This window comes from Strigops habroptila, chromosome Z, assembly GCF_004027225.2.
Source record: "Strigops habroptila isolate Jane chromosome Z, bStrHab1.2.pri, whole genome shotgun sequence".
NCBI lineage: Eukaryota > Metazoa > Chordata > Aves > Psittaciformes > Psittacidae > Strigops > Strigops habroptila.
The window spans coordinates 18,661,295-18,733,383 of NC_044302.2; the positions used below are offsets into that span (position 1 = coordinate 18,661,295).

General features: G+C 39.4%; 1 protein-coding gene across 1 annotated transcript; it reads left to right on the top strand.

Moving 5' to 3' along the window:
* Positions 1–12,313: 12,313 nt before the first annotated feature.
* On the top strand, positions 12,314–48,597 carry MMP2 (matrix metallopeptidase 2). Its single transcript, XM_030470420.1, has 13 exons — positions 12,314–12,626; positions 17,150–17,376; positions 18,892–19,040; positions 21,109–21,237; positions 22,942–23,115; positions 28,902–29,075; positions 31,229–31,402; positions 32,566–32,721; positions 34,484–34,637; positions 40,271–40,407; positions 42,178–42,337; positions 45,929–46,038; positions 47,596–48,597. The coding sequence occupies exons 1-13, from the start codon at positions 12,483–12,485 to the stop codon at positions 47,697–47,699; spliced, it is 1,992 nt and encodes a 663-aa protein (XP_030326280.1). The 5' UTR covers positions 12,314–12,482; the 3' UTR covers positions 47,700–48,597.
* The last annotated feature ends 23,492 nt before the right edge of the window (positions 48,598–72,089 follow it).

The window sequence follows — 72,089 nt, forward strand, 5'->3', positions numbered from 1 at the left end:
AATTGATCGTTAGTGGTCGATGATGGCCCTTTTGAATCTGCCACCGTCACTCCTGGCGCCGCCCCCTGTGAGTCAGCTGCTCGCGTCAGCTGAGCTGCCGGCTCCTGGGTAAGTCCTGTCGAGGACTTGAGGCTCCCTCGGTCGCTCTTGCCGCTCCGAACTGAGGCTCCGGGACGCTGTGCTTCCCCCCGCTCCGGTGTTATAGGCGTCCTCTCTGGAGATACTCACCTCGGCAATTGATCGTTAGTGGTCGATGATGGCCCTTTTGAATCTGCCACCGTCACTCCTGGCGCCGCCCCCTGTGAGTCAGCTGCTCGCGTCAGCTGAGCTGCCGGCTCCTGGGTAAGTCCTGTCGAGGACTTGAGGCTCCCTCGGTCGCTCTTGCCGCTCCGAACTGAGGCTCCGGGACGCTGTGCTTCCCCCCGCTCCGGTGTTAAAGGCGTCCTCTCTGGAGATACTCACCTCGGCAATTGATCGTTAGTGGTCGATTTCCTAAAGCTCTGAGAATCTAATACATCAACAATGGCTCTGACCGTTTCTGCTCTCTTCCTGTTTGACACTTATCAGTGAGTTATATTTCTTACACAATCCAAAAATTGATCCAGAGTATAAGGAGGTTTGTGCAACCTATGAGGTATAAACTCTTGAATCTTTTTAGAGAACATGCAGTAAAATGAGCTATATCCATGCATATTTCATAGATTCAGATCTGTATATTCTCATAATAATAAATGACTGCTATGAATCAATGCTCATGCTATCTACAATAACCACAAAGTGATACAAACAGTGCTCACTTAGGCTGGTTTTCCTAACATGTTGTTTAGGTCAGAGACTCACTGTGACAAGGGCTGCGGTTTGTAATCTGCAATATTACAGATTATTAGGATTTCATCTGACTGCAATATAAATAGGTTTCCTTAATTGGAATGAAATCCAGAAGGCAGATGATGATCTTTCTCCCTCCCCTTTTCTCCTTTTGCCATCAAAACTTTGAAATCTTGAGATATGATGAGCCAAACAATCATAGCCTGAGCTCTGCACATGATATTGGGGAGTCCTAAAGAGCTTCTTGGAATGATCTCATCAGCTTTATTGAAAAGCTTGACCTGATGAACCAAATGAAAATGGAAGTTTCTGTGCATATGAGATAATGCACCTAAGAAATAGAACAGCATGTAGTAAGACTGAATTAACGAGCAACATACATGCAAATATTTCTTGAAATGGTGAATTCTGGTAAGAAAATCCAGGGCTTTTCTGTCTGGAGCAGAAAACTGGAAAAGCTAATGTGTAAAAGCCTCCAGTGGACATTCAATGCAAAACCTAATAAAGTATTTGAGTAGCTGGGACACCTGAAGAGCCCTCTTTTCCTCAAACTCAGGTAGTATTAAGCTAAACAAAACCTAAATTCTGTCATCAGGAAAGGTATTGGATCAGTTTTTGTAAAATGTGGTTAAGATTAACTTAAATACAATTGGCAACAGCAAATGTTGAGTGTCACTATGCTCAGAAAGGGGTGGGAGGACTGAGTCTTGGACCAGGAGTGTGAAAAAGCTTCTTGTCTTAATTTATGAAATCTCTGTGGACCAGTAAATCCTTATTTCCTTCCCCTTAGAAGCCTAATGTCCTACTCTCCCTTGGGAACTGAGAAATTTGGTTTTTTAAGGTTACAGATTTCTGATCTTACCTGAGAGATTTGTAGTCTGCAGCTACAAGCACCAGAGGTGTAGACAAAAGCTCAGTAAAGCAGTGTACAAAATGCAACCAGTGTAAAAATCATGTCTCACCTCAGGTCAGATGTGGACTGCCATTCCCAAAGCTACTCAGGGGATCAAGCAGAAAAAGATCATCAACTATGACTACTAAGGTTGCAAAGATTCTCAATGTGAAGAGCTGGAAGCAAGAAGACTTGCTGCATTTTACAGTATATCCCCTCCTGGAATAGGAAGATGACTCCATCACAGATGGTAATGCTTAAAAAAAAAAAAAATTAAATAAGGGAAAGTTAGTAATATTGTACAGGTGCTGCTGCACCATGGAAGATGGCAAGTTTTCAGTAATGCCTTTTAATCCCTCACTGAACAGAAAACTTCGCACTGCTTATTTTACTATCATCAGAAAACATGTATTGATTTGCTTATGATCATAATTCCTGATTCAAATCTTTGTCTATTACTTCACAGCGGGGGAGGGGGGAGGGGGAAGGAAATCCAGAAATAAACCCAAAGTAAATCTCCATTTACATTTCAGAGTAAAACCTTAAGTACTTTATTCTTTGAAAGGGAAAAATACATGTGATCAGGATTTTGTGCACAGCAGTAGTAATATTATTTCATACAATCTTAAAATCAGGAATAAAAACCAGTATAAAACTTGTGCAAATGGCCCTAGAAAATACAGTATTTTCCTGTATTCTATTTAAAACAGGAAAATGTAGACAAGCTGTATGGCCCACCAAGTTGCCTCTGGAAGTAGTTTAGCGATTTATTTGCCCTGGATTAATAATGGTCAAGTAAGAAAGAAATTAATGGCTCATAAAAGGCATAGGAAGAGTAATAAAAATGTTGAAAGACAAAAAGTTGGAATTTAATCCCTTTCTAGAAATGTTAAAATGCTGCCTTTATTCAGTCATTCCATTAAGCACTAAGCAGACGCTGAAGGACAGGCAGGTGGTACCTCTGGTTCAGGTTTTCACTTGAATGGAGGTCTCCCTTTGAACTTATACCTCCCTCGTAACCACAGAGGGCCAGTGGACTTCCCTCACTTCTCCCTCTCAGGATTCCCATGATGCCTTTAGATTTTTCTCCTTTTTGGCATCTTCGAGGTTGTGATTCTGTTCCTGAGATTATCTTGATAGACCAATGACCTAGTACATCTTACTAAGGGAAAAGCAGCTGACCTTCACACCTAATCACACAAGAGATGCAGTCACTAAATAAAAGCCGTGAGCCAGATTTCCTTAACAGCCTGCTCAAACAGCTCCTGCCACACGTGTCTGAACAGTCCTGGTATAGGCACTGAACATACTTCTGCACATCTGAGCTTGAAAATAATCCAAAGCTTTTCTAGTATGATGCCACAAAACACTGTTCAACCAGTGCCATTAGATGACACTTACTTTGGTTGAACACTCTGAAAATGACCCAAGCCCAGCCCCAGCTGCCCTGACAAAGGCTGAATGTGAAGTAACTATTAAGACTCGTATACATATAAACCTGCAACCCAATCAGCCTTAAATAATCAAATATCAATAAGAGTTTACTGTAGTAAATTGCTGATTAAAAAAACCTCCAGATAAAACTCCCCCATGACTGTGCCCGGAAATTTTAACACTTCACAAATCGTAGTTTTAGCAGCTGGTTAAACTATTATGTGAAAAGTTAGTAACATAAACCCAAGAAACTTTTTGCAACATTACAAAGAGCAACAACTCAAGAAATCAAGTAATGCCTCCTTTCCAGGGAAGTTATTTTATATTTATAAGATATACTTATTTTTCTGTTTATAATTAAGAAATTATTGCCTCTGTAAAGGTAAAGATGGTAACTACAGATGATTGAATGATATTCAAGATTTATCAAACACATTTTTCAGCAACTGATGAAAAATGGCAAATCGTACTTTCCTACAGTTACACCATTTCTGTAGCTACTAAATAAGACATTTCTGAATTTTTGCCAGCTTGCTGTGACTAATTTATTCAAATGCAATTTTTTCCATTATTCATCTCTCTCTCAAGGCAATTTTTTTTTGAAAGATCTAGATGTGACTTATTGACCAATTTCCCTTAGCTCGATTATATTGTAAATTTTGTTTAATTTATTAGCTTTGTACACATAGCAGGTAGTTACTTTTGTTGGTTGGGTTTGTTTCTGATAGAAAGATCACAGATTGGCCTCCATACACACGATGGGGAAACTTAGCAACCCCAATCAATCAACTAACTCCACAGAAAGGAAAATCCAACCCTTAGTAGACCAGACCAGATGACAAACCTTAAGATACAACCCACAACTGTAAAATCAGAGCCACAAACGTCCTCTGAATCTTTACCCTGAGAAGGCAATGTAAACAGCAAGACTATAAAGAAGAAGAACCACCATTTAAAGAACTTCATGGAAGTCACTGTAGTAATGGGATAGCAGTATAAGTCCCCTAGATAAAAAATACAGGTGATAAGACATTCAGGTGAATCAAGACCAAATAAACTGAAACAAATTCAACTGTCATAAGAAAACCATGGTCCCTGGCACAACAGATTTAATCTATAGCAATATATTCTGCTACATATTTGCTTAAGTCCAAAGGCCAGAAATGAGGGCCAGAAAGAGATGTAATTGATGAGTGCACCAGGCTGAAATCTTAAAAAGTACATGAATTTCCTCTATGTCCTCTGACTGAAAGCACTGCCTCAGTTTCCCCTTACATGAAACAAGAATTCTCCTACTGCCTTGCCAAGAGTCCTACAGTGAGTACCTGATACATACACAACATTTTAATACACCTTCTCTACAAAGAATAAACCAGTATATAAGCATCATAAAAATGTATGTCCTTTTTTTCCTACCAATAAAGACATTTAAAATACATGAGGATTTTAGAAAAAGAAAAAGGGGGTAGGAGGAGGAATCAAATGACTGCAGCCGCCTTGGCCTTACCATTTTTCCAGAGTCTGTAACAACAGGGACCTCTGTTTCAAAAAATCCCCGTTCTGTTCTCTGAATCTGCTGTGATGAAGTGGAATTTGCATTCAGCGTATGGCACCAGTGGTCAGAGCAAATCACTGTCTCCATCAAAGATTGTGCACTTTAAATCCTTTGCTAGTTCAACTGCTATATATTTGATTTTAATTAAAGTTCTGTCATGAATTATAGAAGACCAGATCTTCAAAGTCATTAATTAAGGCCCTTCAGTGTCTGAATACTAAGACTGTAATGACAAGTGAGGTGTACAGTGCCTATCAACCAGCAGCTGCAAGGCAGCAGCAGCAGAGCAAGCAGAACTATTATTCTGACAAGTTCAGGACTGCACTTTGCCTATTGTTGCAGCAGAGATCTCCCGTGAATGCAAGCAGGACAACGGTGGGGAGTAGTCAGCTTTGGTGTGGTGCTGTTTGTAACCAACATGCCTCTTCCTAGAACCCAAGAAATGGGTCACTCGGTGAGGAACTCCTTAAGGTCTGCCTCTGAAATTTGAAAGGCAGAAATTCCATAGGTCTGTACTGTGGGGCTTAGGCACTGATCATGCAATCATGTCAACTTAGCTCTTGCTCTTACTAGGTGTGTAGTAGTGGCTACCCTACTAGCTAAGAGCTAGATCCCATTATCCTTACATCTTTCACTGCAAGGTGCCTCATTAGGACCAGTAGGCTCACTGACAAAATACAACACAAGCCAACACCACCATGAATGGCAGGACTTGTCCCCACTGCTACTAATGATCGTGCTGAGCTTACCAAGCAAATACAGCAGCATCCAGACATCATTCTTCTGCTGAGCCACGAGTGCTGCAGAGTTTCTTTTAAAGGCAAGAAAGAAAAACATTAAATTAATTAAACATTAATTAAAGGCAAGAAAACATTATATCCACAAGATCCACTTCCGTTTCAAATAGAGAAGCCATTGCCCAGATGTCGCTCCCTTTCCCTACAAGTAGCCCCACGGGTTTTTTGGGGGTTTTTTTTAGGCACTTCACAAAGAGAAATGCAAAGAAACACAAAATAGCTAGGTGGTTTTCATACACTGTAACCAACTGAGCAAATTCCAATGGTGACAACCTCATTTGTAAATAAACCACTATGGAACTGGATGCTGGAAAATAAGGGGAAGAATCAATATGAGAAAAGGGAGAAACAGGAGGAATATACAGTCAGATACTATAGTCATGATGTTTTCCTTTGAATTAATACAAACTGATGCATTTTATGTTTTAAGCAGGGTTTTTAGGCTTACATTGGACACAACTCAGTTTTCCTGTGCCCTTCAGAGACGCACTGTCCTCATAGAATGATGATAATGCAAAACTAAAATATCATTACTCAAAATCAGCTTCACCCCTTCTCCAAAATAAAGGCTTCCTCTTACTTTTGTAGTTGAAAGCTTGACACTAACACACCTTTTTCTCACTTCACTGCTGAGGAGCAACTTAAACTTTGCTTTTCTCTCTAACGCGCAGGTGGTGTGGGCAGCCAGCCCTGCTGGCGCAAGGCCTGTGAGAAGCCAGAACCATCTCCTTGCTCAAGCTTTTCTTTCCTCAAACAGCTCATCTTGATGACAGACCAACCTGATTTTCTTTACGTTCAACCCTTTAAGCTAGAAGGGAGTTCCTTGAACTCATTCTAAATAACATTATCAATACCCACTTTCACTATATTCCACACTAGTCCAATTTGTGATCTCTATTAATTAATTGTTCTTGTATAGAAACTATTTCTCTGAGTATTTTCATAGTTTCACCATAAGGAATTGCCTTATAGTGTGCTCCATTTATGGCAATTTAGGAATATTTCCCCATTCACATCCCTTGAATTATTAAACTATGTAATTTTTAGTGAAAGCACTATACTTTCCATTTTACTGGCATGATTTTCACTGAAGTCACATTTCAATTAGTGACCTTAACAGTTAACAGGTCAGGTATATGCCATTTACTATAAATGGACATATCTAAAATACACATTTTTTTGTATCTACTTGTATCTATCTTGTATTTACTCTCTATCTAAAACTCAGGGGTGACAAGCAGGCAATGACCAACTGCACACAGAGTGTTTGAAATTAATTTCTACCTAAATTCACAAAGGCTTTACGATTTCTGACCTAACTAGCTAGTAGACAGCTCAACAGCAATAAGTACTTGGAGCACCCCAAATTCGGGATACAAGAACTCACCAGATGCCACTTTATCCTACTAGATACTTGAAATCAAAACAGTTAAAGCAGGTAATATCATTGAGAAAACATGTAGGGACAAGAGGCAAATTCATTAAAGAAGTCTGCATTTTGAACCTTCTCTAGACTATCCAGCAGCGTTAAGAAGGCACAACGTAGTTTGTCCTGGAGACACATGTAAACTTGGCCTGGTGTTTTGACCAAAGTAGTTCAGCATATTTCTGCTGAACTAATTCACCCAACAGAAGCTTTGCAATGGAGTTAACACCAGCGACGACACAAGCAGGAATTTCTGGCTCAGACAGAAGCATAATGATCAAATTCAATGGAAAATGCTTTGTTGAGAGCAACAGATTTACTTAAAATTAATTTCTAATTCAGTTGCAGCTAACAAATGAAATCCATGTGTCAGCAGAACTGCACATCCTTAGGACCTAACTTCCCAAAACAGAAGGGATGATTGAAAAAAAGCAAAAATATAATTACTACCTTAAATTCTGAAAAATCACATCTGGTACCAACTGTTGACCCTTTGTACATTGTCCTGCTCTCACCCCTCTGTGCACACACACACACGCTGATTTGCAACAGTTTAAAGACTCCCTCATGTGGTGGTCAGATATGGTGAATTAGACCACCGAAGCCAGCCAGACACCGACCAGGCAGAGAGCATTTCAAGATAACAAATGATGTAGATGTTTAAGTCTCATGTTCTGGTAGGAACAAGCCTTCAATGTGCATGTCTTCGATGAGCTCACTTTCCTGCAGTATAAATGAGTTCTTACTGAAGTTCTTAATCCTTTTAAAGTCAAATGGGGACTGCTGTGACTAATCATTGCTTCCTGGAGACAACTTTATTAAAACAGATAAACGGCTAATATTGTGTCTTTCTCTGTTCCTACAGAGACGTGTCTCCTCCAGCAGTCAGCTGCAACAGACACCCACTATTTCTGTTATAGGCACTGAATGGCAAGTACTCAGAGTTTAGACAGACATGAATGTCAGTGCCAAACACCAGACAGAGTGCAGTCCCTTAATATACTAACACTATTACTCATATAGATGGTCCATCTTCCTCAGAGGTACCACTAAGAGCGAGCAGTGAGTAGGTAAATGAGTCATATACACCTGAGGTTCAGTGGATCTTCAGCCTGGCATCATGCTGATAGCCTTGCTGCTTTCTACCACAGTGCCCTACAAGTCAGACATGTGGCAGAATGCATCAAAATCCCTCCTCTAGCTTAGTCCAGTCACATACTTTCTTCTATAAGCTCTTTGGTTTCCTAGAACTTAGAAACTTCTCTTCGTCAGACAAGAAGAAAGGCGGCACTGAAATGATGATCCAGGAGAAATGACAGAACAGGATCCATGTGAAGGAGAATGAGTCGCCAGAAGATGCCCAGTCAAGCTTCTCCATCACCTGAGCTTCAAGTTTTCCAGTCCCTTAGAGGTTCTGCATGAAACACTCCAAGAACAACACATTATTTCTGTCAATTTTAATTGGTTATTTGTTTTTCATGAACCCAGCTAAAATCAATGCAAGTCCATCTACATTAATCAAACTTTTGTTTTGCTTCCTAAACTAGAAGCCATAAACTGGCGGCACAGGATCTAGAAGCAACAAATACAAGAGATTACATTCATATTCCACAACAGTTTGCTTGGAGACACACATCCCACTGCACCCAGTTACAGCCAGCTGACTCAGTAACCAGAGGATCAGCTGCTTTCTTGAGGTCTTAATTGTCCTGATGATTATTTATTTCTTCAGCCTAGCAACAGGTTTCAATTTAAAACATGAAACCCCACTAAGATAAATCCATCATTCTCCCTTGGCCCAACATGTTCCTCTGGAATCACCAGGAAATCATCAGCTTTCGATAAAATTCTGAAATTAGTGATGGTAGGAACTGCTACAGTGCATTTCTGGAGGGATGGCTACTCATTCAGCAAGTTACCCAGGGTGCCATCTGAAGTCTAATCCTGAACTGCTGAGTGCTCCTGAATAATTTCAAAAATAATTTTCTGAAACAGAAAAAGTCTTTGATAAAAACAGCATGTTAACACACATGAATGTGTCTCTTATCAAGTCAGATCTACTGAGATATGTAGCTTACAGCTCAAAAGACATCATGATTCCCTTTTTACTGTTATTACTGAAGTATGTCCTTAAAAGAGGCATTTGCCATCGCAGACTGTGTGGTTTCTCCCATACAGTTCCTATTAATGCATGAAAGTAGGCATTTAAAAAGCAAATGTGGCATCTTACTCAAAGTAGATGGTTTAAAGTTTTCACTATGGAGTGGTTCTAACCTGAAACACATGGAGTAACTAGAGAGAAGCTTTTTATGACTCAGGAGAGATAAATGAATGCATATATCAAATAAATGTCTTGTCTAAAATAAAAGTTATACACAACATTGAATTGAATATTTTCCACAAATGCAAAAAGGCTATCATTGCAGTTATAACTGTGCAAATTTCCTGTAGTTAATCCAGAGGTAGCATCTATGTACAGAGGCAAAATATCTTATAGAGTGAGTATTAAGGTAAGAGAAGGGAGAACTAGGTTAAAGTTTCAGCTCTTCCACAGAGTCGGTAGATGGTCTTATGTTCTCTTCCCAGAGGGGCTTCTTTCTCTTTCTCGTTCTCTTTATTTTGTATTGCATCTTTCCTTAATTTTTAACTTCCAGGAATTTATTCAGAAGTCACTAATTAATTTAGAGATTGTCTCTTCAAAGTATGGAATGTCAAGGAATGTTTCTGCACTAAACATGAATAGCAGTTAAACCATCAATGTCAAAACACATCAGTTCAAATGTTTCAATCTCCCTGATTTTAAGCTTATCTAGTCTGAGAACAGAAAACAGTAATACGATAGTATAGCTGGTTGTGATACGATAGGACTTCCACTCTCACAAAGTGTCACCAGTGTTTATTTTGCTTGGTTTATCTGAAAAAGGGAACCTCAGCCAGGATCTGATAAACTGCTGCTGATCTCCCGTGCTAATGCAAAAGAACATCTTCCACTGAATGGTCAGAAACTCAATAGACTAGTTCAGCCAGAACGCATAAATCCAATATTCCATTATGTATTAAGTTTTCTAACTGAATGTAATTTGGTTAACTGCTCACTAGCTGAAGTTTACCATCAAAACTGCAATCGAAGGTGAAAAACAACACCCTACTGCAGGTCTGTATGATTTCTGTTGCTTTGCTGTTTTCTTTGAGGAGATGTATTCAGAAGGTTGCCTCAACCTACGCTTACTGCAAGCAAAGATAAGAAACAAAATATAGGAGATTTTCAAACTGCCCAGACCTCAGAGTCCAAAATTTCCCTTGTCCATTTCAACATTCATTAGGACACACTGAGAACTGAGCATTCATTAGATTTCAGTGAAGCTTATGAGTGCAACAGGAATGTGCCAGGACACATTTGGCTTTAAATGGTTTCACTGCAGTACCCTGCTAAATGAAATCTACTAAGCCATCATAAATTACATTTAAATTCTTATGAAAATGACATGGTCCTTATGCTTTAAGATTTACAGCAGCTCTTGACCTAATGCAGAGCAGAGAGACAACTGCAGAATATTGTGACAAAACACATAATATTTTCACTTGCTTAATTAAGGAGAAGCTAAGAGTAACTTGGCACATCCAGTAAAGGCTTTCTTAGCCTTTGTTCTCTTACAGTTTCACACGGCTGGACACAAACATGAGCTGCCATCACAAACAAAGTAGGAGAGTCACTCCCCACAATGAAGTGCAGGGCTGCGAAAAATATGGATCACATTTTCAGAATTGCTGTTTATTAAGGCAGCTCTTAGAAATAACTGGATTTTTGCTGATGGGGAAAAGCTAAAAAAGATGTCATTTCAAAGCTAAACCAATAGGGGAAAGTTGTTCACTGTAACTTAAGTGCCATTGGAATCACGCAAGAAAGGATAAGAGGGCATGAATACAAAGCTTATAAAGAAAGCTCTATTCATGTATGAGTCCCTGTAATTCCTCTTTCTCTGTTAAGCATTACGTGCTGCTTCCCCTGGCTGATTCACACAGCGGCCGTGCATAGAGCTGCCATGCCAAGTTGCCAGTGGAACTGTGTGGGCAGCAAAACCTCCTGCTAACGCTTCCTCCCTGAACCCCTCAGCCCACCCTTTGAAGTCCTTCCCTTTATATGAGACTAGTCAGTTCATGGATGGTGGGGTGCAGTTAGTGAAATAGCTTGATATTAGCATAAATCAAAAAACTGTCAATATTCACTATTTACAATTAAATGTCAAAATAATATGAATACCAAACACCAGCAAAGTATTTCCTATTCATTACCACAAGAGTAATATCTGAAAAACTTTCATTTACCATTCAGTGAAAGACTGCGACAACCTTTGCGCTGACATACAGCTCAGACAAACAGGGATGGCTGGACTCATGCTTATTAGAAACTGTAGACACTTGGCTGGCCAGAACACAGTTTGCATTCATGCAGAATTGCCAGCCTCCTGTCTTAAAAAGCCATGAGCCAAGTGCCTAGATTAGGGATATCCAGCTACAAAAATATTCCACTTGCAATAATATCTCAAAGCTGGCAATATTATAAATGACACAATAAAAGACTGTCCATGACAATGTCTGTATTTACACCAAAATTTCAGACTAAGGCAGCTGCGCCAGCAGACCAAATGCCAGCATGCGGAAACCCTGGTTTTTGTACCATTCCCCTGACTTTGATCACTGAGGATAATTTCTATTGCTGAATCTGCTGAATTATCTCTCATCCTCTATCTCTCACCATGTATCAAGGTGATAACATGGTGCCTGTTGGTGGCAAAGCCTCAAGCTGGTTCTAAACCCAAACAAGCCACAAGAATCTAATTCAGAGCTCTGCACAGAGCAGAGTTGGGGGGGAGGATGCTGGCACTGAACACTGGTGAGCCCTGTGTACAGAGACCTACAGTTTGTGCAGCCTGAGCAGCAGCGGGACAAGAAGCCTCCCTGGGCTGCACAGGCTCTGCCTCAGAATCTCTCATCAAAATGTTTACTGTAAGGAACTGTGAAGGAGCCCAACCACATATACTTAAAGTAGATTATTATGTCTGTGGCACAAAAATAGGCTAAAAAAATAATAAAAATACTTAGCCAGGAAAAGAACATTTATGAATTTTTTTTTTTTTTTAATTTAGAATATATGTCGGACACTTCACCTTCAAGATTAAGTCATAGTTTGCCTTTTTCTGCTCCCTGGCATAAGCAAACACTTTCACATATGCAAATGAGGAGAAAATGTGGCCTCTTTCAGCCGTAATAAGTATCTGCCTGTTGCTACCTTAAAATCACAGCAATCACATCTGGTAACTGCCCTTTTCTCATGTTTCCACTAGTTTTCAGACTTCCTCTTGTGGTAGCTTGAGACTGCGCATCTGGATGTTTTAAACATACAAAGGAATTGCTAGAGCAAGCAAAAGAGAAAACTGTGCAGAGAGTTAAGATGTGCAGATAAGCAACTGGTGCGTTGTGCAGCTAAAGGAAGAGACAGACAGGCGGGGAAAAGGTTTTTTCAAAGAGAAGAGCACGAGTTTAGGCAGAATGAAGACTCACAGGGTCTGTGGCTTCGTTTTTAATGTACTATTCATCCAAGTGTATCTTTTTAACAAAACTTTAGCTGCACCATCACCAATTATTAAGTTTCCTGGAGACAGCACTCCCAAAACAGACAAAGAACTAGCAGTGGTAAGTGTTCATTTCATCTTTGCTTCAGATTTCTATTGTTGTTTCATAAGCAGATGTTTCTTTCTTGTTTCAGTGAGGCGAAGGAATGACTTTAGCGTTCTCTCCCCTGAGTCTCTGGAAGTGCTAGCTAGCTAGCAAAGGTATCAGCTTTCAGAAGTTAAAACTAGTGCCAAGTAATGTTTCCTCTCTTAAATTTCTTAAAGTCTGCAAAGAAAGTATTTTTTTTCTTCTTGAAAGAAGACAAGACTGAACATAAAAATTATTTCATTAAATCACCATTATTATAATCGGAAGATTGAAATAGCAAAAGGGGAAAAGGAGAATTAAAAGCCATCTAATATTTTACTAAAGTCAAGTAGAAGTGAGGGCTGTGGAGACTCACCTAATGTATGTATAGCAGCTCTCAGATTGTTTACCATGTGCTGCACAAACACAGCTCTAAGGGACAATTGCACTCGAAGGCTTGGCTGGAAGCTCAGGAGCCATTGCGACTAGTTCTGACTTTGACAAAAAAAAAAAAAAATAATGTCAGAGGCTTACAGAAATATTTTTTTCCAAATTCAATCTGGAACAAAAAAATAAGTTTGGATTTCTGTGACACTAGCTAATTATAGCTATAACTCTACAGCATTTTATTCTAACCTTAGTTTAGCCCTGTGGACCTTCATAAAAATGACATTATGGAGAAGTCCATTTAAAGGGAGATTGAGATGGATTATCCTTATTTTAGCATGTAAATTATAGACATTTCTCTTCTTCAGCAGTAAGTCCATTTTAAGGAAGATTGAGATAAACTATTCTTGTTTTAGGACATAGAGGTTTGAAAATTGATCACTTTCCTTTAGAAATTGGTGTGCATCTTGGGAAAGCTTCCTGGTTAAAGAAGGTTTGGGGGAGGGTAGAGAGAGAATATCCAGATGGGAGCTGTGGGGGAAAGGTTGGAAAAACACAGACAAACTGACCCCAAAATGGCACTCCTCTGACTTTAACAAAACAAATTCACCCAAGGTTTTGCCTTAAGAGCGCAGCAGCCACGGGGTGGGGGTCCAGTGCGTGTGGGAGAGGAAAGCGGGGTACCATATTTCTAAAAGTAGTTTAACCACTCTTAAATAATCATTTTTCTTAGATATCGTTAGGCTTTTATTCAATAACAGCAATCAACATCTCCCCTCATCTCCATTTCTTTTGAACAACCTATTTATTATGTGTACTCAAACGAAAATTACAAGCTGTTTTAATACTGCAGCTCTTCTTTGTCTTCTTTGTAGTATTCTAGGGTAATGCTAACTGGCTGCCTTTCCCTCACACTCTCTATCGGAACAGCCCCAACACTTAGCATCAGAACACAAATTGCTGTGTTACAGCTGGACCCTGTTTCATTAATGGGCTGGATCAAAATTCCAGATCACCACAGCTCCCTGCTGACTCTGGGGAAACTGAATTGTGCAGCCTAGGCCAAGATGTGGTTTACACAGACACTACATTTTCTTCAGGATTCTCTTCTCATAGTCCAGCTGGTTATGTTCATTTCTCATTTTCAGTAAAAACTCCATTTTAGGAAAAACTGAGAGGAGTTAGCTTTTATTTAGAATCCTAGCAAGGAAGATTCTTTACCATGCCTCATTTTATATTTTTGGTTGTGTATCTTACTCCCAAACCTAAAATGGCAAGAGCAGCATCATGCTTTTTCACTAAACTTCAGTTCTGATGTATAGCCTATATTATACCATGGTAGCTCATGGGAGATGCACATAGAAGCTTTATCTATCAAACTACATTACAATAAAAATTGGAATAAGAACAGGTCCTCCAGACTGGCTTGTTTGATTATGTTCTTAATGTATTTCACATGATTTCCACCAGGCCGCATTAACACAGTAGACAGAAGCTTATTGGTAGCAAAGGTGAAACCATTCTGTGTCTGTTATTCGCCAGTGCCAGTCTCCACTGCAGAAATGCCACATCAGAAGTTATAAAAATCATAAAAATTAGGCACAGTCTGTGCTTCGTCAGTAGATGGATGGACAACCCTCTGAAGGAAATAGTGTAACCTCTTGATTAAATCCTTCTGAGTAAGCTCTGAACTATTTCCTATGCAGGGTAGATAAGGTATGACAGGACTTCATGAAAAGGGTGGTGAAATCCAGGCTTGACCAACTGCAGTCATCAAATGTCCTTTGCTATATTTTCCTGGTGTAGTGGTCTTATCCCCAGTCTCCTTGGTGACCCTCAGTCAATTAATTAGATACATAAAGTAAGGTTTCCCTCAGGAATACTTCCTGGCACAAGAACTTTGTGCAATCATTTTGTCAGGTTTCTTGTAACCCTCAGAAAAAATTCTCCCTGATATTTCTGATATATTTTTGGCAAATATACCTTTATTTAGGATGCTTTCTTATCTTGAATTTGTAGTTAATATTTTGGATACAATACCCAAAGGATGCTTTTGCCTCTGCTACAGACCAGTTTACTGAAAAGATCAGTAACTTGCAACCTTCCTGTCTAACAGCACCATTGGCAATGGTATCTCTCAGCTCTGTGCCATGCTAAGCATCAATTTGGGAACACCCACCATTTAACATGGCTGTAGCTTTTTTCAGACCTAGGCATAAAAATATTGCAAACCCATTTGAGCTTGGAGTTCCTGAAATCTGTGAGCAAGAGAACCATAAGATCCACTCTACTGGATAAACACTACAACTCCAGATAGTTTAGTCAAGCTGTTTAGAACCCATGAATAATTAGGTAATGATATGTTATTATCATTATGGAAGTACCAAAACTAACATCATCATCATCATAATCCATTTGTCTACTCAATGAGGAGATAAATTCAATATTCTAAAGCTGCATGTAGCTTAAGCAGCGTGACTGAGCCTACCTGTGCTACAGATTTTCTCAGATTCAGTCTGGATCCAAACACTGAATCTCTTGCTAGTCAGCAGCCTGTTGTGTGGCCGTGCTTGCTATTCTCCAGTTAGGAACAGAGTTGATAAAGGATTTTATACAGTTGCTGAAGATATGCCAGAGAGGGGGTCTTCATCAGGGACTGTAGCAACAGCACAAGGGTGATAGGCCTAAATTTAAACAGGCCAAGCTCAGGTTGGATATAAGGAAGAAGTTCTTTACTGTGAGGGTGGTGAGGCACTGGAACAGGTTGCCCAAAGAAGTGGCAAATGCTCCATCCCTGGCAGTGTTCAAGGCCAGGTTGGATGGAGGCTTGGGTGACATGGTCTAGGTTGAGGCATCCCTGCCCATGGCAGGGGGATTGGAACTAGATGATCTTAAGGTCCTTTCCAACCCAAACTATTCTATGATTCTGAGATTCACCATGTGCTAGAGACTGCCAGGCACCTTCTCTGGGTTGGTCTCTACCCCAAGAAGTTCACAGTTATCCTGCCCACCAACACTAGACTTAACATAAAAAGAACAAAATACTAAATTGTTTGTGTGATCTCACATGTGTATTGCACAAAAGGTGGGGATCCTGTATGGATAACCAGGACCAGAGCTGCTTATCTACAGTTTAAATACACAACTTATCAACACACATCTGAAAGACATGGCTGCTTATCTGGAAGAATCGCCAGGGAACAGACTAACTCATTGCTCCTCCAGGATTAGAAGCAGCAGCAGACAGACAGACTTTCTTTTTTTAGTGCACTACACCTGCTGATTAGGCCATATTGATCAAAATAGAAAGTGAAGGAGACTTGGGTGGGTATTATTTTAGATAAGACATTAAAGTAATGGGATTTGTGCTGCCTGTTTGATCCTTTATGTCCACTGTTTCTGAGGAGAGATAATTTTGTGATTGGCACCATGGGTGTATCACAAAGATCAGCTTGGCCATGATCTGCTGGAGCATTTGATGGAGTTTTAAGTATGCAGGTATTGATTGGCAGCAGTGTCCAGGCAGCTGAGTTGTTACCAACAACCTTCTTTCTCAGGTCTTTGCAGTGTTTGACTCAAAAGCAAACACACACAAGATTCAAATACCTGTGTGCAGTTTGACTAAACAACAGTGGGGTTTTTTCTTTGCAATTCATGTGGTCTTATTTGTGTGGTTGTTTTGATACCTTGACAAGTTTCTCAATATTCCAGAGCCTCCCAAGAATATACACAAAAATACAAAAAATACACAAAAAAAAAATACACAAAATCTAAAACTGTAAGCAGATTTATACATCATAAAGAAACCCAAAAACATAAATCCATTTTTACTTTGTAGTTCTACATTAAAGCTCTATACTCTACTTACTAATAAAGCAATTCATTAAGTAAAGCTGATTGATAGTTAATAGCGGAAATGATTGCTTAATTAGCAATGTTGTGTGATCAAGGTTGGTTTGTGTCAATTAAGGAGATTCTGCTGGTCCCTCAGTTACTAATAATAGTAATTTTTAAAAGAAAAATTGCAAGTTACAGATGGAAAGCTAACATGGAATTACAGCATTTATTTGCAATGATTAACTATATCTTTTATGATTTTTAAAGTCTTTGTTCTGTACTTTTTTCCCAAGCAATACCTGAATAAATACTATGGGTGCCCAAAAGACAATTGCAATTTATTTGTCCTGAAAGATACTTTGAAGAAAATGCAGAAATTTTTTGGGCTGCCTGAAACAGGAGATTTGGATCAAAATACTATTGAGACAATGAAGAAACCTCGTTGTGGTAACCCTGATGTAGCCAATTACAACTTCTTTCCAAGAAAGCCAAAATGGGAGAAGAATCATATAACATACAGGTACTGACCGGTGATGTCGCGTTTTGCTCACCTGTAACCATGGCACTTGTAAGAAGCGATCAAACCAGACATTTGGAAGTGGAGTAGCTGCTCAGGGGGCTAGACAGGATTTCTTGAATTAGGATCTCTCTGTGTTAGGATAACTACCAGATGCTTTAGCAAACATCTCTGAAACTTCACATTGTAAAATTTCAGCAATAATCATCTAAAGATCAACTTCATGGTTCTAGTTAGGACTAAAGAGACTTTGTTTTTATTCTTTGCTCTGTTGCAAGCATCCAAAAGGAACTGCAGCAGCAGTATCTCACCTGTCCACATGCTCAGCAGGAACCACTTACGGACTGCAGAGGCCAAGTAAGAGGACAAACTCCTCTGCATTCAGCAGTCATAAAAATGAAGGTCATCAAACAAATTTTAAAATTAAATAACCATATCTTGGATAAATACAGACATGATTTAAAGCAGACCTACTGCAATAGGTTTGGCATGTTTTAATTTCTTACTCTTACTCTGAAGAGTTAGGGACCAATATAGATTTCACTTTAGTCAGTAAGAAAAAGAATCTTGTTATCGTAGGTGGTCCAGGAACAAACTTTCTGCACCAGTGAGAACAAAACAGCAGATTTGTCTTATCTGCTTGACCTGCTGCTCCCTCACAAGTTAGGACTCAAAATATCCTTCATGCTGTGACCAGCCTAATAAATACTGAAAAACTGTGGCAGTTCTCACAGCCCCTGCTTGCTGATGTGCTTCCTCTGGTTCTTCCTCATTCTCCTTAGGCACAAAGTAGTTTCCCTCACTATGCACAGCCCCAGCAGCAAATTGGAAACTCCTTTTTATGTGAGGTTATAATACAAGGTACTAAGAAGTCCAACTAAAATATATGAAGAAGAAGAAGGCAATGCACTTAAGAGTTTGACCCTTTCCCATGTTGGGCCTATGGCTCTATCTCACATGCTTTTACCTCCTATTTCTCTATGTATCCTATTGTCAGTGTAACCACTCACTGGGAAAGGATTATCATTCAGCTGGAATGAAACAGTTAACAGCTTTCATCCCAGATGAAACAGGGATATACAGCTAACTATAAAGGTGAGGGAGAAAGGCTGGTTAGTAATAAAGAGCAAAACAATCCACACTTGAAGTTTGCACAACATTATTGAGCTCTTTTTCTGGCAAATAAATCTTACATATCAAGACGTCCTTGTATGTTCATGTCAAGGTGACAGTATGACTTGCCAGCACTTCAGTGCTGATGCAAGGCCTTGAATATTTTGTGCAGGGCCCACTGCCACGCAGGCCTTACAGCCCCTGGCTGCATAATTTTCTTCATCTTACTGCATCAGTTCCAAGGGAAAATAAATATTAAGCACCACATCTAAACACACATCTCCCGTGCAGCAGCGTTACCTCTTAACTAGTTTCACTACTGAGCTTACTCGGCATTTTGATCAGTAATCAATAAATACTGGGAGGGGGTTTATACGTTATTTAACTCTTCCTTTTACCTCTAAGAATTATAGGCTATACCCCAGATTTGGATCCTGAGACAGTAGATGATGCCTTTGCTCGAGCCTTTCAAGTCTGGAGTGATGTCACACCGCTGAGATTTAACCGAATAAATGATGGAGAAGCAGACATTATGATTAATTTTGGCCGATGGGGTATATTTTTCTATTTTTACATATGTTTTTGGTTTTGTCCCTTTGATTAATCCTAAGCACTGGAATGATCTACCCTCAATAAATAGTACCTGTGAGCCTTTCTGGCAAGCCTTGTCCTGGTTTGCACTTGGCTTATACAGGCTAAAATCTAATTTCACTAAGATTTTTTTATTTCTGTCTTATATGAGAGAGAGAGAGAAATATTTATACAGTATGCTTATACTATATTTATCTTTCCAAAAGAGAATCGCTAAGGGCAACATTTTATTTTTAAATTTACAAATCAGAAATAGAACTGGGAAATATTGATACAAATCTTCAGATGATGTGAACTGGCTTCCTGCCATGGAAAAGAATGGAATGCCATTGTACTATTTATAGCTACATACTCAGTTTTCCAGTGATAATGGTGGAGGTCCTAACATACTGGAGCTTAAAAATGGGTTTGTGCCTTCCAATTTTGACTCTTTAGCTAAGCCTCTCTCCTTTAGTACAGCAGAAAACAGGCTTTCAATGCCTTCTTTGGTCTTCAGGAACTTAAAAAATATGGATCATAAGCTGAATTACGGTTTGAGTCCAGCTGATGATAGGTGACTTGATTCATTTTGTTGTACATGACTTCTTCATTCATTTTGTTTTCCCCTGAAAGAAGGTTTATAGCTTTTCAATGTAAACCTTGGGCATTTTAACTTTTTATGCACAGTCATGGAATTTTTAATACTAATGAAGATACTTGTGCAGCCAGTCACTTTGGGGGTGGACTTTGGATGTGAACAGTTCAAAGAATAACTAAGCTCTTTGTAAAAGCTTCTATTTCCAGCTGGTTTTCTGTGCTTTACCTACTGAGGAGTTGACCTCAAAAGCTTCGGAGATTCTGTACAGAACTCAAAACTTCAGATCCTCATCCAGGCTGGCCTGGTTTGCAAAACAGAAGTCTTACAAAAGCAGAAGTGTTTCTGCTGGGTTTAGTTACAGTCAGCTCAGAAGAGCTTCTTCCACATTTATTCATTCTTATCACTTTACTGCATGTCAGATTCACAGGAACTGCGACATCCGCAGGGTTTTTCCATTCTTAAGTTTTCTCTTAAGCAAGGATCTACTTGGAAATAAATGGGAGTAGAGAATCTAATATATGTCAAAATGTTGTCCTTCACAACTGACACACTAGTCTACTGATATTAGTGAGCTGAACTAGTATTAAGAGAGTAACATCAGGATGAAATCAGTGTAACAGAGCAAAGAATCAGGCCTGTGTATTTAAGGCTTCTTTTAAATGGCAAGACATCAGACCAAAAAGCCTGAAATGATGCAACTGGAAATGCTGGCAGCCAGCTCTGATGCACAGGTCAGTGTGGTGGCAAAGCTATGAATACTAGGGTTATGCCCTTGCCAGCCTGCCTTACCCACATGCGGTGTACTTCCAAGAAAAGCCTATAGTGTAATAACAGGGGAGCTACTTAACCTGCTGCTGCCCTGTGAGCTGCCCGAGTCTCAGAGTGGTTGATGTGGAGGAGGAATAGGCTCATTCACAGGACTCAGAGCTAGCTTTCCAGACCCCCGCTACTGAGACACTCAGCTGATTTGCTTTCCAGCTTAAAGTAGTTAGTATCCTGCACAAAAACCACAGCAGTCTGAGGTGCAGCAGAAAAAGAGTAGCCTACAGAAAGAAATCTGCCTTTACTTTTCAAATATCTGTGTTGGAGACTTATACAAATTATCTGAAAATACCCCTCATCTACAATGCTTATTTTACAGCTATCTATCAGTCTCCATTGAGAAACAGCAGTGTGCATGCAGCCATACATCTAATGGACAGTATTTCACTATTTTTCACTCTCTTTGATTCCTTTCCATAATACTTGTAAGATACAAAATAACATGCTGCAGTACTGACACTTAATGGTAAGAACTTGCTGCTTCCCTTCTGCTTCAGTCTTGCCAGCACAACCCACACCAATAAACTTACTCACTAGACTGTTCTGCTGCTGTCTTGGGTGGGATGATGATTATCATTCATGTATATACTCTGATACAGGTTAGGTAATTTTTTGCCTGTTTCCTCCTGCAGAACATGGCGATGGCTATCCATTTGATGGCAAAGATGGTCTCCTGGCTCATGCGTTTGCACCAGGGCCAGGAATTGGAGGAGACTCTCATTTTGATGATGATGAACTGTGGACTCTTGGAGAGGGGCAAGGTACCAGACTTTCTAATGTTTCAGAACATATGGCCTGCTGGCTGCTGTTTTAATGGTATCTTAAGCACCACCCCTAAATGCTTTCACTAGCATGTCACTAAATGTTAGGTATGTGAAAATTAAGTTATACAGTTTAAATTGTTCTCTACAAAGATGTTTACATAATTTGTATATAAATGTTACCTAGGATTTCCCTTTCTGTTCCTCTACTATTGCCCCTTGAAAAACTGAATTAATAATGGACCTGATGTTGCACAACCATCATGAATTGTGGGAAAAGTACAAAGCCTCACCTGTGATTTTGAATCCTTCAGTTCTCAGGACTCCGACTACAACATCTTTAAGTTCATGTGTAAGAGGCAGACTGGCCAGGGCTCTTCTGCTGACATACCCTTTTTAAGATGACTTAAGCTGTGGCTTCAGTTATTAAAAATGGAACCATCCACTTGAATAAGTTTTTATACAATCACGGCATCTGTCAAAACCAAACGGAATGTAAATCCCTCATGGTGATGATTGAAATAAAATTGACATCCAACAGTGGATTACGAACATCTCCAAGAATCTTAACAGGCAGCTTGCCATATCCTTTACAAGAAAACAACTGATGAACAGATATCACCTGAACTAGATAAACAAGACCAAGTGATAGTAGTTTGGAACCTCTTTTTTTTCCTGCTTAAACTTCATCACAATCATATAGTTCTAATTATAATTCTTCTTCCATAAAATAATTTGGAAAACTCAGAATCACAGAATGGTTTGGGTTGGAAGGGACCTAAAAGATCATCTAGCTCCAACTCCCCTGCCATGGGCAGGGACATCTTCCACTAGATGAATACAAAACTCATGTTTGCCTTTCATTCCATTTCATTTCATTTCATATTCTACTTTCCTCAGATCTCCTCCTATCGAAAAAATAAATGAACTTTAATACCAAAATAGTCAACGTCCTTCTGTTTGGTTTTCTTTTAACTTTAGCAGAAGCACTGACCAGTAGCTGTACTACCTGGACCGGATCCCTGCCTCAGACTAACAATAGGAGGAAGCTGTTTTCCATGTTAGTGGAAATACTGCACAAGCATCCAGCTAGTTACTGCCATTAAAAGAAATGCTATGGATACATGAATTTTCTGTACATCAACAGACATTACAACACCAGTATTGTAGCCTTAATACCACATGTGACAAATTGAAATACACCCCATGCTCGGGTGTGCCCTCGGTACCACCCTATCCCTCGGTGCAGATCTCATTCAAGGCAAATCGGAAATACCAAAGTGGTTTAAGAGGAACAAGGCATGTTCAGCTCATGCTCAACTGCTGCCTGGAACCTTTCAAACTATACTCAACTTTTTAGGTCATGTTACCAAAGAAACTAAATTACTAAATGTGTTAACAGCATGTTTATAAGTTTGCCTTGCCATAGTAACAACATATGTATTCTTCTGGGTTGATTTTAAGGATTGCTCATTCTAACACTTTCCCATGAGTAATATACATTTAATTCTTTCAAAATTACCAGTTATCATTTCAGCTATGATCATCTTGCCAATAGAGAGACCAGGAGCACACTGAACTTCAAAGTGGAAATTCAGACTGCATTTCTATACCGGTATCCTCCAGGAACAGAAGATTTCCAGAAACTGTATTCTTTATATCAGTTGGTGGCTGATTTCACTTCTGCATTTGTTCTCTTTACAGTGGTTAGAGTGAAGTATGGAAATGCAGATGGTGAATACTGCAAATTTCCTTTCTGGTTCAATGGCAAGGAATACAACAGCTGCACAGATGCAGGACGTAATGATGGATTCCTCTGGTGTTCCACAACCAAAGACTTTGATACAGATGGCAAATATGGCTTTTGTCCCCATGAGTGTAAGTAGATCACTCTTTTGACTGTTATTTCCCAATAGACTGTTCTCTACCTATCTGCCCATCCACTTCTCTACTTTTTCTACTTCCTGCCTGACAGATTTAAATTTACTTCTCTTTAATATCTCTTCAGTATCTAAGCAGGCAAAACTCTCTAAAGGCTCCCTTGGGATAACTAATGATGACCCAGACCGAGGCCTTTCTCTAAAAACAAGGACATATTGAAGATAGGTCTGAAGCAATGTTGGCCCCATATATGCATCAAAGATATTACAGGTTGAGCTTCACAACCCAGGAAAGACAACCTCCTTTTAGAGTAAAGACAGAGCTAAATTCGGAGATGGAGCACACTAAATGACAGAAATCTCTCCCTAAAACACATTTCACAAACAACTGAAGTTGCATCTCCATCAAGAGAAGTGACTGACAAAAGTTAGCAGTTAAGGATGAAACCCATTAAGCCAAACCTCTACAACTTTACACACCAATTTTACCAATCTGTGGTCCAGGTCCTGTGAGTCTAGCAACCCTTCTACTGCAACATGCCACTATTATTGTCACAAATCACCTTTTAAATGACCTCATACTGCTTTTCAAAATAATGATGACTGCATTTCAGGTGAGTATCTATGCTGGAGCAAAGTTATTTATATGTTGGTACATTGCAAATTGCTATCCAGGAGAGAACTGACTTTTTTAGAAATTAGGTTTTTATTTTTAACCAGGTCTTAGGACTCCTCCTCATGAAGCAGTGCCAACAGCTCACTTTAGGTCAGGAATGACACTGTATTTCAGAAATGTATCTCTGTATCAGTATCTGTACAAAACGGTTAGAGGGTTTAGGAAAGCTGAGATCCTACTTACTCTCTTACTTTTCGGAATGTGAACAGAATCTTCTGTTTCACGAGCAATTTCTTTCATTTTTGGAAACACTCGTAGTGATTAGACAATGTGCATAATGCTTCTATGTAGCCACAACCCTTTAAAAATATACACAACATGTTTATTGTCTTTCAAATGAAATTGTGACAATATGTTTCCTTTTAAACCTCAGGAACACTTATTTATATGCTTGAAAACCTTGATGAGTATACTGGATATAAGATTTCAAACAATTTATTGTTATATGAGTGTTAATTTGATCTCCTGTATATCACACAGCAGGAAACCTTTAAAGAAGCAATTAAGTGTAACTGGTTATACTCTACTGTGCTAATTTATCAGCAGGGAGTAAAGTAGAAAAGGCAAAGGGCTTTCAGTCACTTGTTCCACCTCTTGTTTGCCAGTTCCAGTGCTGGCACCTGTATTCACAGACATTCCTGTTGCTCTAGTTTCCCACATTCTCTTTTTTTGCCTTTGTACATAACTGATTGCTATAAGCTTTTGGCAGCAGGGAGTGTTTCATCACTCTTGTTACCTTACATCCTGAGCAACGGATCCACAGAGTTACTAAAACTCCTGCCTGTTACTGCCGTGTCATAACAAATGATGAAAGAATTATGAAAGAGAATGAAATAGAAAAGAGCAGAGCTTTTGTCTGACTCATGGTAATCCTGCTTGGAACAATACTACTAAACTTATTTAAAAATCATGGCTACGTGCAGTCAGTACAAGGTAAGAGAATGTAGATTGCAGAAAGAAAATTAGTGATGCTTAAGATGCACAGCTAACAAAACAAGACATTTTTAGGGGCTTGCCAAACCAAGAATGTACACGCACAGCCCAGCAAGTCCCAGACAAGCCTTGTGAGTACTGTAAAAACACATGTGTGTGTGTTCATATGTATGTGTCAGTTAAGTACAAGATTTTTCAACAGATGACAAATATATGTATGTAGGAAAAGTTCAGAGACCCTGTCTTCATATCTTCTCTGGTATCCTGTTGTAACCAAACACTAAATGGATTCCTGCTTGACACCTTTTCTGGATCTCTCAAGTTCATTTTCAAGACTATACAGTTTCCAATATAAGACTACAATATTTTTGTATCAAGGCACTAGTGGTTTGCAAAGATAATCTGCTCTAGAACATATTAGTCTTCTAGCCCTGATGTGATAAAAAAATATTCTTTAATTTCCAAAACCCTAACTGCCCATTATAGATCACATCTAGAGCTGGGATCTACCATGGTGACAGCTATTCATACAACTATAAGGGATGAAGAAGCAGGAACATGAGCTTTTAACAGACTTCAGTTAATAAAACCCCAGAAGTCATGGTTAGTTACATGGCTTTCAGAACTGGCTTCTTTAGCCTGACGTTTACTTCAGGAAATATGTGTGCACACTACATGTTTTTTTCCCTAAAACTCTGCCATCTTCTTTATTCTGCACCTTTCCCCAAAACTCCTGTCCTCATCTCCCTCAGATTAACCCTTCCAGTTGGAAAAGAGCAAAATTGGATTTATTTCTTTAAAATACTCCAAATGCTCAGGTAGACAGAACAAAGCTCAGATTACAGCTAGTGGGACAAACTGAGAGCCACATTCCCTGACTGATACCTTTGTGAAATCCCAAAGTCATACAAGACTGAAAATGTAAGCAGTGAGGCATTCTCAGGGAGAACCAGTTCTGGAAGGTGAAGTTCCTGAAATGCTTCTATCAAGGTTTCTGAAACCAAACAGAAAGGTTTCAGCCTTTTGTTTCTGATGTAATTGTTTTGCAAGACCCTTGAACCACGCACACATGGTTCTTATTAAATTCAGAGTGGCGTTGTTCACTCATTATTCCAAGACACCATTTGCTAAAACCCAGCTAATCAACTCAGACAGGGGAGGATTTACATCACAGAGGCTGTGCTGGGGGCAGCATTCCGAGTTGTCAGTGTTTGCTTCTCTCACATTTAATTCACTGAAGTTAGTTTCAATTCTTTTCATTATAGACCCACGCTGCAAGTTTGGAAATTTTTAAAGCTATAGTACTGCACCAGGCTTTTCTAAAGTCAATCCCAGATCTGTACCCTAATTTTATAGGTTTCAACTATCACCTGGCAAAGCAGAAGAATGGAAAGCACAAAGTTATCTACCTACTACACAAATCTTACACAGGTGTGCTGAAACTCTCCTTTGCCATATAGCATCAAGGGATCTTGAGTCTCTTCCTTTTTATCAGACTCCACTGACACTACAGGGAATTTAGGTTCCTAACTTTTGCTCTCTGATGTCTAATGTTACTGACATCTGTACTCTGTCTGTACGTCCCTCACACCGGTCATAGCTGTTGTAGGCTGCTGCTTTCCTGCTGTCCCAGGCAGAGCCCTCATGAAGCTGCAGCTACCTATACCCCGGGTCTGTGCTGCAGGGTTTTCAGCAGCCTTCCAGCCTGAGGTTTCCTTACATCACAACTGGCTGATCTTCTAGGAAGAGCTAACCATGCTGTGTAGCTCACGGATTAGTAATGTCCAGTCTGAATCTGCTCTCACATCAGCATATCTGATGATCATATTTTTAAATTGCTGAGCTCACGATGATGCAGGACAAGAGTCAGGCCCTTTAAGATCCCCTTGCAAGTAAATGAAGCTTTTGGTTTGTTTTGGAGGAAACTGAACTAGTCTGTCTTTAACTTTCATTTACATTAAAGCAAAGAACTTTCTACTTAAGGCAGGGGAATGATTTGAAAAGTTAATAAACTGTTATTGTCCATCACATGATGTTACCTCAAGCAAAATGAAAAACTGCATTTTGACAGTGACTCAGACTCCATGCAAAGCAGTAAGAGATTGACTTTCCATAAGGTTTTTGCAACTTAGCCACATTTAAACCAATTTAAAAATAAAAATAAAAAATAAAAAAAGACTAATAATTTGCCAGATCTAGAACTGGAAGCTGCTCATGTGGTAAATGAGTCATCTAAACAACTCAGTTTAATTTTGCCTTCCAACTCTATCATTTCTTCATAAAAAAATAAAGTCTCTCTCCAATCACAATAGCCACAGTCCTAGTTAATGCATGTTTCCTAACTTATGATACCATCTGAGACAAAACCAAAAAGTTGCAACTTGCTTTTTTGGGGAGGCACAGTGTGTGCTGCAGCCATCTTTTGCCTAGAGATAGGACCTCTGTGTGACTGCTTCCATGTCCAGGGTGCAGAAGGATACAGATGAGAGCTTGGCCAGATCAGAAGTTCAGTGAACTTGCATTGTGAGCCAGGCCTGCAGAGCTTGAAGTCCTCTCCTTAGTGGACTGGAACTTAGTCCAGTAACTTACTGGTTCATGCCCCTGATACTGTAGCCAATTACTGATTGAAGCGGAAAAGGCAGAATGAATCATCTGTGTCACAATACTCCATCATTAGAACCCTCCCAGTCACTCTTCAGCCAGAAAAGGTCTTGGCTTTTTATTTATCACTACTCTAAATGTCAATAACACTGACAATGTCTCTTCCCATGGATATGTCAGATCAAGCGAAGACAAAATCCCTCAAGTCCTACACGAAGACACTGAGGCTATCAATGTGTTTTGGTCATCAAAAATGACAACAGCAAACTTCAAAATAACTTGCCAAGTCTTCCCACGTACACATTTGGGTTTTAGCTTTAAACTGGGGAAGAAGAGGGAGAAAGGTGTCCCCCACGGCACCTTAAAAAAGGCCAAATCATGTGTACTTTGCATGCGGAATTCAAACAGACATGTTTCATTCTGAGGTGCTCTTCTTAAAAACAAGGAGAATTAGTGTATGGCTGCATGAAAGATTTGTCTCTGGTTCAGTGCAAGGCCTGGACCAGTTTGTTGCTCTCATGGTTTCCTCTCACCAGCACATGGCACTCCCAGACACTGTTCTACCATGGAGGATTCCCACAGATGGAGCAGCCAAGACAAGACACATGCAGATTCATAAGATGTCAAATGCTCCAAATCATCTGCATTTTCATGTAATTCAATTTGGGCATGTATTTTTTAACTATCAGCATGAGATTATTTTTTCTGTCTTCCTCTAGATACTCCAGAAAGTTTACTAAAATCCTAAAACAGGTCCCAGAACTCTCAACTCAGTCCAATCTGTACTCCTTCATCCACTAGAGAGATTTCTGGTTCTTGGGGTAGAGCCATGGGGCTTTGTTTGTGTATGTTGGACAATAAACAACCCCTGGAAGATACACTACCTCCAGAAACATTAATGAAGTAAAAGACAGGAGAGGCCTCCAGTGTCCAGCTTTGTTGAAGGAATCATATTTGTCATCTCTTGCTTATCTGTTGAGTGCCTGAGCCCAGCTGTGGAGATTCTCAGAAATAAGAAGCAACACCTAGAGGAAAAGCCTACAGGTTATCTGACTTCAACTCTACTGTATGTCAGCATACAGTAAAGAAACTGAAAACATACACAGATGGCTGTTAGGAAAAATCAAGCTGGCCTGTCCATGGCTTTGTGCAGGTTGCCATTCTAGCTAACACTTTTGATGCAAGGTGAATCAGCAGAGCACTAAGGAACATGAGTGACTTTCTCAGAATCCTCTTTCTAAATGTTGTTTCAAGAAGGGATATTGATTTCCTTTATAAGCAGGCTATAAAGGATATATACAATTCAAACCACATTCAAACAGCTTGGTAGAATTGTCTTCATTCTCAGTTTGTTTATATCAAGTACTCATTCCTTTCTACACAATTGTGAGATTGTAACATCCCTTGTCTATCTTGCCAAAGCATTTCACTGTTGGTGTAAAATAGAGGTTCTAAATGTGAACTGCTCCACACACAACAGCTGTCTAATCTCTGTCAAGACCATTGTCACATAGTGACTCCTTGTTGATATTGAGCATTGCCTGTGACATTTCTTTCTCTCATTGTCCCTACAGCACTTTTTACAATGGGTGGCAATGGTGAGGGGCAGCCATGCAAATTCCCCTTTAAATTTCAAGGCCAGTCCTATGACCAGTGCACAACCGAAGGCAGGACAGATGGATACCGATGGTGTGGAACCACTGAAGACTATGACAGAGATAAGAAATATGGATTCTGTCCAGAGACTGGTATGAGGAATGTTACTTGCATAACAGTCTAATTTGTCATTGTTTTAAGTAACAAAGTCTCCTTTTTTACACCTTCATCAGAGCACACGGAAGTTGATGAGGTGAGCACCATTCCAGCATAGGTGGCCAAGGAAGTAACAGGAAGAGGTCTATGTGAAGGATATGGTATGCCATAGCACACCAAGTTAATGAAAGACACACAAATGTGATTGAACCACAGGACTAAATGTCTATCAATGCAGGATAATTACATGTAGATTACAATTTGCTAATGGCCCTGAAAGAGAAGTCTCATGTGACAGAAGAAAGCATGAATAATATTTTAGCTTAATACTTACCATTTATACTTAGAAAAAAAAGAAAGTCCTGTTTAGTATGTTAAGCTTGTGTTATTAGATATTTTCAGCAATTCAGAAGAACTAAATGAAATGGTTTAGCCAGGAAAAATAGATTTCTGCTTTCTTCACAATTTTTTATACTTTTTAACGTGAGTTTTATTACATAGGAAAAGAAACATGTAAAGGTTAGTTCAACAAACATAAGAACTGATATATCTAGTCAATATATCCGAAGTCCTAGGTAACACAGTCTCTATTATTGGAACCAAGAAATATACTTAGTTTATTCTTTTCTCAGCATAATAAGTTATTGCTTGAGGAAGCTGTGATTTCTTTTTTTTTAATCTGTTTTATTAATTATAATAATGAATGAGAAATAAATAATTACAAATAATAAGGGACACAATCAGCTTTGCCTGTGTGTTGGTCTCCTGTACCTTCCAAGAAGATAAATCATAGTTTGAAAGGAAATGTAATTGCGAGATAGCAGTGTAAATTAATTTAAATTAGTTTTATACTCTTTTCATAATCTCTTTATGATACCTAATTTAAACTGTAATTTTAAATATAGTTACACCCTCTTTCTTCTAGAAAATTCCTGCACATGCATATACAAATGTTATTTCTTATATACTACCACCATACACTACATAGACAAGAACATACCTAGAGGAAATACTCACAAGTTTTTGCAAAAAATATTGGTTAAAAAAAAAAAAAAAAAAAGTCAACCGTATTTTATATCCTTTTCTTTAGAAAACGTTTAAATCATACGTTTTTTTCACTCCTGTCATGGTTTAAGCCCAGCCTGGTAACTCAGAACCACACAGCCGCTTGTTCACTCCCCCCCACTCCTTCCACCACCCTCCTCCCAGAGAGATGGGGAGGAGAATCAAAAGAATGTAAATCCCACAGATTGAGATAAGAACAGTCCAGTAGCACCACAACAGTATAATACAAAACCACTACTACTACCACCAATAATAATAATGATAAGGGAAATAACAAAGGGAGAGAATACAATTCCTCACCACCCACCAACCAATTCCCAGCCCAACCCAAGCAGCTACCTGGCTTTCCAGGTAACTCCCCCAGTTTATATACTGGGCATGACGTGCTGTGGTATGGAATACCCCTTTGGCTAGTTTGGGTCAGGTGTCCTGTCTCTGCTTCCTCCCGGCTTCCCCTCCTCCCTGGCAGAGCATGAGACTGAGAAAGTCCTTGATCGGAGTAAATATTACTTAGCAACAAGTGAAAACATCAGTGTGTTATCAGCGTTGTTCTCAGGCTAAAGTCAAAAACACAGCACTGCACCAGCTACTAAGAAGGAGAAAAATGACTACTACAGCTGAACCAGGACAACTCCAAAGCTTATATTCCAGTGGGACACCCACTAACCAGGTGGATATTCAATAGCCCTTTATACCTTTCTGACACTAAACACACCTTCAAACTATTTGATACACATTTTAAGCCGTCATCAGGAAGGACTATCAAAAGACACTTGCTCCATAATCACCTTCCACAGAACACTATTAACTGCTGTTTTCTCAGAGCTGTGAACACATTCTTACTCCCACCAAGTCTATTGGCAAGTTAATTGCAATGGCGATGCCTAGACTTTTTCCTTTTTCTCTGTGCCAGGCAATCTTCTTTTCAAATATTACTTTTAATCTGACTCCTCATGTTCTTACGAGGATTAAAAATTTTTTTGCTTGCTTTCTGGTTTTAGCATGTGTTTTAGGAGAAGGTGCATCAGGTTAATCTCACGAAAGGGATACTCTTCTCACTGTGTTTTCCTGTCATTTTCCACAGCTATGTCAACAGTTGGTGGAAATTCAGAAGGAGCCCCTTGTGTATTCCCCTTCATCTTCCTTGGGAATAAATACGAGTCCTGCACAAGTGCAGGTCGCAATGATGGCAAGCTGTGGTGCGCTTCTACCAGTAGCTATGATGATGACCGCAAGTGGGGCTTTTGTCCAGATCAAGGTGATAGATTGTCACAGCAATACACTGGTACCGGCGTACTGACCTCACTGATCACATCATGCTTACTTAGGATGATTTCATCCTCATACTTAGCACTCCTGTATAGTTCCAATATATCTCCCCAGCCCAAAATCTGAGCAAAACCCCTATATTTAAATTGGAGACTCTTTCAAGAGTCAATCCCAGAGCTCAAATGTCTGAAACATTCACATTTTTTTGTAATTTATAACCATGAAGTGTCTTTTCAAATCACAAAACCCAAAAAATGTTTTTTAAAATAAATTAAATAAATAAATGGTTTTCTCATCACCAGTTTCTCCTTCCAAGGCTAAAAGCCTTGTGTACATTGGTATGTACACAAGTACATTACGTATGTAATAATTATACTCTGACATTGGTCAAAATAGGAACAAATGCTAAATGTAAAAACCACTTGTGACTGATATTGCTGAAGATGAAAAACATGTTTGAAAGTGAGAGAGACAGCATGATGTCTATATGGTGAATATTTAAAATTATTTTGGTTAATATTTGACCTTATTTTTAACATGGATAAAATTAAATATAGCAAAAGGCTTTTTACACATGTACAAACAAATGGAAGACTCAGGGTTTTCCTTTAAGACAGAAATAACTACCAAATTTCAGAGACTGTTTGGGCATAATTGATAAAATGTCATCCTATGATAAAAGATTTTTTTAACCTAACAATATGTGGTACAACAGTAGTGATCCAGGCTCTGTTCATGGACATACAGATATATACAGACCTGTTTATCACTTGCATGCCATTTCATGATGAAAAGTAAGATTTGAGGTCTAGAGTGCAAGTTTAATTTTTCTGTGCTTAAAAAAACCTGTCTGGTTTTATTTGCTACACTTCCTTTTTATTTACAGAAGTATGAAGACTGCGGTCAAAGTCACTTTCATTTGAGACAGTAGCAAATATGAGCCTCTGAAACCTCAGAATCTCTCTATTGAAATGTCATTTCTGGCAATATATATGACATTCACCATTGGTGTCTGTAAATAATGATGATATTTACTATTTGGAGATTTTTGATGGGTAGCAAGGAAAATAAAATTGTAAGACTATGAATAGCCTGTGTGGTACACTTCTATTTAGATGCGACCAGCTAATACTGTCTTGCTGTGTTACCTAGGATACAGTCTCTTCTTGGTTGCCGCTCATGAATTTGGCCATGCCATGGGATTAGAGCACTCTGAGGATCCAGGAGCTCTGATGGCCCCTATCTACACCTACACCAAGAACTTTCGACTTTCTCAGGATGACATTAAAGGAATACAGGAGCTATATGGTAAGGTCCTCCCTTGGCAGCACAAAAGCATGCAGCACAGGTTGAAATCTGGGACTCAGAACTTGCAGTAAATGACATACTGCACAATACCACCAATGCCAGAAACACCCTCTGTTTCTTTCTCCCTGATTTATGTTAGTAAGAGACTCCTACTTAAATCAAAAATCACATTTTAAGAATGATGGGTCACTAAATTTACTAAACTATCAGGAGCCCCAAAACTCCCCCTGACCAAACCTTTAGATGAAAATTTCTAATGCCTTTACTGGGACAATGAAATGCCATGCTTTTCTTTAGCTTGAAATGCCTCATGTGAGTGGGTTTGGGTGTCACTGTTTGTTACTCTGAGCTTCCCAGATTGCAACTTCCTGTAAAGGGAGGGGAAGTACCTTGTTTCCTGTCCCAGCTTGGAAACAGTTCATATTGCCTGCTCACAACCCAAGCTGTACCATCACAATAACACGTGCAGGGTGTACAGGAGCTGATTTGTTGACATAAATATATTTGGCAAGCTCCTGGAGATTAAGTGGATTTAAGCATTCTTGTGTTGGTACATCTTTAAAATTTATTATTTTCTCCACAGATACACTTAGTAAAATTCACAAGTATTATTATGATTAGAATTCCTTCTATGTATATATTTTCTACCTTGTAGAGACACAAATCTGCTACAGTCAATTAAGCAGAGAAAATCTATGCCATTTATTTTTATGTGCTTTTCACTTTTCTGCTGAGATATCTTCCTAATTGTAAGTGACTATATTCTACAGTATTCAACACCTTAGAAATTATAATAGGAATATACCGAAATGATTGCCACATGAGACACCTTTTTATCAAAAATCTGATTTGAATCTTCAATTTTCGCCTTGTTCTTAGCTGCTTTAATTAAGACTGGGAATTGAGACATGGGCAAGGCTCCATGAATTTTCTAAGCTCACACAGCATATCTTTGATAGAGTTCAGAATTTAACTTAGTTGTCTCAAGACACACTTCAAAACCTGAGACAAAATTATCTTTCTTGCCTCTTTATAACTGATAGAACCCTTTACAAACTGCTTTCTGTATAAAACAAGTAAAAAAAAAACCCTTTGTTTTCTTCCATTATTATCTCAGTCATCTACACTCCACTTTGTTTCATACAATAAATCAACCTGATATTTAAGAAAAAAGGCAAATGCTTCATAAGGCAATACAGCCACAGCCAAATAATAAACCAAACCAAAATAAACCAGATGGCAAAGTGCACATTCTGAAGAGTACATTTTGATTGCTGATGAGGGCAAAAAGATTGCACAAATGGCTTAAAATGCATCTTTATAACTTGCAAAATATTGGCACTTCTTTGAAGAACAGAAATCCGCTTTTGACGTCTCTCTCAGCGGAGTTGCGGATAATTCTGAGTAGAAGCACTTTGAAATGCATTTCTCATCTTTTTAGAAGCCAGTGAAATAAAAACTGCAATGTTAACATTTATACCTAGTATAGTCACTTCTGACAAGTTAAACAGACAGCTCAGCATGGATAGACATCCACAGGCAATGCGAATGAGGACACAGAGCAGATTAAGGCAGGACTGAAAGCTAAGGCTTTCTCAGCTGTACTCGACCACCCTTCCTCTGAAAAGATTGTAAGTTTTTGCTCCTTCAATCACTGCCTTCAAATTACTCCCCTTCTAGGAATGACGGTAGTTCATGTGCTCTGTGGCACCTATGCAGCACTGCATTTCAGTGTAACAGAACATCTCTGTTCACATTGCAGAAGTGTTGACCGACTTTGAACCTGGGCCAGGGCCAGGACCAGGACCCGGCCCACGTCCAACCCTTGGACCTGTCACTCCAGAGCTCTGCAAGCATGACATTGTATTTGATGGAGTCGCACAAATTAGAGGAGAAACATTTTTCTTCAAAGATAGGTAAGTGAGACAAATTGTTTACCAATGGGGCTTCACACATGGAGGAAACTGTCAGATCTATTCATCAAAATCTAGACATTTATGATCAGGCACAATCTCTCCCTTTCTTTTGTGTGTTCGGAGACAGTAAAGTGTCCTGTCAACTCCTAGGGGAAAGAGATGGTGAAGTCTGGTTTTATGGTTGAATAATATGGCCTTCTACACCACAAGGGTACACTGCTGGCGCATGGTCAACATGGTTTCCACCAGGACCCCTAGGTTCTTTTTCACAAAGCTGCTTTCCAGCCTGTTGGCCCCCAGTCCCCCAGTCCGTACTGGTGCTTGGGGTTGTTCCTCCCGAGGTGCAGGTCTTTGCATTGGCACTTGTTGGACTGTGGAAGGTTCCTGACATCCCATTTCTCCAGGGATCGAGGTCCCTCTGGATGGCAGCACAAACCCCTGATATAGCAGCCACTCCTTCTAGTACTGGGTCATCAGCAAACTTGCTGAAGGTGCACTCTGCCCCATCATACAGATCATTACTGAAGACGTTAAACAGTCTTCTATCCCGTACTAATGCCTGGGATAGTTACACCGCTACTTACTGGCCTCCAGCTAGACTTCATACCTCTGACTGTGCTCCCTAGGCTTAGACAGTCACAGTTTTCAGTCCACCTCACCGTCTGCTTACCTCAGCCATACTTCAACAGCATCTCTATGAGAATCTAATTGGAAATGAGATCAAAAACCTTTCTGAACGGCTCTTCCCTCATCTACCAGGCCAGTCATTTCACCATAGAAGGTTATCAGGTTAGTCAAGCATGACTTCCCATTTGAGAATCCACGCTGACTACTCCCAAGCACGTTCATGTCCAAAAGATTGTCTGTAATTAGACATACATGAGATGATTATGCCTAAATTCACCTTTTCTTAGAGTTACCCTCAAATTTCTTTGAGAATGTGGAATTTTCAACTTCAGTCATTATTTTAGGCAGTTTTGTGGTGTTTTTTAATTTCTAGTTTCTGCCATACACTGGGATTGCACATGCCAAGATGATATGACAACAACTGGGCTGGTGGTAGTTCTAGCTAAAATTAGGACAAGGAAATGCCACAAACTTCACATAAATGCCTGTTCTCATGATATTTTCTGCCCAACTTCACAAATTGGAGATCCAAAATTAACCCCGATGTTAGTCCTGCTGGCTTCTGTGGAGTCACACAAGGGTTGCTTAAAAGGGTGAAGTAGTTGGGAGACGCATCCAAATTTCTAAATGTTTATGCAAACCAGATATGACCCCCCAAATCCTTAGAGATTTATTCATCTGTAACATTAATAACAAAATTCGCAATGGAAGAGATGCATTAGCCATCTACTGCCTGCCAAAGAAAGATTCATTCCCTATAAAGTATTTCTGGATGCCTTTTGTAGCAAAACCTACAAGGATTGTAATTCAGCAATGGAAATCCCATTACTTTCAGTGGAGTAGAGCTCCATAAGCACTATCCTTCCTGATTTCATTTCACACAGTCTGCACTCTGGGGAAAAGCTTCAAATCTGATTGCAGGAAAACTTCCCTTCATAACTTCTAGGAAAAAACTTCCAAAAAAGCAGTTCATCCAAATCTAGTGGCAATAATCTCAAATGCCTCTTTCACCATGGAGACACTGTTTTAGCAAATCTCCAGTGCTAGCATAAGTTTCATTGTGATAGACTGGTCCCCATGTTCATAAAGATACAAACATGGAAATCTACGAGCAAAGTCTTGTCCCTGAATGGTTTAACCCAGGTTGAGTCCATTAAGTAACAGAATTACGTGACTCATGGTACTGTAAGGACACCGGGATAGTCTCCACACGTGCAAGGCCTCCTAGGCAGAAAACACAAAAAGCAGTTTTGGTGCAAAAGCAGAGACATTCCTGGTAAAATGAGGTAGCTGCACAGCTGCAGCTCCTGCTGCCTTTGCCAGGGCCTCTATTACCCAGCTGCTCAGCAATGAAGAGCATCTCCTAAGAAATACAGGACTTGGCAGCACCACGGGGAGACACACTAAATCCTCTTTTCGTTCTGCCATAAATCAATGCCCAATTTGAAATCATTTATCCTCACTTACCCTGAACATTCTCCCAAAGCCACTGAAGATCTGAGCCCATGCACATTCCCTGTGTGTACGTAAATCAAACACTGCCTCCTATCATATAGAAACGTACACAAGCATCTGAAGCTGACGGAAGTATTACAATCAACGTGTTCATTGCTTCTTTCCAGACGTTAGGTGAAATTTAAAAGGAAGCAGGAACCGATAAACAAAGTCCTCCTCACAAAACAGCAATTTAACAGTTATTTGTATCTCCTGGTGCTGCAAAAGTCCAGCCATCTTTTCCAGATTTACATCTTCAGCTAAAAGATATGAAGAATTTATTACTATGCTGCACGGTTTCACTCTACATACCAGCTTTTCATAACAAAAAGTCATGGTCTTTTGGGTAATTTTACAGGCCACGGTACACTGCAATTCCTTCAGTGCATTTCCTTCTAATTCCCATCTATGTGATATCCAATCATATATGTGTGCTTTGGGTTTAAAGTTTGACTTAACCTTTATCACAGGCTTTGTGTTATAGCAATGTAGAAATGGGATTTAAAACTTCTGATTGTAAGAACAGAATTCTATTACAGCTGCTAGCGGCACAAAGGGTTCACTCAACCTGTCTGTGATACCTTTCATACTATTCCTCTTGGCCCCTGTCAATGGCAGGATAAGATTCCTCACAATCCAGTGATCCCTAGTGGCAAGAAACAGCCCTTTCTTAGCCACAAAATGGTCCTGCAGTACCAACAGACCAGCCCCACAGAATGCCAGCACTGGACTTTCCCACCAACAAGCTGCACAAAGCTGGCCCCACCACTCTGGCCTAACAAGCTTACCAAAAGTGGTACTCACTTTTGCTAGCGTAGTCATCAGAAAGGTAAAGTATCGATCTCAGTTCATTGTGATCAAAAGGAAAAACACATCCTCACAGCAATAGAAACGATTCCAAGTTTCACAGTATCCATAATGTACTGATCCTCTTTTACTCACTTGCGGGCCTTGGTTTTCAGCCAGACCTCCACCTTGCTTCACCTTTTGTTAACTGGTAATCACACAAGGTTTGATCCAACAAGGAACAATTTTAAATCTACTCCTAAATCTGCAAAGCAATTCAGTATTCTATATAATCCCAACAGAACAGAAATATTTCACATTCAGATACAGTTGGTCAAAAAACTATGCAAATACCAAAACAGTCTGTTCCAACCAACTCGTACTTTATCTAACATGCAGCAAAAGCAGACAATTGTTAAATTGTTTTGCTCTGGAATGGCTTTGCCTGTTGGTCTTGCAGCTTTCCAAACATCAGGCACACAGCATTATGACTCACTTTTGGAATTCAAAAAACAAATGTCTATCATGTGTTGTGTGTCTTATGATTCATGAAAACGACCACAGCATCCAACTGTCATATTACACAGGCAAAAGGAACAATTAGCAAAAAGGAAGTCAGATTAGATGAATTCTTAAAAAAAAAAATTATTTTTCCCTCCCCCCTCAGATCATGGAAATAAACAGGAATTACTGGAGGTGCTGTGGGCCATTTACTGAGCTTTTCCACTGGGCACAGAATCTTCCAAGCAACCAGAGTGCCCAACTGTAGTATCTACACTGATGGCTTTGTTCTGAAAGTGAACAAAATTCAAACTTCTGAAGCTTACCAAGACATTAAAAAAGACCCACTGATTCGGTCCCTTTAAATACCTGCTAGTGATAATAATACTAACAATGGCAAATCTTGGTTATGTTAAAATATATAATACTTACTATAAAAAGGTATTAAATCTGTCTATAAAGATAATATTAAAATTTAACCTGAATTACTTAAAACATTTCAACATGCTCAAAGTGAAATGAGAAAGCCAAATAATTTATTTTACCATTCCTCAATAAGCAATAAAAATACCTCCGGCCCAATTCAAAAGCAAAAGAAAATTCAGCTTTGACCAAGCTTCCTTTTCCACAAGAAAACCTCACCGTTTTAATAAGTCCCTTCAAATGTGTGTTTTAATAAAAGCCCGGTGTTCAAGTCTCCATTGGCTCTGGAGAGTTTGAAATTCATGTGGATAGTAATTATTAGTGCTGACTCAGCCACAAATCAAGTCCAAATTTGACTGAAATTCTGTAACTTGGATTTTTCAAGGAGATACTTTTATAAATGCTGTGTTAGAAAGATTTGTTATAGGAGTTTCCATTTCATACCATACAGGATCTGCTTTTCTGGCTAAAGAGAGATGCATGAAAAAATGTTATTAGTTTTTACAGTGTCTAAATACTGTCAAGAGCAAGAGTAATTAGCTAAATGCCTTATTCCTTTCCTCTTTTTTAAAATTAAAATTATGATGAGTTATGCTTAGAGATATTTTTGTACATGTTAAAAATACATATATGCATGCAAAATGAGAGCAAGTTAACATATTACTATCTTAATTACTAGTACCATATGTCAGATTAAATGAATACATATTTTTAATTAAGAGACAGAAAAAAAAAATGTGTTTCAAGATGTTTTGTTTGTCCTAACTAGCTCTGTTTGCAATCAAACTTCTGCTGATAAACATACAGCAATTTAATAAACGAATTTAGAACCTCTCCTCCAAGTTTTAGGCAAAACCAAAATTCACTTTCAGATGCTGGGTTTCTCAAGGTATAATTATTCTAGGTAGGAAAGGGTAATGGCTATTTATACTTTGCAAAAGGTAAGATGCCAGTAGCACCTTGAGCTTCAGTAACACAATAATGGTAAAAGCAGTTTGACATGAGAATGTAATAGCTATAGTTTGGCGCAAGAGCTGCTGATTTTTCATTTTATCACCATGGCAAAAACTTCATTCTGTTGAGGAAAAAAGTTGTTCCTTCTGTGGAGGAGGAAATAGCAGAACCATTTTTAACCAAAAGCCCTCAGCACAAAGCTCTGCCATTTAAAGATGATTACAGCTTTTTAAAGCTTAAAGCAAATGATGAATCTACTTCTACATAAAATAGCAAATAAATTACCTATGCATTTCTCTAATGAATATTTTTAGTGCTAGCAGTTTCTTTTACAACCAAGCTCACTTCCAAGCAGTTTGATACACTGTCATTAAATTTGAACTTTTAGTCACTACAATAGTAATTGCAAGAGCAATTCATGGAATACAAATCTCTGCTTTTCTTACTCATCCATCTGCTCCATACACAACAGCATGAGAGCTCTAATAGTTTAAATGTCTTGTAAAGGAATTTATTTGTATACTCAAAGCACAGAATAAATTCTACTCTGATGCAAAAAGCAACAAAAACTCCAAAGCAACCAGTGCAATCAGTGCAAGCAATATCACCTGCAGTCCAGCATGCAGCTTATTGCGCAGCTGTTTTAGCAACAGGCTTCCAAATGAATTATTTGGCTTTTCAGTCACTGTAGGAAAATATTTACAAATGTGTGTTGTTGCTAACGTGTGTGTGTGTGCACATGTGTGTGTATATGCACGCTTATGCAGCCTTTGCCAGAAATTATGAGAAACAGATGTGCTGCTGAATTCGTTCATTGTAAATCTCATACAATGTTCTGTTCTGCTCAGATTCATGTGGAGGACTGTAAACCCCCGAGGAAAACCCACAGGTCCTCTTCTTGTTGCTACATTCTGGCCTGATCTGCCAGAGAAAATTGATGCTGTCTACGAGGCCCCCCAGGATGAGAAGGCTGTATTTTTTTCAGGTATTGGTTTTAAGTTTTAAAATGTAAGCATCCATTTGCATAAATGTTGCATTCAAGTTCAGTTTCCTCCAGCTGTAACTGGGCCAGGAAATGGCCTGCCTAAGAGCCAGTATAGCCAGCGGGTATGGGTGACAGATGTCAAACATCCCATGCAGAGGATATTAGGACAATGGCTGGATCTGAAAGACTGAACAGCATTCCGCCTCCATTACAACAAAGGGGAGCTATAAGCATCAAAAAAGATACATTCAAAAAGAAGAAAGACTAAACAAGAGTAATTATTTAAACCAAAAAGCAACCACAGAAGGAGTTCTTTTTCATTAGTCACTGCTCTGTTTTCCTTCTGCTTCCTCTCATTTCAAGCTATTGTCTCTGTACACGTTGCTTGAGAAGATTAGATCTCCCCCTTCTCCCCATGCTTTTCCTTCTCTCTTCCTCTTTTGCCAAAGATTGACTTCCACTGTGGCTTCCAAGTGTCTTCCTTGGTGGCTCATCAGGCAGAGGATACAGGCAGCCATGCTAGCTGCCTCCATGGGAGAGGAGGATAACAGGAAGCATTGCTCTGTCTATCCTAAATCACACATGGTTCCCCTGTACTGGCCAAATTAGTGAAGCTAGGAAACTGTTTTCAACATGAAGAACTGAGCCAGCAAAAACTGGGCTCCAGTATCTACTAAAAATATGATTAAACACCTCCAATCATGTAAAAACCATATGGCTGATGCTGCTGTACATTTTCTGAACAGGAGGGAAAGAAGTAATGATAATCTATTCCACATGTCTCAAAGGCCATTTGCTTTGGTTTACATGGGGGGAGAGGAAGCTTAAAGTTTTATTTCAGGCAAGCCAAACACTTGAAATATTGCATATACTACATATAATCCTGCTGCCTCTAAACCTCTCTCCCTCTCTTTATAATTTCCAGAAAATGTAACTAACTTGCTTTTAAAAAATAAGAACTATCAAAGATTGGTTTGAAAGTTACATATAGCCCAACTATCTTAAAACACTGACTACTGAGACCTACCCTTTGCTCCTGAATGGTGAACTAGTAACTTCTCAGGAACTAAGATGCTACGTTTTACAATTTTCTCATATTAACAGTTTACTTACTTTCCCACGAGCACAGAATCCAAGAAATGTTCTTTCATTAATTAATCTTTCCATGGATTTCAGTGAATCTAGTGAGACATTTACCAAGTAAATTAAAATCCCATGTAAAGAGCACAGAATACTAGTACCTGTTCCATTAGCACATATTTGGAGAGACATTACAAAATGTTGTACAAGAGACAACAGAAATAGGAATTCTGGGTAAAAACTTCCCATTAATCTCTCAATGAAAACACTCAACCAAACAAATGGAGGGTGAACATGAGCATCTGCATTTGACCTTCAGGTGCCCATGCCTGCTTTCAGACCATCTTCATCATACAAAAAATACTAATATTAACTATCTGTTTTAACATAACCCCAACTGTATTAAGACAGTGTCTGCCCCAAAAATGAGACAGCTAAGAAGGGAGGAAGCAAGAGCATGCTGAGGTGATGTCTTTTTCTGAGAGGCAAGCAACACTTCAGAGGCAAAAGCAGAAACTGTAGTCACTGTACACCTGCACTCTAATCTAGCGCTTCATAGGTGGTAAAATACTAGAAAGACTGTTACTACAGTTAGTGTAATAAAAAGTTGCATAGCAAAGCATGAAAGAATAGATACTCCTCTGTATCCAATTAATAAACAGTGTTCGGTTTGTTTTCTCCCCTACTTAGGAAATGAGTACTGGGTTTTTTCAGCCAGTAACTTGGATAGGGGTTATCCAAAGAAACTCACCAACCTGGGACTACCCCCGGATGTGCAACGTGTGGATGCAGCTTTCAACTGGGGCAGAAACAAGAGGACATACATTTTTGCTGGAGACAGATACTGGAAGTAAGACCCATTGAAGGGGTGATGGTGGTGGTACACTGTTAGCCAAGCTGTGTCTCTAGGGCTGAACACACACTGAGGTTCAGGAAGCAGGAACAAAACAAAGGGACAGCATCCTTGAAGAATACAAAATGAAGGCTGCCAGGACAGCACTGATAGCAGTGGCAAGTGAGGATGCTGAACCAGGGAGCATGGCTAGGAAAGAACATTTGTACAGCAGCAGAGAACAAGCATGTGCTTGAGAAAACAGTTTGCAATGGAAGAGGATATCTGGGAGTCCCTGTCAGGCTGCTCCCCACTAACAACCCACCCCTCAACCCCTATTGTACCAGCAAACTGACCCACATCAGTCCCAGGCTTTAAGAGGGGCAAGCTGTCCGTACTGTCAGCTTGTAGCTACTGGGAGAAAATTTTGACAGGAATTCCTTAAAGATGGGCTGACCCCCAATCACTTTAAGCCAAAGACTGACCAGATTGCCTTAGAAATTCTTTCAGTAAACCATCAGGTTTGGAGGCACTGGATGTAAAAGAAACAGCAGTGTGACTGGCAGGCAAGTTAGGGATGACTTAAAATCCTTCAGCAGCTGATATACCACATCACTAACACATCTGCTCTACTATTAGAGTTGGCACTGAGGAGATCTGAACAAACCACAAGAAATGTGTGTTAGTACTCTGGGAAAATCGCAGAAAGGTTTGGGTTGGAAGAGACCTTCAAGACCATCTAGTTCCAACCCCCTCTTCCATAGGCCTTCCACTAGACCAGGTTGCTCCAAGCTTCATCCAGCCTGGCCTTGAATACTGCCAGGGATGGGGCATCCACAACTTCTCTGGGCAACCTGTGCCAGGGCCTTGCCACCGTCATAGTGAAGTAAAGGAGGAGAATCACCTTCCTCGACCTGCTGGTCATGCTGCTTTTGACACAGCCCAGGACATGGTTGGCTTTCTAGGCTGCTAGCATAGACTGCCGAGTCACACTGAGCTTGTCAACCAACAGCCCCAAGTCTTTCTCCTCAGAGCTGCTCTCAATCCATCCTTAGCTCAATCCAGTCTTAGCTGTTATTCATTTCGAGAGTCTCTACAATCCTTTTCATGTTTACACTACACGCTCAGGGAGGTTTTTGCTACAAAGACCACCACAAACATGGTATTCCACAAATGCACATAACTGTACTTGCACTAAGGTTCCTGTTAGAAAGACTGTATGAGAAGCAAAATATGACACAACATAAGCAAACAAACTCAGGTGATCTGCTACCATGCTCTATCCAGGAAAGATCTTGGACTTTTAAATTAGGAAGGAATGTCCTTAAAATGTCTCAAGGCTATTATTGTGGTAGAAATAAATACCTTACACTCCACCTGATGAAAAGTCTATTAATCGTATTTAATAGAATTTCATTATCATGGCATCAGAAACGCCCACCAGAAATCTGAAAGATTTTCCAAGCTATAAGGATTCCTCCTGAGAGATGTTCTATATAAAATATCAAAGGAGGTCTCAGTATAATTGAGTCCATTTTATGTGAACTTTAATTTCATGTTATGATCAAACTGGATGAGTGTCTTTATTATATCCTAATGGCTGTGGATTCCTGTAAGCAAATAAAATACCCTTTCACAATTGCCACTTGATCATAACTTTCAATTACTTTGACGACAGTACACTTCTCCATTATTTAAAGAGAAAAAACCCCAAAGGCTAAACTTTAAAAACTAGAGTATTTTTTGTTTTTTAACGTCATAATGTAGAGATCATTTTACACATTTGCAAGTAGTTCTAACACAGCCATTTGTAATACTTCAGATTCCTACCAAAACCTATAGACTGCGAGTCAGCAAAGCTGCAGGCGTCCTCTGTACCAACTATTGTTTTGATTAACTGTACTCCAGGGCCTCCAAGTAATTCATCAGTCTAACCACAGACAGTAATTCTATCAAAGTGCCTTATCAACTGCAGTCACTGCAGAAAGCATAATTTATTGTTAAGGAATCAAAATAAGCTTAAGTGATTCCTATCGGTTTAAAGAAGAGAGCAGTTGACAAATATTTTGGAAAAAAATGCATCTGTTTAACACAGATGCTATAACCCTTAAGTATGTTTTGTTTTATACAAGGACTCTGCCACATGGAAGCAAAACAGTTACATAACATAGTCCTGCCTGTGCCATTATCACACTTCTTTTAAATGGATTTTTTGGAAGCCTTCTCCTCTGTCTCCTTCCAGCCCCAAGCTATTTTAGTGTTACTATAACTAGATTGTTAAGCAAAGTTTTGGGAAAGAGAGGAAGAGAAGCTGGCTCAGATTCCACAGCTGAAGTTTTAAAGCTACCCAGCAAGGTACCAGATTTTCTTTAAATATCCTAGGAAAAATAGTAAGTAAGGTAAGTTAATAATTTGAATTTATTTTGGCCAACCTACTGCTCATTAGTAGTGATGTAAGTTTGGATAGAATCCAGGTCTATACAGTAATGAGGGAAAAGTAACCCGAGATATATACAGATGCGGATAAACAGAAATCAAGAACATAAACCCTCCCTCTAGTACTAGTCAAAGCTGACCTCTTTGAAGTCATCTGCTCCTGAAGAGGTGCTGCTAGGGTGACTGAGGCCTCACGTGCATTGGAAGCCTGATCCAAACTATATCCCACAGCACTGCTTCGCAGGACACCTCCACTTCTAATCAGCACTGACTCCCATCTATGGATCAGATAAATGGGGAAAACAGGCCACGGTCTTGCACCTTCTTTCCTCTCAAGTGCCTTGCATACCTGGGACATTTGTTTCCTATTTATGGAAAGGGAGATCCTGGATTACTTGGCTGTGGGAGTGCAAAACTGGCTTTGCACAAATCTGTCTGCATTCTACAGTGGAAATCACACTGAGTAAATGAAACAACTCATGATCTGCAGGTGTGGACACCAACAGATCCACTCACTCCTGAACAGCACTGCAAACTAGATCCAACTTCCATGACGTTAGGTGGATTTACATCAGCTGAGTTTTCCTCTTGAAAGCATAGATTGTGAAAGCCATTGTGGTTTTGGTTCCTCCCCCCAAAGAAAAACATCTGTTTTTAACTTGGCATTTATCTGTTCATCATCACAGAGAGAGAGAGACTGTGTGAAAATAATAAGGGTTTTTAATGAAATGTTAGGTAAAGCAATTAGTAATTTAATTGCATTCCATCAATTACATGGACTACAAGCATATTTCAAATACGATTTTGAAAAGATCGCCATTTCACATTAAAATCTGCTATCTTCAGATGTTGGCTGCTTCCTGAAAAAAGTTACTTTTCCTAGAATTATGTCTGGAATTTTAAAGTTACATTTCTGAAAAGGATTTTGCTTAGAAAATGTGTTTTCTTTTCAGCAAGAATTGCATTTCCAAAAGGAAAGACATAAAATTTGATGGTCTTTTAAAGGAGTCAGGAATAATTATACTACAATTATAACTAAATAGAAAATGTTACAATCTTAGTTAGTATATTTCTATTTGATTGTTATATATAGTCACACTTGCTGAGGACTCCCTGAAAAAAATGTTAAAATTTCAATACAGATCTGTAATGCAGTGATATCATTTTCTTCAGATACAATGAAGAAAAGAAGAAAATGGAGCTTGCATCCCCTAAATTCATTGCAGACTCTTGGAATGGCGTTCCAGATAACCTCGATGCTGCCCTGGGTCTTGGTGACAGTGGTAAGCTGTAATTCTGATTCAAGTCACTAACAAGCTCTTATTTGTCTGCTGTGAAACTTATTGGAGATTTTAATTTCTTGCAGTCACTGAGCAGAAGTCAAATGGAGCCAAATTCCCATTCAGCTTTGCAAACTATTAATTCAAATAACCTTTTATTTTCTTTTTATTTTCCTATTAAATATCAGTTGATAAATACCCTACTAACAACAGTTTAGACTTTTTAAAAGGAAACATTATGGGATGTCTCTTTGTTTCAGCTGGGATAGAGGTTTGGAGTTTTTTGTCTTAGTAGGTGGTGCAGTGCTGTGTTTTGGATTTAATATGAGAATATGCTGATAACACACCAATGTTTTAGATGTTGCTCAGTAGTGTCCACCCTAATCAAGGATTTCTCAGTCTCTTGTGCTCTGCCAGTGAGGAGGGGCACGAGAAGCCGGGAGGAAGCAGAGACAGGACACCTGACCAGACTAGCCAAAGGGGTATTCTATACCACAGCACATCATGCCCAGTACAGAAACCGGGGGGAGTTGGCTGGGAGGGATCGATTGCTGCTCAGGGACAGGCTGGGCATTGGTCAGTGGGTGGTGAGCAGTTGTACTGTGCATCACTTGTGTTTCTTGGGGTTTATTCATCTCCCCTTTTGTTACTATTATATTTATTTCAATTGTTAAACTGTTCTCTCAACCCATGGGGGGGTTTACTCTTTTCCAATACTCCTCCCCATCTCATTAGGGAGGGGGTGTGTGAGCAAGCAGCTGCATGGTACTTAGCTGCCGGCTAGGGTTAAATCACATGCAGAAAAGTGAAAGCTGGTGCAGTCACTTTTATGTCAACATGTTCCAAAGGCTCAGACCTCGATTCATGCTGATTTTTCCATCTGGGCATGGGCAAAATTAGCTCTGTGGGGAACTCTCTTTCTAGTGCAGTTTGAAACAGAGACTAAAGTGACTCCTGCCACCCAGGATGTCCTAACACCAGAAGCTATGATCAAGCCAGCCCCTATGGCTTGGAAATTTCCCGACTTCCTGACAACTCCATAGTTTCCTCAATACCAGCATGCACCCACAGCACCATTTCAAGATCTTCCCGCTCCAGCACAGACAGAACTCAAGTATGATAATCTCCCTGATTACCACAAATGAGTTGTATTTTGCTCTTTTTTTTACCTTCCTATCAACAGCAGCTGAGAGCCTGGCACATGGTTTTAAGTGGCCTTCTATTTTGCACAGATATGCATAAATGTCTGGAAGCACCACTGGTATCACAAGTCTCGACTCGATTAAATTTTCAACACCTATTTAGCCAGCAAACACTTCTTCCCAGAAAATTCTGGCTCACAAAATGGTAACCTGGCTTCAGGCTCCATTGAACAAGACCTGTCTTCTCCAGAGTGGGAACTTTCGTTGTTTTTAAAATAGATCTTTTTTATTGATGACCAATATTTTGGAAAATAAGTTTTGCAGTACATTAAGCTTCATGAAGTCAAACAGACAAAAGGCTTTGATCATGAATTATGTGCTTCATAATCTGAATATGCTTTTTCATTTACCTCCACAGGATACACTTACTTTTTCAAAGATCAGTACTATCTACAAATGGAAGACAAGAGTTTGAAGATTGTTAAAATTGGCAAGATAAATTCTGACTGGTTGGGTTGCTGAACTGTATGAGATATTAATAACCATTTTATTTACTTCTTTGTTATATGCCTTATCTGTAATTAGAAATAGATCTGAATGCCAAATACTGGACCAGTCTGGTACTGGCACCAAAACATTAAGTACCAGTACTGTACACATAAGATAATTTAAGAATGTTTGCCTCCTCAGTATACAAAAGATGTTTACGTATACATTCTGGTACAATTTTTCAGTCATAGTAATGCTAGTAACAGAATATCCATCACTTTATTCCCAGGGCGCTTAAGCAAAGCATTGAAACCATTGGAGACTGGATCACATCCCTACGTTATACATATCCCAAAATAGACTCAAATGAGATGTACCAGCAGTGCACTTTGATTTTTATTTTTTTTTTAATACAACTCTGTTATAAATAGATGGTTTGTCTTGACGTTTTTCACCCTTTTGCGAGTTTGATCATTACTTCCATTTATTTACATAATAATACAGAAAGACTGTCAAAGGCACAGGTTGCCTCAGGATTTGATTTGTGTTGATGCATGATGGAATCATGGCAAGAAACTATTAAAGTATTGTTTTAAAGTACTTTTTATTTTAATACCTTAGTTAAATTTAGCAATTTGCTTCATGCACTTTGTTATTACTATATAACTTGTTTATATGGATGGAATGACTCAGATTTTTTAAGTCAATGCGTTATACATAAAAGTCAAGTATTATTGTTAACTTGTTTTATTTTTCTGTTCTTTATAATATTGGGGTTTATTTGGTTAGGTTTTTTGCTTATGCATTGGGCAACAGAAAATGCTCTTTTCACAATCTGATGGAATGTTTCTCATTAAAAAAAATAAACCAGAAAAGAATGTCCCACATATGAAGTGCCAACGATACAAATAAAATCAAATTACACTGTCAATACTTCTCATGGCCAGGCTTCCTTGTATCATTTCAAATTAGAAATTCAGTAGCATGCTACAGTGAAATACCTGTCAAAGGAAAGACAATATTACTCCAATATATAACTGCATACTGGATTTATTTTACATTATTTTCTCTGTTAGTTCTAAGATGTAACTGTAGCAATTTACATTAAACAGATCATCTGGTCCCGTGCTCCACAAAGCCCGCTGCCTTCTCACAAAAGTTTACATGCCTGTCTCTTACCCATGCTCTTTCTCCTTATCAGCAGCTCCCTCACCACAATCCAGCCAAGAAGAGTCAACACAGACACAGTGGTGTATGTATCCTACAGGGAATGTAAGCTTGAGAAACAGAGATGTATAACCTCACCCCTGCTGCCCATGAGATCAGACACCATTTGGCCAAAGATCTTCTAAAGTGGCTGCATGGCCAAACCATCTTTCCATTGCACGCTATCCAGACACAATGCCCACTTTGGGAAGCTATAGATTACTACAGACAATTCTCACCTGGATGAACAGTCCTACTTTCACCTATGCCAAAAGAAAAGATCTCCATCTGGGCAGACTCATTCTCTACAGAAACCATCAATCACCTTCTCAATTAGTCCTGCACCAGCATCAACAAAACAAGGCACAAAACAAAGTAGTTGTAATTGTAAAATGTTACTGCTGCAATTTCTACATACACCTGGTAACCTTCTCAGAATTGCATTATCTAGTATGCCACTGCAGGGATGTATGGTCTGTCCTGACCATAAACATCTTCCTATGCTATTGTTGAAAATACTCTGTAGCTTTAATGACTGTCAGGAGTTCCTTTTGAGTTTTGCAATAATTTCTCCCTAGAGAATTTAAGCTGTGTTTTAATCATCTTCAATAACCATTCCCTGAAGATTTTTATGTGCTTGAGCCAATGCTGCCCCAAACCATACACTCTAGCATCTGTGCTTAATATAGAAGGGGTTTCAAACACAGACATACTAGAGGAACATTTGCAATAGGCCTTTTCAGCTCTGAACTTCCTAAATCACATTTCTACTGATGACTGAAATAGTTTCTTTTTTCTACAATTTATGTATTTGTTTTGTAACATTGGCAAATCTACCAGCTTACTTTCTGCCATAGTAAGACTGTAATCTTACAAAACCCTGCACATCTGGTGGGTTTAAGGAGTTCTGCTCAGGTTCTTGTTTTGTTCTTGCCTGTGTAAATCCAATGACTACATCACTGGCAGAAAAATAGAAATAAATTTTCTTTCCTTAAAGCAATTCACACTTCTACAGGTTCAGTTTCAGACTGGCAACCTTAAGTTTATCATAGGCCATTTTTAAACACGTTTCTGTTCATGAATTGTAACATTTGCAGGTTATTACCTGCATATATCAGACAAGCTGGAGGGGAATACTGACTCTTCTCATTAGCCTTTCATATTTGACCTGTGAAACGCCAAAAGTCACAAATGTGGCCTGAAAAGGTCTTTGGTTCTAATTCCACTTGCTGGTAGCCTCTTTTAAAACCTCACTGTTGGAACCCAGAAATAGCCCTCTCCATCTCCAGGGTCTCAGCTAATCATGGTAATTGAAAAGAAGCTTTAAAGTTACTTCAATGCATCTTCTGCAGTTAGGGATGCTTTTCTTTTTCCTATAGGCAAAACTCAAGAAATGGTACATTTCCTCAACGATTTCATACCTCTACTTTCCTGTTTGTAATGAGTTAACTGTGACATGGAAGGTCCTTCCCTGAGCAGCATTGCAGCTCTGCCTGTACCTGGCCATGTTCCATGCTAATTGGTCCCCCTGACTTGCTTCACTGTTTGACTTTGGATCTGCCCCAACACTATAGACTTGTCTGGTGACCCCTGGACTCCTGGCTGAAGCAGATTACCCTCCCTGTGTCTGCTCTTCTCACCTCTCTTGGGCACAGTGAGACTGCGCCTTGTCAGCAAGGCCGCTGCCCTTGCGTTTCCTGCCCTTAACAGGTTTCTCCTAAGACACTTCCACAAATGAATCAAGACTTTTACCTACGGTCTTTACAGAGGAAGAAACAAAGGCCAAAAGCATAAGTCTTCATATAAAAGACATATAAAAAGCCATATAAACCCCATCATAAACCTCTATCAAGCCTTTACCTAAGTTGTTCTACTTCTACAGTTTTATTAAATTGAAGTCAGGTTCACTTGGGACTTTTGGGGTTCAGGGTAGAGTTGCACATATGCCACACAGGAGCTTGTTGCAACACGGACAGAGCTCACACTTGCTCCTTGAGCTGAAGGACTTTTTCTACCAGTTCAGAGCAGGACAGGCTGTACGCACTCAAAAGGGCAGTTCCAACCCAACAGAGTAAAGGGCACTGGTTTAGTAACTGCTATGCCACAATACATAGAAGGCAGCCAAGGCTATAATGAAATGCCACAGTTTAAGTACTTAATAGACACAGCAGTCTGAACTGTGAATCATGCTTAACAGTTTGTCTCTCACTAACACTCTGTATTTGTTAAAAACACATTTTCTTCCTGCTATTCTGTCATGATTTTACAAAGCAGCAGCTACCCATAAATTCAAATAACTGACTGTAACTGTGTTGTTCTTTAAATCAGGAGGAAGTAGGTCCTTTGGGCCCATTTGGGACAAGTTATTTCTATTTACGAACTCAGACATGCACGTTTCTAGCAACAAAAGCTGCTTTTGGAAAAGATAAAGCCAACAAATGAGCAGGAATTGGGCTCTGTGGGATCACTGCAAATGCACAGATTTATACCTGCAAGGGGAAAGAGACTTGTTCCAGACCAATTATGTAAAATGCTCATAAGCACTAAGGTATTTCAATGTAAGGAACTTTAGTGAGGACAAACCATAAAACCAGAACAAACCCTCCAAAACAACAACAGAACCCACAACTCCAAGACTGTCAAGCTGAACTGGAGGCATCTCAAAAGCTCCCAGCAAGGTTTCTGCATACCGAACCTGTCAGAGTCACATGTTATTACTTGAAATAGAGCTTTTCTATTTAAATCTCAGCACCCCATTGGCTGTTTATACATCTGCTACACAGACTCTTTATTTCTACTTTCAATTTCAAGTTCAGAATAAGGGAGTTTTATCTGTATGGGAGAGGTCTCCCCTTCCTAAAGGACAGGAATTGGCAACATTAAGCTATCTAAGTAGGCTTGGGTTTTGTGTCTCTAAGCACTGCTTTAACCTTGGACTGCTTCATAGCTTTATTCTGTCTTCCCTCTGCCTATTACAGCAGCACTAATACTGCTGCCAAAAGGGCTGAAGCTAGAAAGCAGCTTCACATTCTGCAGCTGAGTGCCAGGCAATGATGAAGACTCAGCACCTCTGTTACACAAAGTTTCTAATCACCCCTAGCCAAGGAATTAGGAAACTTAACCACAGGTCTCCCATCCAGCGTCACATCATACAGTTAGTTAAACCATGGAGACATCATTTCTTCTGTGGTTGCACTTATAATGGACGGTTCTGGCCACTGCCTCTCTCCATTGCTCTCCTTTTCCAGTCTCTTGATTTGAATTACGTAGAATCCCACCACAGTGTAGCTCACTGCCACGGGATGGCAGCCGACTATCCTATTAGGCAAACCAAGTTGAAGCAATTTACTGAGAGGCAAGTCTTGCGTGCAAAAGGAAGACGATCAGTCTGCTTTCTCTCTGTGGTTAATGCTCTAACTGAACCCAGTTGAACCCAGTCTTCTAAAAGGACAGAATGATTTCTCACTATTTGAAGTCTTGCAAGGCTCATTTAATTCTTGCATTTTCATGCTTTTCTTTACATTAAGAAACATGTACTTTTCAAGGCCACTGACAATTCTCTTGTTCAATAGCTCAAACAAATGAAGTAAGAGGACCTACCCTTAAAATCCATCTTCTGTTGTTTCCTGCATGTTCAAGAAGGCTTCTATTTATGCCCTTTTAAAATCCTCATTTGTAGGACTCTCTTCTTCGTGAATAATGCTATTCATCCATTCTTACATTTAGATGTCTTCCTGCATAGTACTGTGTAGCACTGTCTCAGCCCTCAATCCTGTCTTTTACATCACTGATTATGTGTGCACAATTACGGTTTGATTCTATGCTCAAATAGGTAAATTAGAGTTCCTCTCACTTTCATGCAGTATTTTTGAATCTAGTAACATCTTTGAGCTAAAAGAGAGTAAGTGTCCAACCTAAAAAAGTAGGACACCTGACTAACTGATCTTCAGCTTTCAGGTTTTGTTTGGCTTTTGCTTTGGCTTTTGCCTCAAGTCCTCTGAGGAAATGCATAACGTATCAAAGCACTCAGGACCTTTATAGATTTTGGTTTGGTTTCACTCCACTTTTGTCACCTCTTTACTCTTTTGTTCTTTCAGCTTTGTTTCTTAGATAAACAACTGGACACTGGGACCAAAAAAAGAAATTGGCAGGGAGGAGTTAGCCAATACGTGTAAATGATCAGTTCAAACCTACCTGAGGAAACAAGACCTTCAAATATTTTTGTCTACATACACTCTTTATTTTTGCATGCAAATTCTGTACTATGGACAGAAAAATTGGGAAATATCAGCAGAAGCTACAAGCAGGTTCTGTGCTTGATCTGCATTTTTTTTTTTTTTTTTCGTGTAACCATGAGCTTAAATAGAGCTTTTCTATTTAAATCTCAGCACCCCATTGGCTGTTTATACATCTGCTACACAGACTCTTTATTTCTACTTTCGATTTCAAGTTCAGAATAAGGGAGTTTTATCTGTATGCATTTGAGCCAGAAAGGCACACAAGAATTTTAATGCCAACTATTTTACTATATATTTATCCTAATAAATATGTGTTGATATTTATGTATGTTTATATTTGCATAAAATACTGTATACCTGCATTAAGCAGAAGTTCACAGTTGAGAGCAGACATCTGGTATGCAATGCATGGCAAACAGACGGCAAGGCATGTCCCTGTGTCAGAGGTCCTAATGCCTAAAGTAAACAAGACAAAAAGTGTGACAGGAACCAAAGAGATGAGGTAGAATAGGGTGAAATATTTACTCAATCTTAATCTCATGGAAAATTCAGCACAAGCAAAGGAAATTAATAGCATGACAGGATTCAGGTCATATTTTCTAAAATATTTAGGAGTCAAAAAATTGCAGATGTGCCTAAACTAGACCCAGGTAATTGCCTCCTGCTTAACCTCATACAGCATTTTTAAGGTGGCCCAGCAAGTGTCTATCCACGTCATTTTGCCATCTTGGCTTTGGCACGTTTTAGACATAATCACACACACTGAGGTTGCAGTAATCTGAAGACTTCAAAACTAGGTTATTTTATGCCTTTTTAGAAACTAATTACTCTTCAGGGTAAACTAATGTGATGACCCAAAGCATCACTATAGGGTCATGCTTTCAGCAAATACTCTTCACTTTGTCTACTACACAGCCCACCTTGCCATGTTGCAAACATGCTTTGAAAGATGAACAAGCATTAAATAAAAAGACAAGTTTAAACTCTAAAAATTTACAAAGTTCTCATATGAAAACTGCAAACAAATGAAGTTGTTAAAGAAGCAACAACTCTGAATCGTCAGATTTCCTATTCAGAATCTCAATCTGTATTTCTTCTTCAGACAGGAATCCCCAATGACCTTTATGGGTAAAAATGTAGTTAAGAGCCAATTCACCATTCTCAGTATTTCAGACCAATGTGTGCACACTTCCAAACAAAGGTAACAACATTAGGCACAAGTAGATTTTGGGAGGGAATGAACAATAAAGTCTCAAATTTAAAGCAATATTAACATTTCACACTGTAAGTGCCTGACCTGGTCTCTCTCCTGTCAGAGACATTATAACTGTGCAGTCATACACCAACCCAATCTGAAAGCCACTCGCAGATGCATTCTGATCAGGTTACCTTCAGTACAATAAATATAATTGATTTTTCCACTGTGTTAGCAATTCTTCACATTAAATTATTGAAAACCACACTCACCAATATATCCAGAAAGCTATTAAATATGGATGGCTTATAACGCTATGAGATCTTTAGTCTCCCATGAAATAGACACTGCAGTGGATTTTAACCTGTTGTATTCTTTCAGCATGCTAGAAGTAATAATCCAATGCAAAAGCACTTCATCAGTTTTCAAAAGATGTTATGACAGGAAACACAACTAGGCAGCAGGAAGAAACTGTGCAGGCAACTCTTGTTCACACAAAGTGGGAAGCTTTCCTGGCCAATCTGACATCCCCTTGTGGTCTTGCCTATACCATTATTTTTCCACTGCTAGCTCCTTAGCTGGCAGCCTTCAGTAAAGGCAGCAATAAGAGTTGGAGCACTTCTTCCCCCCCCCCCCAGTTGTGCAGTACTAACCTCCACAACTTAGACGAAACTTGTTTGTTTTTTTCCCCTGACTGAAAGCAAGCTTTCCACCAAGCTGGACCCCTGCATTTGGGACTGTATGTTTGAAGTTCAGTTTTCTGGACAAAAAATGAAAAAAAAAAAAGGAGAGAACACTGGGTGCAAAAGTGGCCCAGAAACGTGGCCAGGGAAGCCTCTATAAGCTGATGATGCCAACAGCCTGAGCACTGTGGATTCCCTAGACTGCACATGGGCAAGGACTCTGGCTTTGTAGCTCTGCTACTTTCAGAGAAGAAAGAAACGCACCATTTTTGAGAAAAGGATTCCATACACTTGTACCCAACTCCCCCTAATTAAATGACTGCTCTGTTCCACCATCCTTCCAAGCCACACAGATGTCTGCAAGCAGACCCAGAGTTATGGTACACCTAGCACCTGAGACTGCCTTGCTCCAGCCACAGCCTCCACCAGCACTACACTGACTAGAGGGAACCACGTAATGGGATCCCAAGAAAGAAAGTGTAGCTAATTCTGCTGCTCGACCACCATCAAAAAAGCATCTCGAATGCCAGCTGAGCATGACCGCTGTCTGGTACTGTGCAATTCACTTTCCCAATGGATAGCTTTTCTCCTGTGACCTTTTTGGAAAGCTTAAAAACATGAACATTTCAGCAGCCTTTGCACAAGTATAACAAATACACTCGAGACACAGTGCTCCAGACAGCACTAAATAAATACTATTTGCACCCACTAAATGAGTTCAGAGAACTTATTTGCAATAATTGACAGAATGCATGACTCCAGCATTTAAGCCTGGATTCAATTAGGGGGAAAATCCCGTAACTAGATTCAGGAATGTGAAATGTTCCTGAAAGCACAGGAAAGAATACTCCTAAATTGAAAGCTGTGTGGATTCTGAAGCCTCACAGGGCCTCTGTTCCTGAAAAATGAAAATATTTCTTTTTAAATAATATTAGCCATTGAAAAGTTCTACTCCATAAATTCCAGACATGCAAAACTGGATGTGGTCTCTGAAAATTAAAACTAACATTGTAATAAATATTGCTAAAATATATTATGTTTCTAGAGCATACTGGCAGCTTTAGCGTTCCTGAGAAAACTCTGTCTATTCAAAGATTGTTACACACAGGCAGCAAAGTCCTGAATCCATGGGGAATTTTTCTTTTATGAAGTAGAAGTGGTCTAGAGCCAAGCAAACACACTCTTTCTCACCCTTTTAAACTTTACAGGTAAACACCAAGCTGAATTCACCTTCCTCATCTCTTATGGAATATCTCATTCATCCTCATTAGGATTTTAATCACTGCTGGCAAAGGCTATGCTATATGGAACCCAAAGGTCTTAGGAACACACATATTACAATATCCATTTAGGTGCTCATTTTTGAAATTAACTTCAGTTTTTCTTCATGTGTTGAACTGGCCCTAGTTTATTTAAAAAATTAAAGATAATAACTCACACTTTGTCTGTAAGCGTACCATGAATCTTAACTAAATCTTTTGCTATACGAGTGCAAAAATCTCTTGAAGCCATAAAACAATCCAGACTCCCAGCTCCATATCGCCTCCTCGGTACAATACAGCCCCATAGGAGAACCACCTTCCCACATTTCCTAATTAAAATTTTATTGGAAAAGAGGCCCTCTTGGGCTTCACACATTTTTTGTGAGAATACATTCCAGTTTTTCAACAGTGAAAAATCACCCAAAATGGACCAATGGAAATGCACTGTTATTTGCTGGTGTATTGCTGGAATGCCATACTTAGCAAACTATTCAGAGTTTCTATTCCACTTTCTCATTGATGACACACATGAGTAAAATGAACAGCAGCAAGTAAAGAAGCTCCTAGAAACAAAGATGCTGTTTTAATACCTGTATCTTCATAGAAGATGTAGCTCCCTTGCTTGCCAATGCTAAAATTCTTAAGAATTACATTTAAGTAACAGAATATGACCTGAATAACTGTGACATGAGCTGAGCTGCTGTAGACATCACATGGCACACTGGGAAAATGCCAAAGGAGCCTCTGCAGAAATTATGGTGGAAATAATATAACCAAGATTCATGAGACTTACACAGTCCTAAGTTTGTCCTACTTTCTCGTAAGTCTGGAAATTGGCTGCATTCTCACTAGACTCCCACATACAATCCTAAGGCAGGCAGCTTCTCAGGAGGGCATTTGTGAAATGTGGATGTAAACCAGAAGTGTTCCCAAAGTTCAAGGAGAGAAAAGCCTCTGCAGCGCCAAGAAGAGGCTTTAAAATAATTGATGGGTTTAGAGCAAACCGAGGGAAAGTTATTGCAGTTCACATAGCACTGCTTCTAGTTTGATTTTACTTCCAGAGTCAGCAAACAGGCTGTCATAAACAAACATTTGAAAAGAAAGAGTTATTTTGAAATACCTCAGGTAAGGTTTTCGGATAAACTAGACTATCGAGTCCAGTAACCAGACAAACAATGCCACTTGCAGGCTAAAATGGATCACTGCAGCAGCCACCCTATGGGGCTTTTTCAGCGAGAACTAATGAGAAGTGCCTTCATCAAGCCCAAACCCATTACTCCCCCTCAGCAAAATCATGGTCCCAGAACAAGCCTGGGTACCAAAGGCAGCAGAGAAAATATCTGTAACCCCCCGAATCCTCTATGCAGAGCAAAAATCTGTCAAGCAGGAGGCTTGCAGGATTTTTTTCTCTTTGTGTCAGTTATTTTGGGGCATTACCAAGCTATTCAAAACGATGAAGCATATTTAAACATCAAAAGGAAAGCATATTTTGCTGGGAATAAGTGTAAAAATGCATTTTCAAAGGCATTTCTTTAAAGAGAGGGAGAAGTGATGTACTACCTTCCACAACTCTCATATACACTCTCCTATATATATACACCGCAGCCATTAGAAGATTTTCTTTGAGTTTGCCTGTGCCTGCCTCCTCCCCGTGTCCCTCAGGCTCTCAATTTTAGTGACCATCCATTCAAGCCAAAGGAGGAAAGTCATCCAAACCCACACAGCCTGCAGCCAGGAGAGGGTGGGAGTGATTTGAGACTGGTTCAAGGCATTTCCTCATTGTAGGAGGTAAGTCGCCCACAGCAATTCTTGCCAGTCTGACGAGCAAAGATAGTCTTTAAAGCAGCACAGTGTGCTGCCAGTAAAGCTCTGCTCTGGCCCATGTCTCAGCAGTATCTCAGCCATGCACTATGAGTATTCCAACCCCTTATCTGTATTTTTTGCAGACATGCACATTGTTAAATTCTTTGTTCTTTAAACTGACAACTTACTGAAATTCAACACAGGAAATTGTTATTTAATTCTAGAATTCCCTTTGCAAAGTCATTTTTAAGAGACTTTGGCATGGGACTAGCAGCCTGGAGAACGAAAAATTGGGCAGGCCCAGCCTCTATGAATAAAAGGTATGGCACATCTATGGCATCACAGTGAAAATATAGTCTGAAATACCTTTGTGTGCTTGAGAATAAAGTAGATATACAGTGAGAAATCCTGCTAATCAGGAGTGACAATTGCTGCACACTGACACCCCTAATATATCTTTGGAGAATGCCAGAGGAGGAATGGCTGTGTAACCCAGTCTCAGATTAACAATGAAACTGCAGAGCTACCAGCCAATAACTTCACAGGATTCACAAAAATATGTAGAGGCCATAAGTGAGGATGACCATAGAAGAAAAGAGAAGTGGTAGAGTAAATTGATATGAGATAAATAGCTACGCGGTTCATTCCCACACAGATTATGGCTCAGTTTCACCCTTGGGATGCCACAACAGGTCTCGTCTCCCCCATGTCATTCCACCCTGTGCATCACTCAGCACTCACTGTCAGATTCTGAGGGGCAGCAACATAAAGCTACCGAGTCCAAAAATTAATCTTGACCAAACAGCTTTCACAGATGCTACTGCACTTAGGCAGATACCAAAGCTTCAAGCATCACGGAAATATTAACAACATATTGACAGTATAAAATAAATATTCAGGCAGCTCAAAACGGAGATGAACTACCTCGTCATTAGAGAGGCACAGCAGCGGCCTTCTTGCTGCTATTATTTGCAAGGGGCAGGGTGGGGGAATCACCAGAAGAGGAATAATTATAGACAAGGTAACGGATAAATTATTAGTATGGACTGAACTACTAAATTCCATTCCAGCACTTAGGCATGTTTCACACAATTATGGAGAGTTATCAGGATACAAAATCAATTCAAAACATAGAGCATGCTCCTGGCAGACTCTTGACTGCTGCAGATGTTTGTCAATAAACAGAAATTTAACTGCGCCTCGATGGCATTTCATTATCTGGAGCTGAAGAATACCACTAAATACTTCATATTTATATAGATTAATCTATTCTCCCTTACTAATATCCATCACAATCTAATCTATACTTGCAAGACCTCTTCATTTCCCTGATGGGATGGGTACATACTATTAACATGAACAGGTTTTATCTGTTTCACAGTACTGGTGGCTATTCACAAACACTTTCAGTTTATCGAAATGCAAGGGTCTCTTGTTTATTACTGGGAAAAACCATTTACCTAGAATTAAACACAACAGCATTTTATTATGGATAAAGGAGGAAGGTTCTTTTCTTCCTTCCTATTTGCATTGCACTTTAAAATAACTCATTCTTCATGCTGACTTTGGGGAAGAAGAGCTAAAGCAAAGGCCTTCTCCTCCCCCCACAAGTGCTTCAGAATAGCAGATACCAATTTCAACATAAATGTGGTACATAAAATTCTGATTGTGCATATGCTCAGTATTGCCTTTGTAGCTCTTACTTTTGAAGTAACACTGTGATAATTTAGCCTGATCTCCTTAAGTGTTCCCTCAAATTTCAGCCACTGATTACTACATCTATCAGAGTCACTTTTAGATAGGCAACAACCCTCAATTTAAAGGCTATAAACAATGGAATTTACCACATCCAGTGACTGTCTTTTTAAGTAGTTTTGTTTCTACAATGCCATGAATGGCAGCTTATTTTTCATCCAGCATTAAGGATATGAGGAAACCACAGGATATGACTGGGTTCCAAATCATGCTGTTTATGAACTATGTGCAAACACACAAACCCTGGCAGCTGAGTATCTAAAGCCCTGTATCGGACCTTCAGAGCCTGAGAATTACGCTATTTATACATATATGTGCACCAGAATTTCATATCCAACACAGAATATGCTTTCACCAAATTTGTCCATAACAGTCTTTCCTCTTTAAGATTATTGACTGCAAACGTGTTTCTTAAGATATGCTTCACATTAATTCATTGATGGAAACTGTTTTACAATGCTCACTAACTCAGGCTAGCTAACATCATTCTGCCCTAAGCAGAAGCTAGAACTACTTGGTCTTCCTGGAACCAAAACATCCAACAAGGTTAACTCCACATTTTCACAGATTAAATTAGAATAAATTAAATATGGGAACTATTAATAGTCCATTAAAAAAAAAAAAAATGGAAGGGAAAAAAAAAAAGAAAGACGTGTTTCCACCATATTACTGTGTCAATCTTTCCAGGCAAAGACTCATATGAGATCTGGACTTGCCAGCCTCCAGGGAGACTCAGAGCCAAGGAAATGATTCCTCATTACAGGAAGAAGTAAAACGAACCTTCTGCTTTCATCAGCCGGCAGTATGCCATGCAATCGACAGGTAGTGGAATAAATAACTTTAAAATAGATGCACTGTCAATTACTCCATATTAATCCATGTTCATTTTATCAGTTACATCATTTTCCAACAGCAAAACCTACTTCTAACCTTCCAAGGCTTCTGACACAAAGCAATACAATGCATGAAAAATAATACAGCTTACAAACAGACTGATTTACACTTTTTCCCCTTATAATTATTTGGGAAGTCAGCATATTTTTTTTCCAAAGTCTTTACACCAGATTTACTCCGAAAAACAAAAACAAAAAGCTGTTTTCATTGAGTGCACTACAGCCAAGCAACAGAGACAGACAAGCAATTTCCTGAAGAGCTGAGCACAAATACAAATACAGCCTACTGGCATGGGTTTCGTCAGTCTAAATATTTTCAATCAAAGCAGCTCTGTATGCAATTAAAAATAAAATGAGAATAAATCTAAATATTTTAACATCAGGCAACCTCCATTCTAAAAAACAATTTAAAAAAATAGAAAAATCACATGTTATTAAAAGTCAACTGGATGGCAACAGGAAACCACAGGGGAAAACTCACTGGAATTCAGACAATAGGATCATGTTTCTCAGCTCACATATTTTCTGTAATTAAAACCTATTAGTCTTGCATCTCTATACTGAGGAGTAGTTCAAGAGCTTTAAGTAACACCACCACTTTCTATATCAAGGCACATTATAAACACGAACTAATTAATCCATGGGGCATCTCTGGGGACTGAATAGTCTGGGCTGCTGCAGGAAGAGGCACAAGGTCCAGAACGCCACCTTCTCTGAAGAACTGCGGAGCAACCACAGGCATCTGCTAATCCCTCCGCCTCAGACTCATGTGGTGAGCAACAGGCAGGGCAGGGTGGAAGAAAGCATGACCATACTCCTCATAATTATGGAGCATCTTCATTTTGGTGCAATTATGGGCAATTAGTGGTAGACTACTAGTGCTAGCCCAAAAGCCAGCAGCCTTCCAGTTCAGCAGCACTGAAGAATCTTGCTGGTATCATGACTGCCTTTGCAGAGTGTGTGGGAACAAGAGAATAGAGTCTCTCTTTCAGAAAGACAAGGCCAAGTATTCAGCATTCAGAGTTACTGGTAGAAATTGCAAAATTATTTATTGAACTTTCCTCCAGAAAACACGACAGAAACTACCGCACATGCAGCAGTATGTTCTACCTTATTGCAGGAGACATTCCCAAATGGATAAGGCAATCAACCCAGCATGCGGCCCAACATAGCAATTAGCTTTTCCTTATTTCAGCAAAACTTCAACATACCTGTACCAAAGATCTGCCCAGTGGCATGTGATTATACCCCCGTGTCACAGGACACTGGTAATTCCTTGCATTGTTTTTAATCTTTGGTGAAGCACATCAAGCTGGAATGCTGTTACACAACTGTGCATGCTGAAATCCATGCCCTTTTATCTCAAAGTTCCTTAAACATGTTTATTCTCCCCTCAGAAGCATTTAAACTCGGCGCAAACTTTGTGATTAGCTGTGCTGACAGAGCATCTTCAGTTTAAGCTATCCAACCATACTGACATACAATTCGACTTATTCACGTGAAGACAGAATGTTTATTTTGAGATAGACAACAGAAGACAAAATCTCAAGAAAAAAAAAAAGAGAATTTTCTAATGTTTCCATTCTTCCTTCATTAAACTACTTCTTTCTATAACATTATCTCCAAGGGAGATGTGCCTTAGGTCTCTATAAAAGCAAGCAACTTTGCTTTCATGGATAAGCATCTTGATTTTCAATTTTAGCCACAGCGAGTCAAATCTCCTAAATCAGCTTGAGAACTGATCCAACCTCACTGAATAAAACACCAGCAGACTTAAGAACACTGCAACTCTAGCCGCCTTCTAGTCCATGGAAAACTAAGCAATCATCACAGCACTGAATGTAATACAGGTAGCATCATCACCATCATTATTATTATCATTGCCTATAATGTTCCTTTTTGGAAAGAAGGAGGAGAAAAAGAGAAAGCTCTGCATGACAGATTAACAGCTGTCTCACATGAAAAACTACACAAAAGCTCTCAGATGTTACATGGACAAGAGTAGCACAAAAGCATAAAGCAGAATATAAAACTGAAATGGAGATTCTGCATCTCATTCTGAAAATATTCTATCAAGTGATATTTCTGTGAAGGACAGAGTCACAAACTGACCTGTTACACTCTAACCTTTTTACTTGCTTCCTGCTCGGTTCCTAAATTGGCGCTTGAGACTTGCAAATGAAACACGTTGAACTGACCACCAGGGAAAAGCAGTTATATTTGTAAACATTTGTAAAAACAATCACAGATATGTTTTCAACCTTTCAAGGCTCAGCCTGATTTCTTGGGAAACTAAAACAGGTGACCTGGAGAGTTAGTAGAGTTACTGAGGAAGCCTTCAGACAAGGACAGTGCTGGCCTTGAATTCAGGAAAGTCCTTTAACACCAGAGGCAGCTGGCAGCTAGCTCTGAAACACAACTGGCAGCAAAGCATTAACACCTCCAGTATTCGACTTTGATGCATTAATGGTTACACTAACCCTTGCCAACCTCTGAGCTGTGTTCTAAGTGATACTTCAGGGTAAAGTGGATAAAAATGCTATCAAGCAAGAGATGCACAGAAAGCATTCTTACGGAAAAACATAAATGCTTTCTACTAAGGAGTGATAAGCACTTAGAAATAAATCTTGTGCCATACCATAGCTGCAAAGAGTGAAGCTATAAAATCTGGAGCAAGAAATAAAATAAGGAAGAGACAAAATGAGCTTATTAGCTCCATTTGAAGGGTTTGGGCTTCCTCCCTCCTCTCACTTTCAAAACTTGAACAGACATAAAAACATCGTGAAAATCAGTTCTCTGAGGCATTCTTGCTCTATGGCCACAAAAGGCAATTCAGCAAGCACAGAGCGAGGTTTCAGAGATTTGATTCCATATCTTGTGGCCTAAACTGTGTTTTAGCTTGTTTGTAGGATTTACCACTGTGGTGAGAATACTGTTTTTAAAGAAAAGGCAAACACTGCTATTTACACAGAAAACACATTTCCTTGCCTACTGAAACACAAGCTCTTAAGAAGAGTGTTTATTGAAATTTAAGTATAATAAAGCAATGGTTCAGTAGATTACAGATATTCATGGCAGCACATTTTCCTTGAGAGGTTCTTTGTTTTGCTTTATCATTCTTGACATTTCATACAGCACGTTATGAGCTTTTGCAGAGGAACAGCACTTTTACCAGAGCAGCAAATTGCAAGGCTTGGAGAAGTTGATGCTAAACATTATTAAAAGATCTTCCTTTCCAAAATAAGAAATGAATGCAAAGCCATAAAATCATCTGGAAGCACAAATCCTTTATAAAAACATCAGAAATAAATGAGGGATATTCTGATTTTTAATAAGAAAGTCACCTGTGCACCTGTCTGTTAGCTCTACTTACTGTAGAGGTCTTCAATGGTCAGATGAAACAATGCATCATGATTTAACAAGATAGTACATACAAGTTTAGAAAACTTTCCAGGTTCTTTTCATTTATATGTTGAAAGACTGACATGGCTAGGGCATAGGTTTCCAAGACCAATTCCAAGGAGTTCTAAGCCTTCATACCAAAATCAAAATCAGATTTTATTTAAAATACAGACATTAATATTCACTTTTGTGGCAACACTAAGATTAACATTACTTTTAAATCGTGATAATGGCAACTTCTGGAAATGATTTGTTGCTCTGCCTCTCCAGCCCATTTGGTGGCTGCTTTGATATATAAATTGTTAGCAGATCTATACACTTGGAAATTCTTCAGAGCAAAAGCCATGCTTCTTGTTTGACTTCATAACTGTCAGAGGCATCTCCCAAACATCAATACATTTTAAACTAGATTTATGTTGGGGTATATCTCCACAAATCTCCACAAGGTCTTTTTTGGTTTGTTGTTACGGAGTTATTTCTTTCTGTCTATCTTTTTTCCTCTTGGTTTCTCCCATTTTTACTGCCATTTTTCCATTTCCACAGCAGTGCTACTCTGTGTTTATTTGTAACTTCTTTCATGGATCATATGATCCATTTTCATGTTACACATCCTTTCAAATTACCTTCCTTTGTTCAATTAACATATTCTCTATTACATTCATTTTGTGCCAAAATCCCTAGGCTGGTCAAACGTTCTTTACTCTGCATGTTTTGTTTGTAGACAGCAATGCCGCTAGTAGTTTCACAGAATCACACAATTGTTTGGGTTGGGAGCCTAAAGCTCATCCAATTTCAACCCTCTGCCACAGGCAGCGACACCCTCCCTTAGACCAGGTTCCTCAAAGTCCAGTCCAACCTGGCCTTGAACACTTCCATCAGGTTAATAAATCCTTGAGTAATTAGCTGACATAAAGTGCCAATACTGAACCACTGGACTACCGGAGTGAGGACTGGCACCATATAATCTAGCCTTCCAAATCTCCCAGATCCTTAGTTTTGGAAACTTTTATATATATCTAATGCTTCCTGATAAAGCAGCCTGATCCTCTTCCTGCTGAAATCAGTGACAGAATTGCCACTGACCTCAATAAGAACAAGGTTCCAACACCACTAACCCTAGGCTTTATTATTTCGAATTGTTTTGGGTACAAATCACGGGCATTAAGAAATGTGTCTCCACCTCAAAATTAAATCCTTTGGGTGTGCAGCAGAAGATAAAACCACTTTGCACAGAGATAGCACTTTCTGTTTCAATGCATTTTACAATTGATTATGCCTTGCAATCCTTTCAGAAAGATAACCACATCATACTACAGACTGCAAAACCAGCACAAAGTCATTTGCCCAGTGAAGCATGGCTGAAATTCCAACACCCAGCCCCTGCAGGTCCATGTGCTTCTGCTGCTGGGAAGAAGTAAGCTCACAAGTCTCTGTAACTAATCACCATTTCTCTTCATGAGAACTGAGCTACAGCTCCATAATCCTTTGTTAACATGTACATCTGTGATCTGATTCCACAGAAGAAAAAGAGGTTACTGTTTTACTGTTCAAGGCCCAATCCCAGTCTGTTGAACCTGCCTCACATATCAGTGTCCAAAAGCTCCTCCAAGCCAGCTGGGTAGAGCTTAGGCAGTGTTTCTAATCCTAAAGAACATTTCCAGACTCAAACCTTCTTTCAAATAAGGCATTTCAACGCTTGGGCAAAGCACCTGTAATCAGCATCTGAAATTTCCCTGTTACATAATGCACTTCCTCAGAGCTTCCCCTGCCTTTTGGCTTGCCACCAACTTTGGCTACAGTAAGCAGAAAAAGCAGAATATTTATTCTTAATTCACAACTAGCAGCAGGTCCCTGAAAAACACCAAGTTATATCAAGCTTTTTCCTCAGCATTCACTCCTTTTTTGTAAGACTGTCATTGCTCCCAAGTTCCTGCCCCTTTCCTCTTAAAAAAAAACCAAAAAAAATAAAACAAAACAAAACAAAAACAAACAAACAAACAAAAAAAAAAAAACCACAAAAAAAAAAAAAAAAAACAACTTCTTCTAACCTGAACTCCAATGCTCATAATACATCTCTGCTATGTGCTTCATAGCAAAATTCTATGCTGGACCCTATATTATATCAATCTTATCTGTGAGTACCTTTGCAGAAGAGATACTGCTGCAGTCTCCATGGGTTCAGACTGCCAAACAGTCTTGTTTAAAATTACGTAGCACCCTCACCATCAGCAACAAATCTGCAGCACCTGACAAGACAGTGTGGTTCAGGGCAGGTTACGTTAGCATTAATTGAGCTCACACAGCTCAATTTTGCTGCTCTCCTTACAATCTTGCAGACACACATGCCTTCTTAATGGCATTAGGAAAGCTTCAGCATTAGCACTTAAAAAGGCATCCAGAAACTTGTTTCAGCAAAGCAGCTATCTGTTAAAACTACAGAATGGACAATCTGTGGTCATGTCGAGACTTACATCAGCACACAACATAAAATGAACTTTATGATCTGATAAAACCCCTGCCGTGTCCTAGGAGTCCCACCGTTTTTGTTCAGTCAGTGATACCACTTAATCTTCAGCTTTCTACTGCTAAAGAAAGTTCTTGATGATTTTCTCGTTCTATCCATTGTAGGAAACCCACAGACTTCAACAAAATAATCTAAAATTGAAGGACATCTTTCTACAGGCACTAGATAAGGGGCTTATAGTATGCCTTCCTCCCCTTCTTAATTATAGCTACCAATGTCTGTCCTTCCTCAGATACACTAAGCTGTGTCACACTGAGTTTGCTGGAAATGCCTCATTTGCTCTTGCTTTTCTGCTCTCAATTCCTTTGTATCAGTTGCAAATATATAAAAAGAATTAGTCTGTCTGCATACTTGCTCTCCTACTACTGTGGTGTTCTTGAAACTTTAAATAATATGACAAAAATATGACTCAAGTATCTTTCTGACATATGGATGGAGTTCTGGAGGGCGCATAGTTGTGGTAAGGAGGGTTTGTTTTCCTTAGCTGGAAACACATGAGTTATACATTACCATGAGGCATATCGTGTTTACAATTGAATCTGCCCTATTAAGACTGTCACACCCTGGGATGCACAGCAGAACCGGAGCTACATCTGTCAAACAAGTTAGGAGCCGTTCATGAAGCACACAGAACTCTGCTGCTGTCCAGAAGAAAGCTGATGGTAAAACCAACAGACACAGTCACATGGGGTGGTTGTATAATTTTGGTCTTCACTAAAATAGACAAAAGGCCTAACTGTGTTAGGGGAATCTCTGTGCAGGAGCTTGTGTTTAAAGTGGAGCTCCCAATGAAGCAAGTGACCTTGCAAGACACCCATTAAAACCCTTTGGCTTTTGAGTTGATCAAAACCAGTGAAGAGGCCATAGGCCCTGTCTCATGATTAAGAAAGGAACGGGCAGACTCAAATTTCACTTAAACAAAGTAAGCCAGAAAAAGCTTTTCTCCTCCAAAATCCAATCTGCATCTCTTCCAAGCTCTGCCTGTTGCCCAGTCATGCTCCTGCTTGCATTACAGTTGCCAGTAACACAAGAGAAGTGGTGCTACGCTCAAGGACAACTCCGCCCCTGCAGACACCAGGGGTGAGTAGAGGGTGGAGGTGAATTGTGAAGGTTGTTACAGGCAAGATAATATCAAAATAAATAAGCTAAGTGTAGCCATGCTTTCCAACAGCTCCCTCCTACCACAGGCCTCGGGTAATTACAGGTGAAGTTTCCAGAGTCAGAACTAGGTGTACCTTGGTCCAGAACTCCACAGCAGCTCCAGAAGAAAACCAGCTAACTCAGTACTGGACAGCCATCAGACCTCTACCAGCTTCTGCCGTTAGCACTGTGATATCTCTATTTGTGTAGAGATTTGTGATATCTCTATTTGGGCAAGGGGCCAGCAAGACTGAATCTCTGTAACCAAAGACCACTGAAGTTGTTGAAAGACGATGTAACAGTGGTGTTGTTTCAGCTAACTGAGGCAGCCCCAGAACTCAATTCAGATTGTAGAAAAAGCCTCCAGAGTCATGGACTTGTCTTATTATTTAAGAGATATATTGGAAGTCACATCATTTGAGGCTCTTAAACTCAGTTGAACGCTGTATTAACACCTTCAGTAAACGCCTCCAAGCATTGATAGAGACTTTGGGCATTTATTTATTTTTCATATTAAGACACAGAGTGAAAACATCCTTTAGAGGCCATACTATACCATAAATTATTAAGAATTTGTTCTAATACTGACAGCTTAAAAATTGTATGGGCTGGAGTATGGAACTTTAGATCTGGAAGCAATCCAGCTCCTTCTAATACAGCAGCTGGAATGAACTCCAGTAACATCAACAGAGACACAAAATAATTTAGAATACTGAACCAGATTCCCTTATTCCTTATGTCATGTAAAATCCTGAAATAATTCATACTATACAAGACAAAAGAGAAACCATTTAAGAGAGACAATGGCTGAGAAAGTGAATAAATCTAAACATTTAAAAATATTTAGTGTACGAATAAATTATAAAATTGTCTACACAAATAGAGAAATCACAATGCTGATGGCAGTTTCCCATACTGATATTATCACCACAAAAAGGCTTAAAGTTGACTTGTATTTAGAGGAAATAACATTGTATTTAAAGGGAAGGATCAAGAGAAGAGATACTTTAATTGAAGCAAAGGATTAAAGTTAATGAATGGAAAATTCTGATTACCAAAGAAAGAGTTACACTATGAGGAAGAAATAAACATACCCAACAATCTTTAGGCTATGGGAAATTCTCCCACAGAGTATGCTGAAAATCACATTATTTGAGGCACTTTACATTCATCTGAATTTTATACTTTTAAGTGTATCATGAAGAAAACCCTGGCACTTGTAGCGCGGAAGAATATTCTAAATAACTTTTCCACATCGTTTCTACTGACAATAGGCTCTACAGTGGCATGAAATGAACAGAGCCGAGCCTAAACTTCCCATAAAACAGAAGAAAAGGAGTCACAATATTTTATACAGATCAGTGTGTTTAAATATATCAGTTATCTGACAGCAAGCTGCTTTTTATGTCATTTTGCAGTAATGTCCTGATCACTTAATATAGAGGCTGGATAAAGATGACTGGTGATTTATCGCCCTCTTGTGAATAGGAAGAAAGTTGCAATCTTTCAGAAAAAGAACGTGCAGCTGCTGCTACTAAGGAATCCTGTAGTAAAAACATTTACTGTACAATTAATAAACATAAATTTGGATTACTAAAGGTAGAACCACTGGTTACTGTAATAATCCATAAGAATTTTATCATAAAAGGATCAATAGCAAAATTAAAAATAACTCAAATTCAAACCAGACCAAAGGTGGCATTGTTTCCATTTAAGCCGGAAGACAGCAATCGAAATTCCACAAAATCACTGCTTACAGCGCTGATGTCAAATGGCAGAGACTAGCTCCAAGGGTGCTAACCCTCCCTGATTGCAGTCCCAAAATATCCTTCCATTTCAAAGGGAGCAGGAGAATGAAAACATCTATTTATGCCATGCCGGAGAAGAGGTGGCTTTTCAGCTTCAATGAATAACCACAAGTCTAAGTCCAGCTTTGTCTGCAGGCCCCGGTGAAGTTTCCAGAGTCAGAACTAGGTGTACCTTGGTCCAGAACTCCACAGCAGCTCCAGAAGAAAACCAGCTAACTCAGTACTGGACATCCATCAGACCTCTACCAGCTTCTGCCGTTAGCACTGTGCTATCTCTATTTGTGCAGACAAAGGATCTTCCTCTTTGTGGTACTTCTTTCTTCCCTGCTGTTCTGCACTCACTCAGGGTATTGCTGCTCTTTTTCTTCTCCCTCTCCCTCTACTTGCCTTGTCTACTGAAATCATGTTAAAAGCCATAAAATGATCAGACAAAACCACCACTCCTCATCTCACAAAACTCCAAAGATGAGAGAAAGCAAGGGTCAGCACCAGGTGTTGGACACCTGGGTTTCCATTTCACACCTTGCCCTAAGTCTCTGGCCAGCTACATCATCCCACCTGTTTGCTTTGCCCATCTTCATACAGTCTTTAGTAACACTTTAGGGGGAGAAGGGGAGGCTGGACTAAATGATCTTTAGAGAACGCCTCCAACCTGCTTACTCTCACATGCTTCTCTACATCCCTTCATCACACAAGTGCCCATGACCCACTATCAGTTTCCTCTTAGGCTCAGTCTATCACATAACTGTAGGCTTTCCCCGGTAGGAATAGGCCCTTCCTGAGTGCATCCACAGCACATCCACTCTGTTGCTACAACTGAATTCTGTTCTTCTATCACCACCTAACAACAAGATGGCTTTCTTCAACAAAGAAACCTTACCAAAACTCTCCCCTGAGATTATTATCAAGCATAATATCAAGAAGCCAAGTGCCAGCTGATCATAAATTAAAGGGAACCCTCACTATGAGAAGCAAGTCTTTCAATAACCTGAGAGCTTCTGTCTTGGTTATGTTGCCTTCCCTAATTTATAATAAACAAAGCACAAATCCTATCCAAATGAAGGCATTACTGAGTCCTACTAGCACAACATAATAACCATTTCCAAGAAAAGCTACGTATTAATACCACTTAGCATAATAAGTATTCAAAATGATACTGCAATAGAGAATACAAATTCACCTTTCTTCGTAGTGACTCTTAATGAACATAGCTTTATAGCTACTATATTTACATGCAATTAGTTCCATACATTTCCAGCTTAATAAGAAATAATACATATTCATTTCTGCTCATTAACAGTCAGTATGTAACTCTTAGCTAATGAACATTCAATTACGTTCCCCGAATACATTGTGGGATAAATTCTCTTTTTGTTGCTCCTATCTGTTCACTTCAATTCAGTTGCTTCTAATTAAAATTCTTCTGCCTCATGTAGACAAAACTGGGTTTTCTGGAGTCCCTGGAGACTTCCTTAAGAGTTCTGTTTTATCTTTATGTACAGTCAGCTCCCTAATTAATGCTTTAAATAGGGTAAACTTTACTGAGGCTCCTGGGTTCAGTTCAAAGGGAAAAAAAAACCCAGTTAATTTTATATCTCTTTCTCACACAAATCACTAGAGTCTCCCTTTTCTTGTAAATCTACTTTTTTCTTTTGTTTTCAAGTGAATTCAATAATCACGGAAGGTGCCAGTTTGAGCGCACTGGGAGTTAGAGATCCCCCATCATCCGTCTAGAGCCTTCCTTGCCCAGAGAAACAGAAGAGAAATTCTTGTCAAGTTGTCCAGTTCTACAGCCAGCTCAGGTGAGGAAGGAGGATTCTCCAAGGGGACATTCCCAATGGATTCCCTCAGATAATATTACCTTTATTTTCACTCAGCGTCAGCAAGACCCAATGCTATTTTTCCCTAATTTGTTAACAAAGCTAGCTCAGCAATCTATTCGCCTGTCTTAGACCAAAAATCTAACGCAAGTCCTACTTACTCCACTGGGACTAACAACATGCAGGCTAAGCATTTTAGTGCCTCCCGCTGCGGAGGTCATTATCAGGTATGAGTTGCTAACTGAAATGACTAGGTTCCTGTCTCTGATTTTCTTGCCTTCCATCCATTAAGCAGTGCAAAGAGACAGGAATTCAGCAGAAGCTTCAAGGAACTCTTAGGTCAGGGTAGTGAGGGAAACTCAAAGTTTTCACCTCTTTGGTGCAGCATCCTAGGACTTACTCTTGGACTATTTCACCTGTACCTATGGACTGGACTCTTTTACTTAACAGACTTAACAGACTGGGGACAGCGACTTCCCTCTGATAAAAACAGATAGAAACAACTCTGAGATAGAACAAATCATTTGGAAACTTAGCGGGTAAACACTGTGTGAACCCTGTGTGCCTAAGGGATGTAACACTACCACAGAAAGTCAAACATTTAGGGAAGAAGAGGCAGAAAAAGGAATTTCTGTAAAAGGAAACAATTAGTGATACCCAGGAGAAAGCTTAGCTTTAGGGGTGTTTCAGTTCA

What these genes read in the sequence shown, in the direction of transcription:
- MMP2 (XM_030470420.1), top strand. Translation starts at nt 12,483, where the DNA reads ATGAAGACTCACAGGGTCTGTGGCTTCGTTTTTAATGTACTATTCATC. An exon ending in CAGACAAAGAACTAGCAGTG is followed by an intron (nt 12,627 to 17,149) that starts GTAAGTGTTCAT and finishes TTTTTTCCCAAG; the next exon opens with CAATACCTGAATAAATACTA. An exon ending in ACATTTTTCTTCAAAGATAG is followed by an intron (nt 34,638 to 40,270) that starts GTAAGTGAGACA and finishes TGTTCTGCTCAG; the next exon opens with ATTCATGTGGAGGACTGTAA.